This window comes from Scomber japonicus, chromosome 1, assembly GCF_027409825.1.
Source record: "Scomber japonicus isolate fScoJap1 chromosome 1, fScoJap1.pri, whole genome shotgun sequence".
NCBI classification, from domain to species: Eukaryota; Metazoa; Chordata; class Actinopteri; order Scombriformes; family Scombridae; genus Scomber; species Scomber japonicus.
The window spans coordinates 14,161,540-14,233,628 of NC_070578.1; the positions used below are offsets into that span (position 1 = coordinate 14,161,540).

Consider the following 72,089-nt stretch of genomic DNA (forward strand, 5'->3'; position numbering starts at 1 on the left):
TGGCCAAGATCCTTTACTAGCTACTATGCCATTGTGCTGTTTTACTGCTGCTACGCACCCACTTCTCTGTGGAAGTGGACAAGAGAAAAAAACAACAACTTTCTTATAATCTATATTATCATTGCAAATATCCAACTACAAAACAGACATGATGCACTTTGATCAGCACACAAGGCCTGGTTAGTGAGGTGTAATGAATCAGGTCTATTAATATGAAACGTTATCTCATAGAGCCTTGATTTGGAAGTCTCAAACTTGGTCCTTCTCTCCAAATATTCACCTTACTCTTTACCTAACTTGTGGTATGTGTAACTCGGAAAAATGTTCTTTCAGATTTTGAAATCTTTGTCTTTGATTACACATACTGTATACATCAAAGTAGACTGATGTGTCAAAGGTTTGCCACAGATCTACACCATGTACAGAAAAGTGTAGACCCAAAAGAAAGGATTCACCTTGCCCACATGAAGTCATCAGGTACAAATGTGCTTCCTGAAGCCTGAGCTGCACTTACAGATAAGAATGAATTAAGTAATTCAAATGACAATAACTGATCATAAAATCAATAGCAGGAGTGGCACCTTATTCTGTCATAAATACTTTCTGTGCCTAGAGGTAAGGGGTATGAATAGTGTGAGTGATGTGAGTTGTAGGACAAGACAAACTACTACATTATGTTGATTAGATTGTTACTGATACACAGCTGTATGTTGCCACTGAGCAGTTAAAGCTAAAAAAAATTGAGTACCAGCATCTTATTGGTAGAGACATAATACTAGTGTGTGAGTCCCAAAAATGCAATATTTCTATTAATTAAGATTGAAATGGAATATCTTCACAGTTACTCATTGAATGGTAACATGAAACTGAAGTTAACAGACACATGGCACGGCACAGCACTGTCATCAATAGTTGTTCTTTAAAAGTATTTGTTAGAATTGTTAGCTCTAGTTGAAATGGAAATACATGATTAAGAATTTGCAGAAATGTTTACTTTGTCAGTGTGTGCATTCTAGGAACCTTAATTTTATTATATAAGGTTGATTGCACTTTGATATTTACTTAACATGATCATTTACAAGTGTGTGTTCTCAGATTGTCAAAGTAAAAGGCACAATCATTTATACTGCACAAAAATAGTAGCCTGACACATGACTCTGTAATATTTATTTGGAAATGAGCAATGAGTAGCAAAAACAACATTTCTTTGAGAAAAAATATTATATTGCATATTTTCTGAGTGAATGTTGCTTCTTCTTTGGATGTGTTGTTTTTTTTCCACATCACAAATAGTATCTACTGTAACTATTGGCTATGGACTCTTTTCACTGTGATATCTATGAGTGAATTTAGCTGTGTGAGGGAGATGCTTGAGTAATAGTACGATACCTGTCATTTTAACAAAATAATTCTAAGAGGAAGGTCTGCATCAACCAAAAGGTTAGTGGTATGTACGATCCCATCAATGTCATGAATGCATTCCTGTAGTAGTGTGTGTCCTTCTCTATAAGACATTGAGCTCCTCAATGATACACTTGCAAAACTTTTTTTTTTTGCAAACAGAAATGTAAAAGTGGTAAAATGACGAAAAAAGAAATGAAGTTAGCCAAAGTAGAAGAAAAAAAACATTTGCAGTTGTTTGATGTGAGGGGAGTGGAAGAGTAGAGTGGATCCTGGTGAATTGTCATCCCATGTAGAGCCACATAAGCACTACATCTACATGCAAGGCTGCTTGAGCATCCATCCATTTTCTCCAAACTGCTTATCCTTATCCTCATCCTAGCTCTGATGTTCAATACATTCAAGGTAACACACTAAGAGCTGTACTTTTTTTTTGAGCAGTAGTGGTTTAAATCAGCGTGGAGACCCACTTGATGCAATCAGTGTAGTCAAGGCTGAAAAAAAAGAGAGAGAGAGAAAGGGCATACCATTTTTGGAAAATCAATTAATGATTTCGTAAAAAAATATATATCTTTTGTCAAATCAAGGCCACTGGGATGTATAGCTGGTACAGATGACACTTCTCTTTCCCCTTATATAACACTGTCCCTCCTGCCACCCTCTTTTTTCACCTTTCTATCTCCATTAATATTTAGCCGAAGTAGTTTCAGTCTAGACAATCATCTGAAAGGTTGTGCTAAGGCAATCAAGCTATAGGGCTTACACAGAAAACTGAACAGAAAAAGATTTGGCTTTAAGTGGTCTCTCTTCCTTGTTTCTTTGTCTGCATCTGTCTTTTTCCACTCAGTCCCTCATTCTACCCCTCTCATCTCCACCCCACACAAGGCTCCATTAAGATGAGCTCCTGTCTTAGCGCCTCACAATCTTCAACTGAGATTCTAATTCAGAATTTACTTTTTAAGCTAATTAGGACAAGGATTGCTTCTTTCAGGGAGTAATGGTGCTACTCTGTATTAACAGAGCCTCTAGTCCACCTACTCCCTCCCACTCTAGCTCACCAACAGTGCTTCACTCTGCATAGATTAGAATGGGAAAGTCAGATTTCCCCCATAAGCTTTGCCAACACAGCATTGATGCAACACAATGAGTCTTTTCTGGCTCCTCTTTGCTGCATGCTTTGTCCTCACCCTGGACTGGGTGGAGACAGAAAGCAGGGTATTAAGTATCAAGCAAGACAGTGAGCAAATGAGAGGGATAGGAGGGGAAAAAGAGAAAAGGAGGAAATTAAGGGTAAGGCCTGACATCTTAGCATCAACACTTATTGAACACCAGAGGTAGAGACATCCTGCACTTGATTTCTTGGAGTTTTGTTTGAAATGGTCATTCAGATGACCCACAAATAATCCACCAATTTCTAAATGAAGTAAAGAGTTCATCTTTTATTTGTGTGTCAGATTTGTCTTCTGAGATCATGTCCTTTCCATTCTGTTTTAAAAATATTTTAATCAAATGTCACAGTTTTTGATTTGTTAAATTTAGAGTTACTACACCATCACACACACACACAAACACACATACACACAGGCATAACACACACACATGCTAGTCCACTTGTTTCTTATTGAGTACATTAATACATTTATTTATCTTCATGACTGGGTGTGTAAATGCACTTTAAATGAGATAAAAATATGTGTCCGTTGTTCGACACTCAATATCCCTGCTTGATGCTCTCAATGCCGGCCCAGTGCCAGTGCACCCCACAGTCATTGTTCTTAAAAAGAAAAAACATTTGCCCAGTCACCCTCTAAGCCCATGTGCCACCGTTGTCTTAGTTTCTATGGAGACGCTTTCCTCCAGACCAAGCATGCAGAGGGCACCCCTCCAGCGGTAGGAGGTGGAATAACATTGTGGCAAGGCAATCATACACCAACCTCATTTACATATCCAAACATGAACCATGGACTGTAGCATACAGTGTTTGTTCACTAAACATTTCACAGTAGTTGATTAAACTCAGCTGGAAGTGAAGGACAGATATATGATTATTATTTTCCCTATATCAAAACTAAGGTTTAGTGAATTCTGAAATTTGTACTGTATTAATACAAACAAGCGAAATAAAGCAAATGGAAGGGAACTTACAATGAAATACATACATTTCTCCTCACAAAAGGTTATTGCTAGAAAATATCTTGCTTGTGCACTGTGATCACTCAGCATTCTGATTATCGTCTCCCCCTTTGTACTGTTGACATGAATGATGCATGCCTGTGTCTGGCCTGATGTCTCTCCTCAGCACCTCCAGCTGGGGGCACTGTTCTCACTCTCTGTCAGTCAGTCTGTGGTAATTCCTTATCTATTCAGGAGACACTCTGTTGTCTGATGAAGATGGGTGTCTCTGCCCTTGAGGAAAATGAAAGACAGCCGAGCCACCACAGAGGCTAGAGGCAGCATTCAAATACAAAAACCTCACAGACTCAAGACAGTATCGCTTGTGGCCTACAGACAAGGACACAAACAAATAGGGGAGGAAGTGGACAGAGTCAGAGCATCTAATGACAAAAAGCTTTAAAAAAAATACCACTATAACTGCTGTATTTGCTGGACAACTTTCTTAAGTTGCTACTTTTCAAACTGCAGATTTGTTTTTGGCTTGCTTTTACATCACAAGTTTAGTAGTAGAATTTTAACCTGCTAACCTTGAAAAACAGGTCTATTAAAAAAACCTTAGTGGTACAATATATAAAAGAGTCATTTTTCTACTAACTTAAATATCTCTGAAATAGAAAGGCCACCAATTGAAAGGCCAAATTATAATGGAACCAAAGAAATAGTAGCTAACCATCATATTTTACTGGGGCTCTAATTGTAGCAATGACTGAATGCCACACAGACATTGTGATTACTTTATGAAGCCAGCACTTCATTTCAGACATCAGAAGTCCCTGCTACTGTGGATAATGAAAATTATTGTATCAAATCACCTTTAAGGTGATCAAAAAAATAATGATGTAATTATGATGGTATATGAAAACTTAAAAAAACAGATATCGCTGCAGTGCAGAGAAGCTAATGGATCTCATGAAGTATTAATTAATATACATTTCTTTACACTTTACCAATTCCTATAACAGACACTCATGAAATCTCTCATTAAAAAGTCATAACAGCTAGTAGATACTTGAGGTTAAATTAATGTGTAATACTTTATACATGTGTTATAATTATTAATAAGCATAAAGTATGTGCTTTCTAAGGGTGGTGTTAATATATAATCAGTATGGTATCATTTGGCAGCACATTTAATGTACTATTAGATAGTACAGTCATTGAAAAATAAAGCTTGTTATGTTGAAGTCTTTACCCTTTACTCTGAGCCCACATACAGTATGTGTAAAACAAGACGAGAAATGCAAGTGACATATAATAAGTACTAATTAATTTTGAATGTTGACCTTAATTAAAACAAACTCAATGATCATGACAGTATTTTGAAAAAAAGCCAACTTCTTTGTCAGTCAACTCAGGAATATTCTCAAAACAGTGTAGTTGCACTAAGTAAGTGTTTTATGTTATGCTGTGCACTTATTTCAAGAAACTGACTGTAAGTGTTTTTTCTAACTGTAAATACAACAGTTATGGACACTTTCTGGAGTGCAGTGGAGTTGTTCAGCTCCTCACAAGCCATTTACAATAACGTCTGTAGTATAAAAATCTAATTTGTTTTCAAAGAAAAACAGCAACACCAACCTACCACTTACTGCCAAGAGAAACTACTAAAACCTCTTGCTGTTTGACTCAAGCCAGACAAGTTTACTATCCTAATTGGTCTCAGTGGGCAGAACATCAAATGTGCAAATAATTTTCTCAGCATTTTTTTGTTTGGCTGTCCTGGCTTTCTTTCTCTGGCTTGACTGTGAAACAAAAGATGTGCCCATTGGAAGAATGTTCTGTAATTCCTGGCGCACATTGTTTTCATCTTGTACTAAAGTGTTTTAAATATGGTCATGAGACACCAATGTTCAATCACAGTGCTACTGGCCTCATAATACATATCAACCAGAGTGCATGGCCAGCCATGCCTGCTGAGGGTAACAAATTGCAGATGCGATTTCAACTGTTGCTGCAGCATGTTCAGTTGGATTGTGGTTTAAAGGAATCAGGTTACTTATAATTAAGAACATAACATGGACCAGGTTGTACCCTGCACTGGATCACCTCTTGAGGTTTTGAGGGGACACAAGTCTTTCATTTCTGTCTGTCTAGACTGTTGGCTCTGCAACATAAGCTTACATTTATACTGTGTAATTTTGACCTCCATTGCACATTTGTACTGCTTTTATTGTACACATTCTATACAATAACTATACAGAAGAGCAGCACGCATGCACGCATGCACACTAACGCCTGGACATGCACACACCCACACACATATGCACCTAGTGAGACAGATAGAGGCACACAGCCAAAACCCCAAGCCAAAAAGTGAAGTGTCAACATTTTATGACACAACTGAACTGAAGCTATTTCTTATAGATAGTTTGTGCATTCAGATTGTAGTGCTTTGTAGAGTGATTTGTGAGCAGCTGGTAGTTTGTGTTCATTACTTTACGGCAGCTGGGGAGGAAAAAGGAGAAGCAGGGAAATTAGAGCTTGACCACAATCACAGAGGACACAGCAATGCTATTAGTTTTCCAATGCAATCACATAATCCGATGGCCCAGACATATGCTTTAATCAGACACCTGGGAAATACATCCATCCAATTTCATTTCATCAGCCCAAATCAATCTCATATCAGCATTAAATGAATTTGGTGAGAACAAGAAATGTGGCTGGACAAGACGTTATTACAAAAGGGACCTTCTTCATTACAGCCTTTTATGATTTGCTTGTGTTTTTTTCTCCATGTTGTTGGCAATATATAGAGCATCCCACTCCTACATGCTGTAGGTCACTCAGTCTGAGTTACAAAAAAAAGCACAGATTGCGCTCTGAAATTCAAATGGTACAAAATAACTCCACATTAATCCATTGTGGGATTTCCTGCAATACCAACAAGCATGTTATGAACATCATCAAAAGGTAGATTTCGTTAGTTCATTGCAATGTAACAAGTAGCAGCTCTGATGTATATGGCAAGTCAAATTGTATTGTTATACAGTACCCAATATGAAAAAAACAAAAACAAATTTGCCTTTACAATCTGCACAGCAATACAACACCCTCTGTCTTGAGACCCTCCCTATATGTGTACTTCTATATAGCTATATCTGACCGATTAAAGCCTTTGTTTTTCTCTCCAGCACTATGTTTGTATACTGGTGAATGTGAGGATGCTACTGGTATCAGTGATGCTGAGAATGCTACACCAGGCGAGTCTTTGTCTGCTCAGGGAAGGCTGGGCTCCAGCTGGTTCCTGCCATGTGTTTGCATGCAAAAGTCAGTGGGTCCCTCAGCATTCAGTGCAGGAGGCGAGCTGGCTGTTTGATTGGGATGCACGCCCCCCACCACCACTGCCCATCCCGCCCTACCTCCTCTGCCTCCTCCTCTTGACTGTTTTTGCGAAGAGAGCACATGTGCCTTCCCTGCTCTCCATTTTTTTTAACACAAACCTGCTCACATTCAAGCGTTCATGCGACCATAGACACACGACTGTGCATGTGCATAGGTTGAGTGAAATCTAAAAACATATACATGTATCTATATGAACCAACGAGTGTTGATTTTGCGCCAAGAGAGGATGGTATTTACACATAAACATTTGTATTTGGATGTGAGAGTGCTCATAAACATCACTGGTGTCTCCCAATGTTGGGTTCATTCCGTCATACAGATTGCCGCTTGACCAGACCACTATGCACACTTCGTGTTGGTCAAGCAGAGAATGAAGCATTCCCCTAACGAATCCATCATTCCAGACAGAGACAGAGGGCTCCAGGGGTAAAATACATTTGGACAAATTTGGTATTGCAAGTCTTCAAGCAGCTTAGCCGCTTAGAATGGATCTTGCAAGTGTTAGTAGAAAGCATGGAGTTGAACAAAAAAAAAAGGAGGAAGAAGGGGTGTGTTAGAATCACCGACAGCTTTTCAGGACTCCAGCATCGACCAGCCAGCCAGTGTCTGGTGAACGTGCCAGTGCGCGTATGTGCGCGCGCATGTGTGCGTCCATGCGTGTGCGTATCGTGTGTGGACCAGCAGTCACACACTTAACATTCGCTCGCAACATGGCGTTGAATCGCCGAGAGACACGACGGCTCACCCCCGACTAGTGCAACCTTATTGTTAGGAAAGCGAGGGGACTGTTTACCAAAGAGACCTAAACATTCACAGAGACTCCCTTACGCACCGGCGGAGACAATAGCGGATTCCAACATATGCATGTCGCTATAACGGTATAGCTGATTGTATAGACGCACGCTGCTATACCCCACTGGTGGAAATCAAAGGCTGTACATGGCGGTGGAGAGTACAATTTGGCTGTTCTGTCTTCTTTCGCTGTTTTGTGGTCCATCCAAGCAAGGTAAAGCTCTCACTTTAATCATGTGCATGTTTTTCAGGGGAGTGCATGTGTGAGGCAGTGGGCCACTCATATTACCCCTAAAGTGCAGTTTCTCACAACAGAAGTGGGCTATGATAAAAGACAGGGGAGCCACTTTGGTGAATTTGCACCTTGCACGGTCTGTGAAATACCCCTTCGTATTCTCTGTTCACCTCATGTGGCCTCTCCGGTGCGGTGCTTTAGGGAGGTAGGGGTGTATTGTTACTTCATGGCTGTCTCCCAGGACGCGCTATAGGCTTTGGCGTTACGGAGTTGCTGCACATTGCCAGCATAGGAGCAGCCCTGAATGTTGCCACAGGGCTGCCAGGGCGCTTTGAACCAACCGAGGAAGTTTCAGATCAAACATGGATCGGGGTTCATTATGAAGACGTGTAGACTCGGTCTCGACTTTTAACAGAAGTAGAGGGTCCTGTACGCAGCTCAGACTTAATTGTGCTGATTGCTTTACCAATAAAACATCAGAACTTTCTTTTTTCTTCTCACACTGTATAACTCAGAAAGACTGTGTGTGCGCATGGGACGTCTGGTTTTAGCCACTGACTCAGAAAGTTGAGTGAGGAGGATTTAGTGGAAAGAGTAACAGTGTCATTAAACAGATCATCTTCAACTGTCTATGTACTTTGTAAATTTGAAGAAAAATATGTCTGAGAGCTGATCGTGAGAGACATTGATTAATGGTGGCTCCTGAGAGGACAAGCTTACAGCAGAGGAGAGAAAGTCACAGGCAATGAGTGGGTGAAAGCCTGACCACAGGATTTACATGAGAAAGAACTGAATGTCAGTGGAGGTTAATGCTCGTCAGGGCCAGGGAGGGGGTTTATATAACATTAAAAAATTGAATAGGCCTATGCCATGAGGTTTGTCTTCTTGAAGTTCACCAAAATAGTCTGCATTCACAGATTTCTATATGGACATCTTCATGGCTACATAAAACTACTGAAACAAGCTACAGGTGTGGTGGTGACATGACCAAATAGTGCCATCAACATGTACATTATCTCTGTGCAGACTGGAGGGAGTGAAATTGGGGTGAAATGAAAACACATTTCATCAGTTTATTGACTGTGTTCCTAAATCTGTAAGCACCTGACTGCATGTAGGAAAATGTTCATAGATGTATAAAGTTTGATGTAAGGAACATCATCAAGTTAACAAGTTGGTAGTTATCTGTTAAGAGCTTAAGGCCAGACAAGTGGATTGTGTGTGTGTGTGTGTGTGTGTGTGTGTGTGTGTGTGTGTGTGTGTGTGTGTGTGCGTGCGTGTGTATGTGTGTGTGTGTGTGTGTGTGTGTGTGTGTGTGTGTGTGTGTTTGCCAAGGAGAGAGAACTTTGAGATTTGTCCTCTGTGACTTTGACCTCAAAGAATTGGTAATCATATTTAGGCTGGACAAATGACATGGTTACTCCAAATTAATATTATTTCTCAGTTTTACTTAAAGCTAAATCAGTTGATTCATCCAGTTTGGTTCCAGCTTTTTAAATGTGAGGATTTGCTGCTTTTATTTGTCATAAATGATAGTAAACTAGTTATCTTTGGGGTCATGGACAGATTCTCAGATAAAAAAAGGATTTTGAAGAATCCAATTTGGGTTCTGGAAAGTTATTCACAATTTTCTGACATTTTACAATGCAGACATAATTAATACATTGATAGAAAAGTGGCTCACATAATTTCTGTAATATTTGTTTAGGCATAATACAAATAAGGCTTTGCTCCTTGTGAACAGTGCCTCTAAAGAAATAAGTCCTGCAGCACAACATTATGAACAAATGTCCTGATGAGAGGAAAATACACAAACACACATGACTACCTTGAACTTCCTGTGCCTAATACCTGTAATACCTGTGTTAACAATTTATTATTTAATATTGTATTGCTGATATGTTCTACTAGTTGATTGGTTGTATAGAACATGGCTTTACTACACAAGCTTTGATTGGTGGAAGAAAATCACAGCTCTGCTTGTAGATGTAAATAGAATAAATCTTTGCTTACCATAACATTCACTCTCACTCATCAGCCAGTGGAGTCATGTTTAGAGCAGCTGTACTGTTTAAAGTGTTTCTCATGTTTGCCTGCACTGTAGCTACGATGCACTGACTGCTGCTAATATGATGATATGATGATGAGAAATAAAGCAATATTGTGCGTAAGGATTGGCGTGGCGCTGAAAATTCAATCGTGGTGGAATGAAGATTAGAAGCTCTAAAGTACTTATACGCATCTGGGGAGGCAATACCTCCCTTTGAGATCTACTGTAATCTTATTACATAAGATCCATTATTCATTGTTCAATTATGCATTTAAGGGATTTAAAAAGGAGACAAATAGAGGTATAGCTCCTTGACTTTCATCTGATATAGTAGTAGAAGGTCAGAGGATACAGTTTATATAGAGTTAGATTACCATGCCCTGCAGACTCCTGCAGAGACAGAATAAGGAATGACTCCCCTTGAGATCTTACTGACAGTAGAGTGAGTGCCATGCTGGGGGCAATCACATCCAGGTGATGAAATCTTGTGGAGGTAAATGGCGATTCTGATGGAGGTTGTCTGTGATAACAGCAAGGAGGAAATTGATTTATTTGCACTGTAAGATTTATCATTGAAAGTTGGTACCAAACAGTTTTGAGTTTATGCAATGGTTAAAAGAACATTCAACAAATCACAGAATGGTACAGGAATATTGAAGGAATACAGTATATTGGCATCAGAAAGTGTTTAAATTCAAATCAAAAGTCACATTTGTACTAAAGAGCTCTGCAAAACACTGACAGCAGTACCACGCATTGTGATTAAATGAGCGTATTAGTATCTTTCATGTATGATTACCAAATAATTACTTTGCATTGTTAGTAGTCATCACCAAGACCAGGAAACCACACAGTGACTTGATGTGTGCATGTTTGCCGTGTGCTCTTCTTGTTAGGTTCAGAAATCGGAGCATGAGTGTGGTGGGTTTTGGTGCTTGTGGGCTTTTTGTGGGAATTTAAGCTTGTGAGTGGAGGGATGGGGGGATGATCCTGGGACAGACATGAATTTATGGTGCTCGTGGGGCAAATTGGAGGGCAAGGGCCATTGCTACATCCACAAACAAAGAGCTTGTTTTGTCCATTCTAAATATCAAATGAAAATATGTCAGCTGCATTTATCACATCACAACCAAATGAAGGAATGGAAAGAGGCTGAGCATCTGTGTCTGTGTATTCACAGACTTACAGTACGGCACAGTTATTAATGGACATAATAAAAAACATCTGCAGTCCTGCAAGACTTTATGAGCAAATGAATGTGATTACTGTAACGCCTTTGGCCTTTTTATATGCACATGAAAAATGTAAACACAGCAGCAGTTACACGAGGAAGTATTGGTACTACTAACTGAGTTAATTTACCCTGGAAGCTCCAATTATGTGAAGAACCAGATGTACAGTGTTGGAAAGAGCATAGACTGCCTTCTAATTTGTATGTAGTAACAGGCCAACAGTTCACATTTAGTGTCATTTAATGTCTCAGCAGTCAGCTTTTTTAAGTGTTGATTGAGGTTGTGATGCTTTTCTGCACTGTGAAGCTTAACTCTTTCACATAATACATTAATTAGTGGGATATGCCCAGCAGTCTGCAGCAGTTGCTTACTGGAATAGCAATAGTGTGATGTGCCTTCATTAAGGGGAAAGGAACTTTTTTCTCTGCAATCAGGCACCATCCTTTCTCTAAACCAAAATCAGTGCAAACAAAAACCTGCAAACATCCACAGAAAGGCACCAAATCAAAAAAAAAAAGAAAAGAAGAGTGAATGTAAGGCGTTTTGAAGCAAGCATAGCATGTACATCATAGCGGATTCTTCAATCTGTCCTGCATGTGTCACAGATTAGATGAGAGATATTTGCACCAAAGATAAAAATGGACACAAATCTCAGTATGTTGTTCACAGCAAAGTGTTGGCCTGGATTGAAAGCTCTTTATCCTTTTCAGTAGAGAAATGACTTTGTTGCCTTGTTATTTACATGTTATGCTGTGAAAAAACAACAACAACAACAAAAAGCAAAAGGCAGAAAGAGCTTAAATGAGTTAGCTCTAATTGCCGTTGCAGTACCTTTAAAGTCATTGTTTTTTAAACCCCAGTGGCATTTTCTTCTTGCTGTGCATTTCATTTTATTGGGTTTTAAGCCCCAATTACATTTAGTTTCGTTTTATGAAATTAAATTGAAGGAAATTAAGGAGCGCTTGTGTGGGTGGTGACTTAATGACTCAGGAAATGATGACCCTGCAGCTAGAAAAAGTAAATTAAGTTTAGAAAACCTAGAGATTGTTGGCCCTCAATGGCACATTGTTGCATTGTTGACTCCTCTTCTTGGCTTCTGCAACACTTCTACAACACACTCATTAATTTGTCTCTGATTGCATTATGTGTTTATCACAACTTCCTCATCCTTGTTGTGTTACATTAGCTTCTAATGACAGACAAAGTGAAATAATGTGGGTTGCTCAATGTGATACAGGGTAACTCTATTTCCCAGTTTAGCCACCTTAAGTGAATATTATGATGATTTTCATTAAGAACTCACTTGTGCTTGACATGCCTGTGAGGGCTGTGAGTGAGCCCATCCACATCACCACACTCCTGACATCTTATTTTAGCATGCTTTGAAAGTACCTAAGACTACTTCTGCATGCTTTGAGCTCTAGGAAGGATGAAATTACTCTTTCTTAGTGTGCAATAGATGGATAACTCTACAGCTCAACATCTACTCTGAGTAGCTGCTCTGGGCAAAAACAACACTGTTATTCCTTCAATATTATTAAGTCAGACAGGGTCATCTCAACAGATTGTTTCATACAAAGTGAATACCACTGAGCACCCTAGGAAAATTAGCCTGTAGGAATCCTACTGCTAAAAGTGACCCTGTGCAATGTTAGGCATGGTGGTAGGAGGGAAATGTTTTTTTGAGTCAACCATTTATTCCACGCACTGCACCATGGTACTCTGGAGCAAAGTCCATGCTCTAGCTTACATATCATGGGGATGTTAAGTTACACAAGGGGTCACATTTTCGACTCGGCACAGTGTCAAAAGAGAATATTTTGAGTTTGGCATCATTACATTTCGAAGAATCGTATGATGTCTTCATAAAGTTGATGTCTCACGTAATTTAAGTTGAAGCTCAACCACAGAAGGTACAAATGATGGTGTAGAGCAAATTAAAGTCATGTGACGCAAAAGTTGCCTCACTAGCTGCGATAAAGTTTAATGACATTCTGCATGACAGTCTCACCTAGTGTGTGTTTCACTGAATTGTGAGACGCATAAGAAGAATTTCTTCACTCATAGACCAACACACACTTTCACTACACACATTTTTAAAAAGACTATATTTCAGTATCCTACTTTGTTTTCAATTCTGTGTTTACTTGCATCATACAAGCACGGTTGTCAAAAAACCCAAGTAATATCAAAGAATTATGAGACCAAATGCTGAATGTGCTGGTTAATAAATAATTTATTGTTGGCAAATTCAAGGTACATAAAAAAGTTAACAAAACAAACCAGATAAACTCTCATAATGGCGTAATCATAGCAACTTGAAACGGCAATGTGCGACAGCAGCCCAGGAATAGACTTGATATACGTCATAAGAAAATTCATAATGTATGGCTTTCGTGTCAGCAGTTCATTTACACATATAGCATATATATATATATATATATATATATATATATATATATATATATATATATACACAAAGCAGTATGGGCCTTACATTTGAGTTTACTTTTCAAATATGCTCTTGCATTGACCTTGGTTTGCTTTGCTAAATATTTAGACTTTCTCCCCTCAGCCACTCGTGTACATCATCTCTGTTGCTCTGTTGTGTTGCTCTAAGTGGCAAACCAAATCATAACTCTGTAGAGACAAGCGCCCACCCAACATGATCCAACAACCATTTCACATTACATGAAATCATAATCTCTTATAAACTATACTTCCAATTTGAATACATTAGCTTAAACATGCAGTGTCAAGAAAAAAATTGAAAATTTGTGTCCACAGGGTTTCCCCCAGTGTATTAGAAATATAAGCTTGGCGGCCCGCCAGGCTTATATTTCCCACCACCAGGCTAAGCAGCTTTTATTTATTTATTCAAAACAGTTTTTTATACACTAGTAATTAAGTTGAAAGCACAAGGTGTCTTTTTCATCACCTAACACCCCACAAACCACTGACTGTCACTACAAGCAAACTAGGCTACTTGATTTTTATTGCGAAGTCGGACGAACCAAGGAGACGTTGAGCCCGCTGGTTCACCAGTTGACCAGGAGTGCTGCAGCGTGATGTTGGCTGAGCTCGTGCCAGATTTAATCAAAATTGGTTGGTGGACCCGAAATTCAGCGGGTGGCTTTACCTGACCAAATATGGTAAGTTTTATTTTGTTTGTTTTGTACTACGTGAAAATATTAACAATATTAAATGTGCTAATTTCACATTGGTTTAGTAGTAAAATGCTGCTATTAAATTCAGCGTTAGATAAGCTATGGTGGTACCTGTTTTAAGAAAGTCAAAGAACAGGATAACACACTGTGATTATTTTGTTTTCACTTCTCTGCGAGCAGTTTATGTAGGTATACATTTTCCTAATGTCAGATATGTGATTATGTTTCAATAGATCAAGAAACAGACTGCAAGGGAAAAGCCTTGCTGCCTGCCTGAGGATCAAAATAAATGGACCCCCGTGGCTGAGATGGACTACCAGAAAGCCCTGGAAGTCTTCTTTGAGAGACCCAGAAGAATGGCATGTAGTGATCCATGCAATGTTCCACAAAAAGTAGGAGAGGCCAAATGATACATACCTCTTAATATTAGTGAGCCTCTGACCCCCTTGGCTTTGGAGTGATCAGTCTGAATTACTTGGTTGATTTTTGAGGGTTTTTTTTTCATGTATTGTTATTTTTTCTTACAATGTGACAAGCATTATAAGGCTTTATTAAGATTCATGTGCCATCAGGATTTTAAGTTATTAAGTGCAAATTTATTTATTTTAATTGTATTTTTTGTATTAAAACATTGGTGTTGAACAGTACTTGAACAGTGGCGCTTTTGTGACTATAGTTGGTGCTTAATTATTGTCAATAAATGTCTTATAATGATTACATTGATTATTTCAGTCATTTTCACAGTCAAAAAAAAAACATGCTTTGCCGCCGGTGGGTCGCCCTTCCAACCTACCACCAAGTTTTCTGGGGGAACCCCTGGTCCATGTATCAAATAAATTATTACTGTGTAGAACTGAGACAAGAGTTTTTGTGGTAGGTTGAACCTCCTTAGCCATTACAGGAAGTGTATCCTCTGCTGGCTCCCTCATACATTGGAGTCAATATTGGTGTCCACCTATAGGCCCCCTAAGAGTTGTCATCCATGTCTCCTTCTGAACTCTACCATCATCTTTAATGTTTCGAGTATGTTCAGCTCCAGTTCATTGTGTCTACAACAGAGGCCAGCTGTTCAGTCTTCCGTATAGTGGCAGCTACAGAATATTAAACACTGAATTTGTAGAGGGATGTATTCAGCTTGCTATATGGCTGGCATTGGCCTTTACACTTCAGAATGATCTCCTTTTTGTGAGTAAAACACCTAAATATGTTTACATGTTTATGTTACATTTGTAATTTCATTGTAAATTGTGTATTGATGTCATGTTTTACTGATTGTATTCTAATAACTATTAGTTCTATAACTTATTACACTCTACTTTCCCATTCAGTATTTCTACAAACACACATACCCAGCTCTCTTGAGACTTAAAACCAGAGCTTGTCGGACAACAGTGCCTGTAGAGAATAGCTCATTACACATTAGTGGTAAATTAAGTATCTGCATATGTGTGTGTTTGCTGAGGTAGCTACATACACTCAGTGTGCCTGCTTGCTTGTATAAGCGTGGGTGTGTCAGCTGCGATTTGTGAGTGCATCTTGATCCCTTCCCCAGAGAGTTCATGCTAAATTAGGATACATATTATTTAAAGATGCCCTGGGCCGAGTTTCAGCTGGGTATATTTGTGCAGTGAATATGTTGATTTTTATGGTGCTCTGTGTGCCAATTCAAGTTGCCAGGGAAGCAGTCTTGAAGCTAGAGTGCAGGACTTTTACATATAAATGAGTGTCCGTTACAGTTCACACAATGCTGATTAAGCTCATCAGTACCAGATTAATCTCTCAGTGATGCTCAAGCTGAGTGTATGGTGACCCAAACCAAGCAGCCAAAACTTGTTTTGCTCGTTTGTACAACAGGAATCTCTGTCTTTCGGAAACAAACTCCGCAAAGTACTGATAATAGTGAACAGACAGCTGCCATCAGACAGGAAAACTTTGGTGAGCTATCTGGACTGGTGTTATGCCAGGATGGAAACGCCATCTGGTGTGCCCTTTTAGAGGCTCTTCAGCCCAGCCAGTCCTGTGCTGACTCCTAGGAGAAACAGGTTGTCTTATATATTATTTTGAGGCAGTTATCATTTGTACAACATGGTGTTATGATGGCCAAGACTTTTACATGACATCACTGGTGTTGCTAACGAGTAACGCAAAACTAATATAACGAGCATTTGATTACTTTCCACAGGGAGTAATTAAGTAAAGTAATGCATTACTTTTTTTTAAGTAATGGGGTTACTTAAATGGAGTATGGCTAAAAGGTGTTAATTTTTCTGTAGGATTTTTAATATGTATGTGTGTACGTCTTCTTTAAGTCTCCTAATATATGGTCAGTTTATCCAAATATCACCTATTTTGAAATTTCTCCATGCTTTCGGAGCTGTGGGGAGCTGCAGCTGAACTTGATTTTGCTTGCTATGAATTCATATGATTTGCTCTCTTGGGATCTTCAAAGTAATGTGCTGAATTTATCTGGTTTGCGTGTTGTTGTACCTCCACTGCGTATAAAGATTAAATGTTGGTGTGTCAGGATGTTAAAATTTGCTCTTTGGTAATGCTGCTATCTATTAATTCTTTGATCCCATGAGCACAAATAGATATTACAACTGCAATGATACAACTCAAAGAAATTGCAAAGAGAGTGCAATATTTCATCCTGCTGGCTAGGGTATGGAGGTTTGCTACATAGGATAACAATGACGTGATATGTGATGTATAATGATGTGATTTTGAGCTGATGTTTAGAGTAATGTCACAGTTGTACAGTAAATAATTTAAGAAAGTTTTCAGCCATCACCAGCCTCAGTCCAAGGCCTTATAAACTCTTTTGGATATGTGGCCCCAAACTCCATTGACTCTGGCAACAATCTAGAACATCATCTACATCTACTGTATGTACATGTGGATCGGATCCTAGAACACCAAATGTCTACAATTCTTAGTTACTGCTTCTCCAAACGTTTTTGTGTGTGTGTTGTTTTTTTAGTGCCTGCCTTAGTGCGCAAACTGCATATTTAAAATATTTTCTCGGCTCTTCTCCTCTTTAATATGTTAATATTTTGTGCAATAAAGGTTCCCAAGATCAAAGGAAAGCAGTCAGTTATCCTTTTATTGTAGCTGGATTTTTCTATCCCACACTTAGGGATTTTTGGATGTAGTTATATGCCACTAATGTGATATGTCAACTTATGGCACTGGTAAACTGTATGTGGTAAGATAAACTTTATAACTGGCTAATATATTACTGATTATTTTGGTTAGTATTCTAGCAGTTTAGTTCTATTGGTGTGTGTGTTAGTGTGTGCTTTTGTTTGAGAAGTTTGTCGGGCGGTGCTCACTAGTCAACTAACCTGCACCACATTCCTTCCATTCCTCCCCGCTGTCTGCTTGGTCACGTTAGGGTAGAGGAATAGCACTAGAGGTGACCATGTAGGTGAGGAGAAATATAGATATTGCAATGTCACTCTCAAGTTGTGGTTTAGCTGTATTGTTACAGTATTCTAAAAGTGAGACTACATACTGCTGGGGGAAATGTAGTCCTAGAATATCCACATGCTTACAGAAGAAGTCAAAATAAACTTGTAAAATGTAGTGCAAGTGCAGCAGTAAACAATGCTTTAACTCCTAGATCACTTCCACTGCATGTAACCATCACACGATAAAACACACATTATCAAATCTCCTGAATAGTCATTTCTGCAAAGCCTAAACCCTTTGGTTCTTGATCAAATGCAGTATATTATTCAATGAGAGGAATTCTCTCTCACATCTGTGATAAAAAAAAAAAAAATTATTGAGAACAATAGTGCAAGTATAATATGTGAGGCCTGCTCAGTGCAGTATGCCCTTCATCACGGCATGTACCAGGTAGTGTCACATAGCAGTCTCATTCATCATTCTGACCTTGTGTGAGATGCTCAACACTGATCCTTGCACACAAGCATTATACAGTCCATGTGCCTCACTTCAAAGAGCAGCGCCAGACAGCGTTGAGGAATAAGGGAGTGCTTTTAGAGGTTTTCCATATGTCTTCCTTTGTGTTTTGTCTTTTATTTTCATCTGTGTTCTACATTATTATACTTACCACTATGTCCCACATACTGTCTCTACATACTGGGAACTTTCACATTGCCAGTATACCATCTCATGCACCAATATCACCAGCACAAATTCCTGTACATTCACCGCACCGCTGCATGAATAAACAGATTCTGATTCGGATCTCCTGTGTTACTCCCATGTTAGTTTTATTGCCAGCTTTGTTGACTCATGCAAGTGGGCCTGGCACTTGACATGGCCATGTGGAGGCCCCATGCTGCTGGGAGGCCCTGTTTGCAGGAATGCTGCTCTGTGATTGGAGGAAGCCATACTGGGATGAATGAGCACTGTACATAGAGCAGGAGGCATGAGGGACTGCACTGGTACGCCCCCTCTCTCATTCTTTATCCCTCCTTTTCTGTTCTGCTCCCTTTTTCACTCTTACACACACACACACACACACACACACACACACACACACACACACACACACACACACACACACACACAATCACACACGTACATTCAATGGGACACAGGAGCCATGTTTGTCTCACCATTAACCCTCTTCTTTTCATTGTACAGTGGTATGCCATTTGTCATTCTACTGGCTGTGAGAATAAGGTCACAGAATGATAAATAATAGAAAGTGTAAATGTCAGGTTTGTGGTTCGTTACTAGGACTGTTTTTGGTATCGTTCAAAAGGAAACCAATACCAGTACCGATACCTTGACTTCAATACTGGTTCGGAATGGTCATTTTCAATAGAAATTTGATTAAATCCATTTGAACAAAAATAAAATAAAATGATACGTTACAGTACAAATATTTAGTTGTATTCTTCATCCCTTGGCATTTTTACACATAAAAGACATAAAGCTGTTTACCTAGGGCTGGTTACTGCAGAAAGGACAGGGAAGTGGCTAAGGCTACAGTACCAAAGATCCCTTGCTTCATCCTCCAGGAAGCCAGTCACGGAGGACAGTGGGGAAAACGTTCTTTCTGAGCAAGACAAGGCACTCGCTCTCACTTGTACACTGTACACACTGATGAAGAAAGAACACTTGCCTTGGGATGTTTTGCCTGGAAAGCTGCTCCACTGCTGTCATGTTATGGTAGCCATCTTCCCTCAGAGCCTCAATGTTACTCAGGATAATGTGTACCTAGCTCCTTCCTGACCAGGCAGGGAGTTACGATCCTCTGCAATAAGGCCAATGCGGAAGTCATTTAGAACTGCATTCAATCAAAAGGCCACCAGGGGGCGACCGTTTTGGTGTCAAAAGGACTTTCGTCTCTATACAAGTCAATGGAGAATTCACAAACTTCTCACTTGATTTCTAACCTCAGTAAACGTTTTCAAAATGTGTTTATGGTCTCAATCGCTAGTTTAAAGCCTTCTTCAATGCAGTATGATGTTCATTTGTGAAATTTTGGCCTCCCTGATTTTATATTTGACAATAAAGCAGGGTGTGCATTTGGGGGCGTGTCTACGTCGTGATTGACAGGTTGATTGATTCACAGGTTCAGGAGGGCGGACAGATTGACTGTATGGAAATAGCCGTGAACTTGTTTCACACTGACAGTTTTCTCCAGAGTTTTGTGGTTATACTGTAGTTAGTCGTACCAGCTAACTTGGTTAGCATCACCAGGTTGCCGGTGTAGACTGTGGTAGGTAGGTGTGCAATTTCCTCGAGATCCATTCCTCTCAACCTCCCCCGATCTGTTCTCTTGCTCCTCTGGATGCCCATATAAGTCGAATCTGTGTTCTTTTTTTCCCAACATGCACCTCAAATTTTCAAGATGGCGCTGCTCAGATCCGATACTATTGGCCTCAAAGCAGCAGTCCACAAACCAATGGGTGACGTCACTGCTGTTATGTCCATACAGTCTATGTTCCTGACCCAGACCTGATTGACTGTGTAAAACGTGGCTCTAAACTCATATGGGTCATGGGTCAGCTGTTGCACATGTAAATACAGCTTGACAGGTGCAAAGGCAGGTTGACAAATACACAAAGACTGTAAGTGAAAAATTTCTCACTTTTCTTAAAATGTCAATAATGTGCTTTTGGGAGGTAATCATTTGAATTTTAATATAGATTTACAATATTCTACTCAATATGGAGGTCATAAATTCTGAGCAGCAGAATACTTAATTAAGGAAGTGAAAAAAGTGCAACCCTCCCAATTAAATATAACATTTCTTTTCCATTCATTTTTCAACACTGTCTGTCATATAAACTCTAGAGCCCAAAGTTAATTAACATTAAAAAAAAATAAAACCTTTGATTGTATCAGCCTCCTGACAGTGAAAGTGAGTGTATGTGTGTGTTTGCGGTTAGATGACGTGTGAGAAGAACCCTGGTGTATCATCATGGGAGGAAACACAGCTGGAACGGTTAACACCTGACACGGCAGCTGTTCACATTGTTGAGTGACTCATAGCCTCACTGTGGATTCAGTGAAATGTCGAGGCTTCTGTATGCGGCATTGCTCAACTAGTAAACAGAGAGTTTTGCCATCAAGTGGGTTGAATGTGTTGTACACTTCAGACTCCTGACAGTGTTTTACAGAAAATAACCATTGCCCAAAGCAACATTTTTTGCATGGAAAGTCAAAAATGAAGCCTATGAAAGAAAAGCTGAAATATGTAGACAGTAGTAAGGTTTGTTTTTCACTGTTTCCGACCTTCTTTCCCCTGTTATTTCTCACCTGCATACCAAAACTTGAGTCTCATTGTCCCTGTAGGGTTTCATAGCTTGCTGCTTCTCTGCCCAGATTATTACAACTGTAGTCTCAATATTGATTTATTCACACAGTGGGTAGTTTTTGGCTGCGAGCACATGTAAGTACTGGAGGTATTTTTTTTGCCTTGTTGTTATCAATATTAGCAAACAAACACTGAAACAATAAGCTAGGCACTAGTTGAACTTGGTTTGACGTTTGATTTGCAACATACAGAGTTTTCCTGGCATTACTGTAAACTGCTTAGTGCCAATCACACTTTAGTGTATAGTGATGTCCTATAACCCTGTTTCTCTGAGACAAGTACCACCCGTGTGTGCAATGCAATATATTTCTAACATCATTTGGAAAGGCTCATAGGCAATTATCTACTACCTCTGTGTCAATTTCGCAGATGTACATGGCAATCTGGTTATCACTACTTTTGAGTGCTTCAGTGGTCCCTCTTCACAAAAGCGTCTGTAATCACATTTTGCTGCTCTCTTTCAATTGAGTCTCAAGGATGTCCTAATCTTATCTGTGCTGTTCAGTCCTCTATTTCATTCTATCATTCTCAGTCTCTCTTTTTGTCCTGTATTCTCTCTTTCCATTACCTCATCCTCTCCACCTTTTGCCATAAAAAAACAAAACATGTACTGTAGCACTGTGGCACTTTTAGAGTTTTTTTAGCCACGCTGTTCAGGACAGTGTCAGCCTGTTGGTTGGGCCACCACACAGACTGGAATATTTCAACTGCTGCATGGATTGCCATGAAACTGTTCAAACATTCATGTCTTAAGAGTATGGAACCTACTGATATTGGCGATAACCTAACTTTTCCCCTAGTGACACCATGAAGTTGAAAATTTATATTATTTTGTGAAATATAACAAGTAATGGATCACTTGCCATGAAATCTGGTAAAGATATCCACGTTCTGTAATGACTTTGGTGATTAACTCTTAGCTTTACTTCTAGCACCATCATCAGGTCAAAATTTAAACATTTCCAATACTATTGTTGAATTGAATAAATACCCATATTACAAAAGACATTTTCATCAGTGAATATGTTAAACATAAACATCAACTTGTTAACACTGTCATGGTAAGCATGTTAGCATGCTGATGTTTGCAGCTGTGCAGCCTCACAGAGCTGCTAGGGCTGTAGACTCTTAGCTTGTTTTTAATGTTTGTCAGCATTACAAAGTAATTACTTTCCACTTGATAATATACACAGCTAAATATATAAAAACCATATGATGTACATATGAGAACAACATAACTGTGCAAAGCAGATGTCGGCCTCATAAACAATCAACATAGACATGGTTCTAATAATAATGCAGTTGTGGTATGGATAGGCTAAATTTAATTGTTACTGTTGTGAAATCTTTAGCAAGTAGCAGCACCACAAAAAAAACAAAAAACTACCCACTGCAACATATGTCATTCTGGGGCATTGGATAAAAAGAAAATTCTTTACATGAATTGGGGGGGCCTCTTTGTGGGTATCTGTAGTTCATGAAAGGCCCGGCGTATTGTATAGCTTCACTTGAGAGGCTGTGGAAACCTGAGCTGTAGCCTCAGGGTCACGGGGTGTCCAGTCTCTGTTGACAGTGAGCTGGGCCGGGTGAAATATGGGCTGTGCCGGGTCACACTCCTCCTCCTACTCCTCCTCTTTCTCCTTCTGTTCTCCCAAATGTTTTGTGAATAGGTGATCCATTAACAGAAATGGACTTTCGGAATAAGTGTTGATGGTAGTGCGAAAACTGCTCTAACAACGTCTCCATCTCCCCAGGCTTCTCGCTCTTTTTCTCTCTCTAAATAACAGACAGGGTCGGTATGTTTCTTTGCCAGTGTTTGTACTTTGCTTCACTGCAATCTATTTTTCATGTTTTTTATTGTAAAAAGGACTACAAATCAGTCTTTAGTCTTTCAATTTTTATATTTATCCACCTGATATAAGCCGTAGGTCCACCAAACATCACTTATCAGATATCGCAAAATACCACCACTGCACTCTCACTCCAGACAAAGTATTATAATTATTACTGGTGGGCTTGAGTATCATCATGAGTGATATGTTTGCTGCTTTATATGTTTTTTTCTATGTTTGTTTGTCTCCTGTACTCAGACTGTTTCTATTTCATCATCATCTCTCAGTTCTCTGCTCTCCCTTTTTGTAAACCACTGTCCTCTCTCTACTTAGAGTAAGCTATGAACCTCTTGGCGCAGTGCCATCACAATCCATTCACTACAGCTCAGCGAGACCGCACAGCCGCTACTATATCCCAGAGTGTACCCTGTTCTTTCCAGCAGCTCCCACTTGTTCGATAAAATGGCAAAATGGCCACTTCACAGATCCCCCCCCCCTCTTCATTACATTGTGTCCACATGAGATACTGACAGTTCATATGTGGCTGTACATGCGTTTATGTGTGTTGTAATGGGTTGTTTGCGTGGGTACATGTTAGTGAAATGTGTGTGTGTGGGACATGGCCACAAATTTAGGGCATGTTGAGCGTGTGTGTATGTGTGTGTGTGTGTGTGGTTTCCCTGATGAGAGAGTCACGTCTTGAAATATGTGAAATGCGTATCATGCCTATTTTTTAAAAGTATACTAGGTCATGTTAGACCTTGGTTTAGTAAATGTTACCATAACTTTTGTCCAACTAAGTTGGACAGTGTGGCATTTTATGTATCTATGTATCTATATTATAATAGTTTAAAGTGTCAAAACTTTTCTGAAAGTAAATTACCGTTTTGCTCCCTTTTTTTTCTTTTGCATGTTACTCAACACACCTCTACTTCAGTTTTGTGAGGTGTAATGGCTTACATACCCAACGAAGAATGATCCCCACTTCTTGCAAGTGAAACTATTGGCAGTGAGCTGGGAAATGGCTGCTAATGTTTTAATGACTTAATGAGACCTAATTAGTTGAAATGGTAGAGAGGAAGAGGGGAGCCGTGGAAGTGATCTGTGTCCATGTGTGTTTGCGCGCATGTAGGTGTGTCTGTTCCTGCAAGATTGTGTTCATGTATTAGTGTTATTTACATGCGTGTCTTTATGTGCCTCTGCATGTGTATTTGGTTTTGAGTGCAAATGTGTGCATGGATGTTGTCTCCATGGCAGGAGTGTGTGTGTTGTGTTTGTGTGTGTCAGTGTGTGCCAGAGCGCTGTGTAGCCTTGCTCAGCATTACCCAACCTCTTCATCAGGATGTGATGGTGGGGGTCAGGCCTCATTTAATCAAGGAAAAAATTCCATCTCCCATTAACTTAATTAATCCAATGCCAGAGAAAGAGAAGCTGAAGGAAACCTGCCTGCGTGTGTGTATGTGTGTGTGCCTCTGCCTGTGTGTGTTTCTTAGCTGAATTGACAAATAGATTTCTCAAATGAATGAGGGAAGGGAACTTAAAATGTACACAGATAAACATACAATAATGTAACTTCATGAAAAAAACATTTGAAGTGACTTAACCTCAATTATTTGCAAGCTACAGAAGAAGTCAGACGATTAGAACTTAAATGAGGTTTCAAGGTAACATTAGGCAACTAACAACTTGAAAAAATGCCAAAGTGTGCCAAAGTGGAGATGCTTCAGTCAAATAAAGCTAAGAGGGGCAGTTTTGCAAATAACTACAATAACTACCTTTGTCAAATACAGAGACAAGCTAAGAGGAATGAGTAACCCTAGGCGTTATGGTAGATACTAGAACCTGAGTGATATATCAGTTTGTCATCAGCGTATAGGTTTTCCGATATGTGCCGATACAATTTTTTACATTTTTGTTATATTTTTGTGTACTTGATTTTAATATATATGTATGTATGTTTTTTTAATTCATAGTAATTTATATTTATTAAATTCCAAGTGAAGTTTAATGTCTTGATGATGCCATTTTATACAATAACGTTTATTGTTTACCTGCAGATATCCTGCCTCCATTAGATAGCTTTGTTACAAGTGTTTGATCATTACATTTAAGGGGATCGTTGGAAAAAATAAAGTGTGTTCATGTATATTTTCTATATAAGATTATTGGCCAGTATATTTAGATCAGAATTTTACTCCCTAAAGTCAGTATTGGCCCCAGAAATCCAGTATTGTTCAGGCCCTCATGCGAATGCAGTGTTAGCAGCTGTCATTTAATTTCCTCAAATTTAATCTATTTTGTACAGAATGTTTACATTATGTGTAGGTCTCCCTTTTCAAACAGCTAAAAACTTTTTTTGCAACTGCAACTTACTGCATCTAAATGATCATAACTTGAAAAGATCCACATGACCCTAGTTCTTAGGTTCTGATTTGATTTGCCTCCCCGTTTCACACAGAGTATGAAACAGATGTTAGTGCATAATGTATGAAGAAAAATGTGTGCTTTAAAAGCAGTAATCATTGAAAATGCATAGACTGATATGTGTAGTCTTCTGAACGCAGTGCAAAGAAATGTAGAGCTACAATAGACCCTTACTTATTTCATGATCTTCCCTGTGTTTCTCATACTTACCAGACCCCTTATAAAAGATAAATAAGTGCTGTCACGTATGTCATTCAAGATAGTCAGTCTTCAGCTCTTTGTCTCTGATCTCCTCTCTCTTGATCTTTCCCATCTTTTTTCATTAGCTCTCTTCTTTTTTCTACACATTTTCTACCCTTTCCTATCATGTTTTCCATGGAAATTAATGAAAAAATGTCTCTGACATCACTTACTCTTGTAAGACAAAGAGAAAAAACACAATAATACCAGACTATGAAAGTCAAATACAGTATTTCAAAGATTATGGAAATAGTCAAAAATAAATATTAAAATATATGGCTGTAAAGTACAGTAGGAAGAACATACTGATTGAGTGAGTATTTTTGTTTTATGATACCATGAAAATTTGTTAAAATTTGCTGTCATGAGCCAAATGCTTAATTGTGGATATGGTCTAGTATACTCCAAGATGTTAAAGTGAACAACTCTAGTTTTAAGCTCTCTGACCATTTCCTAAAATTCCTCAGATTATGAATGAAACTCCCATGTCAGCCTCACACACCAATTTCATGGCAAAGACTGATTTATCTGAGCAGTTTAAACGTGTTGAGTAATAGCAAGAAGCCCTTTATCAAAGGACTCTAGTATATGCTTAACAGTGTTGGCACCAGGAGGAGGTGTAGAAACACAACCAAAAGTTTGGACTAACAGATGTCTGAGTTGCAAATACCTCCAAAACTGTTTTTTAGCCAGGTTAAATGTCTCTTTAAGAGTGTCAAATGACTTAATGGTGCACCCCTCATACACATCGCCTTAAGTCTATGGTTATGCACAACTTCTGGTTTCACTAAATGGAAGTTGTGGTGTGAATCCACTTCACAAATACCTGTAATCCTCCTCCACTGCATATGAAATAGGAATGAGTGAGTTTGTTCTACTGTCAGCTTAGTTATGGTAAAGTTAATAGTGTGTATAGGTCTGCATAAAGAACTGTCAATGGCATACCAGAGAGGTGCCATAGGGGGATAGGGACCAGTGTGTCATGTGCCCATGCTATAAAGATATAGTACAAGGTTTGGGATGCCAAACCCTCCTTTGCCCACTGTTCTGTGTAATTTTCTTCATTAGGATGTTTGATGTTCCAGAGAAATGTGTTGCACAAGCTGTTAAATAGTTTTAAATACTTCAATAGAATTCCAATAGGTAGTGTCTGTAAAAGATAATTGAATTTTGGTGCACAGTTCATTTTAAGCACATTTGCCTTGACCCACAGTGAGAGGAAAAGGGGGGACTGACTTTGTGTCAGTCTTATATTGTTCAGGAGGGGTTCAAAATTAAGACACACAAGGTCTTAGTGCTGTACCAAACTATGTATTACCTGCTATAGCCCATGAAAAGTGACTCACTTTGTACCCAGACAATTTGGAGAAGTGGTCAATCGTGATAAGTAAGGATGGGAATGGTCTAACTTTTGGTATAAGCCTGCCACATTTTGCCTATTTCAGGTGACATTCTCCTGCCCTTCCAATATCTCAATGTTATTTTTTTTTTAAATCCCTATTGCTACATGAATTAACAACAGTAATAACAACCTCTAAGCTAGCAACCTACACACTGAAAATGGTAAGTTATGTTTGTCTTTTATATCAGTAACCTCTTATGACATTATCGTCATATGTCTTTTACATTTTAGTTTCAAAAGCAGCAGAGGGAGTAGGATAGGAGGAAAGATAATGAAGAGAGCAGCTGTGTACACACCCTTTGAATCTTGTGGTGACAAATGGGTTGAAATTGTATGTTGTGTGTGGATCGTGTGTAGATTGTGTTTTACTGTGCTTGGTAAAATGCTGTCAGGGACAGGACACTTTCAACCTCTGGTGAATAGAAGAGTGTCTGGCGCTATTCACTTTCCTGTGATGAGGAATACACACATGAGGGTGGGTGTGTCTGCTCTCCCCTCTCTTACTACACAAAGGGAAGTGTGGATGATGGACCCTTGCACCACACTCATGTGCACTATGCCAGGCGATACGCTGTGAGAAGCACATATCGCCTGGCATAACAAGTATGAGAACAGTGATTGACCCCCCACTGTGGTTGCTGCCTCCATTCTGATATGGGCCAGCTCACATGGTTCAAACCTCCAGTTGACAGATGTATGTCTAGCAGTATTCCCTCATATGTGGATAGGAATACACTGAACACACACGCACATCTGAGAGAATTGATCACCATTTCCTTCTTCCTTGTTCAACTTCACCCAAAAGGCAAGTGAGGACAGCCCGGAGACACAGTACCAGCTGCTGTGAATATCATCCAGCTGGTGACGGTGGTGCGTTCATGGACCACACTGACTCCTGTAACATTCACCAGCAAAAAACTAAGAAATACAAGCATGCATACAGTTATACAGACACATTATGCACACATGACAACACTCTCACACACACAAATAAAAGAAAAAAAGATGAAACATGCATGTAAAGCAGGCTTATGAATTGTTGACTCATTACAGTGAAACATCCATATACAGTTATAACCTGAGAAAAAAGAAGTAAAGATATATCTATTCATACATGTATTCACATATAACATTAATACACACTTATACTTTAGAAAACATTATTGCTTGTGTGTGTCTTATACTAGGCCAATGCTGATGGGCATGAGACATCACAAGACATCAAATTTGTATCTATCTTTCATGTAGCAGCTGTTTGTTTGGCCCGTATCTCAACAACTAACCCTGTTCCATGTCATTGTCCCCCTCCTCCACACTGCATCAGCAATGTGATTTCTGTCCTGGAAGTGCAGGAACACAGGTGAGGAAAGCTCATGGTAGCTGGTCTCTGTCGGGTTTGTGTCTCAGGGACCTGTGACCTCTGTCAAGTTCAAGAAAGTCAGGATAGTAAAGGTGGAGAAGCTGCAGGATGATGTTGCATAGAAAGAGGGGGCCTACCCATCTTGCAGTTAGCTTGTATCTGGTTAGTAGTAGTAATGCTAGTTAGCCCAGACTTTGCTCTATTTGGGCAGTTTCTTGTAGAAACTCCAGATGACTTGGGTTGATTGTAGCTAATATTCTTCCATACAAGAGGGTGACTTGCTTTCTCTTCACTTTAATTGAGAAAAAAACTGTTTCAGCCCCTTTAGGTTGCCAAACCTGTTGCCCACATCATGTGACTCTTCAAAATTGCATTGTATTTAATGAAATACTGATTGTGTTACAAGACTATTTAAATGAATGAAAATTACTCATGATGAAATACTTGTGTTTAAATGAATAAACAACATGATCAAGGCAGATCAACAGCAACATCTCATTTGACTGTAGCATATAAAGCAGCCGCTCATCTCACATTAGCTCGTCAACCTCTGACTCCTGGACTTCCCGCTTTCTCACTGACTTTAATGTCCCTCTGCTGACATACAAATCCTTCCATGCTGCTGCACCCATTTCATTTTCAGAGCTCCTCCTCCTGCTCTGACTCCGGCTTCCTCTCTGTCCCCAAAAAACCCTGCCTCTGGAATGCACTACCACTATCCATCTGTCCTGCCAACACTATTGACCCTATGAAGTTTTGCTTTAAAATGACAAATTGCTGAATGCGTAAACTCATAAAGTAGACAAAAATAGCCAAAAATAAAAATGATGAAGATGTAAGAACTTAATAATTGGATAAATTAAGGAAAAAATTAATTCATAAACTTGTGTTGTAGTTGCTGTGATAGTGTTCACAGACCAATAAAAATGCTGCACATACAGCATACTTTGAAAGAAAGTGAAAATGTAGGGATATATGTTAAATTATTATTATATGTCTATAAACTTAGATTAATGAGCCTATCATAGACTAGTGCAATTCAGGCCATGGTTAACTGTCTTTGATTTATTTGCCCCCCACAGAAAAGCCTGTTTCAGTGGAGCTGAGCTGCGGGGCTGGGCCCAGCCATGTAGTGTTGGAGCCAGGATCGCCCCTCTTGCTGCACTGCAACCTGGGGGCCAGCGATACACCTTTCAATGTCACCTGGCTTCAAGATGGCCGGCCCCTACCTCTGCAGGGGGGTGACTTTTTGCAGTATTTAGCCAACGGATCCCTCCTCCTTCTGCCCACCGCTAAGGATGGCCAGCCTCCCCCGGGTGTGGAGGGTGGCTACAGCTGTGTGAGTGCCAGTGCCCTTGGAGCCTTGACCAGTCGGACTGTAAATGTGCTCCTGGCAAGTAAGTGACCAGTAACACTTGGTGTACCTTAGTTTCTTTTGGGTGCTTTTGTTTAAAACACATGCTAGTTGGAAGCTAAAAAATGGTGCAATGTGAGTGGGTGAATTGATCTGTCTAGGTGTGTTAGCCCTGTGACATTTTAACCAGTACATGCTCCTCCCTCCTGAAAAACAAGAGTGTAGAAAGTTATTGGACAGATTGATGCATACTTAAACAATTATTTCATTACATCATTAGTAGAGCTGATTATTAGACAGTCAATCAATTGGTTGGAGAAATTTAATTGCTAAAAGATTTCTTGTTTAAGTCTATTTTTAAGTTAAAATGTCAACAACAACAAAAAGTCTGCAGTTCAAGCTTTTCAGATGTGCAAATTTGCTGCTTTTATAGTGTTTTGATAAAAGTAAACTGCACGTTTGGTCCAGATACCTCCTTGTTCTCTGTGAAATTGCACTGGTTATTTTTCACAATTTTTTGGCATTAAATAGGCCAGAGGATTCATTGAGGAAATAGCCCATCACTAATGGAAATAATTGTTAGTTGCAGCCCTATGTAAAGTTCTGTTCATATGGTTAGACTGAAGCAGGAAATAGCTTATATAATAAAGTATAATAAAATACTGTATCTGTACTGTATATAAGTTCACCACAGCTACTTTATTATCATTTCACATGTGTTGATATGTGCTTGAAATAGGCAGATACAATATAGTTTGTAACATTGCTAATATGAATGACAGAACACTGGTTTGAATTTTAGTTTGGGTATGCACTCACACACACATCAATGTGATTTGTCAGAATTTTGTAAAGGGTATTTCCTTGTGTGGATGGAGATGAACTTGTTTCTCCTCTGTCTCAAATATGAGACTTATCCTCTGGTGGAGTGCTAACAAGTGTCCTGGGAACAGGTACACTCTTAAACAACTGTTTGTTAAAAGGCACGGAAAGACGGAGGAAGTGTGAGTGAAAATGAGAGAAACGATCAGGAGGAGGTGGGTGTGAGGGATGAGAGGACAGAATGTAGCTTTTTAAAATGCCCCTCCAAGGGGACCTTTTTCTCTCACAGTCTTAAGTGGTAGTCTTTATTTAGTCATTAGCTTTGTATAAAATGAAACAGTATACTCTGCAGATGCTCCCTCTTTTGTCAGCTGCCACATGCCTATTTATGAGGACTTCTTGTTTGAGGGACAATAAGGGGAGAGAGGGGGAAGTTGGATGAATGGTGGGAAGGTGGAAAAGGCTGAAGAGAGTTTGAAGTGATGGTGGAAGAAAAGGCTTCAGAGACCATTAGGAATGACCTTCAGTTTGTATGTGTGTGTATTAAGTGTGTGCATGTCTGTGTGTGTGGTTTTTGAATTAAATCAGTGGTGAGAGGCTATGAGATAGATGTGACCAGTGTGCAAGAGGTTGGAGCCGAGCTGCCTTAACATTGACATTGAACGGACATTCTCATTTCCTACTGTGTCTTCACTACCAGAAATGAGAGAGATCACATCTGTGAAAACACATTATGAAAGCCACCTGCTCCTTTTTCCCTGTCTCGGTGTATGATGCATGTGGCCTTGTCTAAAAGCATGTGGATGTGTCGGGGAGAGGGAGGGAGACCATGAAAGAGACCTGCTCTCTTCAAATAAAGATAAAAAATGAATTTAGGCCTGGAGCCGTTCAGTCTCTCACTCACTTTTTTCTCGGCAAAATGCCAGAGGCAGCATACAGCGTACACATTACATGTCCCAAATACATCCGTGGGTAAATTATGTTACTAGAAAAAACAGCTTTTGACACTAATTAGACCAATTAACCTTTCTCATTATGAGACTGCTGAGGTGAATGTCAATGTTTCCTAATTCCTGCCAGCATTCAATCACAGTGGTGCTGTCATAACCATGAGAAAGTGTGTTCTGTTCTCCATGCAAAAACACTGCCTTAGACTAAATGTGCTAGTTTTTTCTTCATTATAGTTCTGTGCATTTTTAATAGCACCATATTCAAATAGAACTAAAACAGAAATGTGCACATCCTCTTCATTTAAAATTTTAATAGTGCACTTTTTGCACTAGTAGTTTTGGGTACACATATTTTAAAATGTATGTTGCTTTCATTGCAGTGTGTTCCCTCTGTCTCGTTATGTCTCTTGCATGATTTGAGTAAGTTATTTTGAGGCAGCTGGATATAAATGCATCAAAAATTCCTCTTTTTCCTCAAAATATACATTCCATTCCCAAAGAAAAAGAGCATGTGGAGAATCACTTTTAGATGAAAAATGGTAGCTCAAGTACATTTACTGTTTTATTTACTGGCTCTTACTTAATAACACGTATGACTAATTTACACCTTTAAGTGGATTCATTTTCACCCTTGTTTACCGTAAATATAAAACATTTATATACACATTGTTCCAGTAGCTATTACAAAGCTGTGTTTAGGCTGGGGGAATGCTTGATAGGTTTTCACAGTTTTACTCAGCCTGAAAGCTGGGTAGCAAAGAGGTCATGGGTGGAACTATCTGCTTGTACAAGGGGAGGGGAAACGTGCTGCAATCTGATAGCTGTGGGGCCAAAGAGTGGGGCATAGATAGAGAGATGGACAAAGACAAAGAAAGAGTCGGGGTAAAGTCAAGGGCGAGAGTGAGACAGAGCGAAAGAGAAAAGCAATGAAAAAAGAAAAAAAGAGGGAACAAAGAGACAAGATTGTGAATTTTTATGTAGCACAACGAAAGGTTACACACTTTACATAGTGCAGTGCCCAAGGAGCTGCCTTAAAATGTTTTTTTAAAACACAGAAAGATCTTGTTGCTAGGAAGCGATGAGACATATTTTTTACCCTGTATGACACCTTTTACTGGCAGTGTTACTCTGAAAATTTGCCTAGCATATCACCACCACATGCCTGAGAAGAAGAGTGTCACTTTTGCAACATCTGAATGTGTGCTCTGCATGGTGCCAAACAGATCTGCCATGGAATTTCATTGCAGGCCTAAGGACTGCAATGAAATCATGGAGTCCTGGGAAAAGACTAATATGATTATGCTTTGACAGAGCGGAGGTGGAAGCTTGGCCAGTCACCATTGTTCCATCACAGCATGGGCAAAAATGTCTTCTCTGAACACCCACCACCCCCCTTTGCATTAATATCTGCTAATGTGCACTCTCGCTGATCAGCTGTTTTTCACCACTCACATATGCACACACATGCACACAGTGATCCAGAAATGTAATCACAGGCAGACTGTGCACTGGCATCAAGGCACACAGCAGAGTAAACACTAAGGTACAAGTAGCTCAGCAGACATGCACTCAAATTTACACGTGCACACACTCACACATACGCACAGTGAGTCTGGCACCCCATCAGGCACTCTGGTAGTGTTACAGGTGGTGTGTTTACATGAGGGCATCATGCTGTAATGGCTGAAAATGGCAGGGGTTAATCATCAACTCCTCCTGCAACAGTCATTACATGTTTTTTGTTTTTTTCTGAAATGATTCAAATGCTTTCTGATACTAGGGCCAAACATGTGTGTCAGCATGCAGCATTTACATACTCATTGAGAAATGTTATTTCAGCCTAGATGTCCTAAACACATTTTTTTTACTTTTGTTCCTTTTCTTGTTCGGCCATGTTATTGGCTGCAAGTTTGACAACACCCACCTCTAAAACAAAGTTAGAGAGCTACAGTGGTGCCAGGATCCACACAGTCATCTATTCCATTGTTTTGTTTGTTTAAAGTCATTTGGCATTCCACTGTGTCCCCACTCTTACAGCCTTTTAGCTCTGTTGATGGCATTGTCTGTCTCTTAGTTGGTCCACCACTTTCTTCCTGACTTAAATATCCTGACAATGGCTGAATGGATGACATTTGATCCAACCATTCATGCCCCCCTCAGGATACATTGCTATAACTTTGGTCACTTTCTAGCCACATCATCAGGTCAAAATACCTGAAAATCTATGACATTCTCTCAACTTCAGCTTTACTTTATGTTTAGTGACAATTAGCTAATGTCACTGTACCATGCTTAGTCTGAAATATGTCACACTGATGTGAAATTTATATACAGTCAGTGAGATATCATTGTAAGCAAATTACAAACTTTATTACCCATAAGATCTAATCTATTGTAAAACATAAATAAATAAATAAACAGATAGCTGCAGCAGTTGTTCACTTATAATCTCTTCTTTGATTAAACAGTATCTCTGCTACTGGCAGTCTTTTGAAATGCATGAATCGGCTTTGTCCTTCCTGCAAAGCAGATTATTGTACATGCTACTGCTGGATAGTCTTTACATGTTTTCAGGCTGTGCGAACAACTCTACAAATCTGGTCTGAATCAGTTCTGCCATTTGCTCCATATGAAGTAAATGTGTTACAGAACTACCAATCTTTGTATTGAAATAGATGAATTTGTTTTGTGGCATTTTGCTGTACACAATAAATATGTGATATAATGATTCACCTTGTATTTTATGCCATTGATACATGTATACTGAATTTTCTCCATACAGTTCTATTAATTGGGATTTGGATTCTTCTGCCGTTACCTCTTTCTCCCCGCCTTAGTTTGCCTTCTCTCTTCTTTCTGTACTCTCTCCTTTGATCCACCCCCCCCCCCCCCCACACACCCCCCACTCTCTACTCCTCAGGCAGGGCTACAGGCGAAGTGGTTGGGACAGCCAACCAGTTTTGTTCTCTCCTCTGACAGCCTGTTGGGGTCAGAGGTTAGAGGCCCTCGGATAGTGCCCACTGCTGCCCCCTGGTGCTCAGTATTATCTACAGTAGTATGCATTCCTGTGTGTGAATGTGTTGAGGCTGTGAAAACTGGAGCGCTGCCAAGACTCAACCTAGAGAGGAGAAATAATCTAGCCAAGCCTGATTAAATCCCAAAATTTCTCCTAATCAGGACATTCAAGGGTATTTAAAGAGTCTGAACAAGTCTTTAATTAAATTATACATTTCAAAATGTTACCTTTAAAAGCCTCAAAATGGCTTGAATACAATAATTGGAACTTGTGAAATGGAGACAGTAGCAATGTTATGCACAGATACTCAAACTTTTAAAAAAAACTTTAAGGACCAATTTAATTTTCATGTTGTATTAAGTCGTGGACCCACAATTCTTGCATGGCGTACACACAGTCAGTGTACAGAAAACTTTTCATTTTGACTAGAGTGGTCATGACGCTGTCCATGTTGGCACTGGCGAAAAGGGAGCTGGAGAACAATTATGGACTCCAGATTTGAGATAATTGCCTTTGTCAAATAATGTGTGACCTACATCAAACAAACGGTCACCATATCAGAGGTACCTGTAGTAGGTGATATGAAATGTAGATTTTCACTAAATGAAAAAAAGGTCAATAACTAAAGCATTAGTTCAGGTACCAGCATACTAATGACTCCTAATACTAACGCAAGTAAAGTACAAAGTTTTAAGGCTACTGTATCTTGCTAATTCAGCTTAGATATTTCCTGATCCATTGTCTCTGTACCCTCAGGTCTGTCTCAGTTCCATCAGGAGCCATCACCCCAAACAGTGCCTGTTGGGGGTGCTGCCCGCTTTGAGTGCCAGATTGAGGGAGTTCCCACACCTGTTATTACCTGGGAAAAGGACAAAGTGACTGTCCCTGAAGACACAAGGTGACTCTGCTTCTGTTGTTATTGTCCTTCATCTTATTCTTAAGATCTTCTTTCCTCTTCTCTCTTCTCTAGTAGTGGGTAGTGGGAGTGTCATGGTCCTACTCATTTCGTTAATGTGTTTTCTGGGATTTGGTTTTCTGTTTGTTCTGGGGTTCCTCTCTGTGCTTCTCTATCAGTCTGGTTTTCCCTTCACATACCCTGCATCTAGCATCTTTAGCCATGTCATCCTCTCAGTTTTTTCATCAGACAGTCAGCTCCTGCTTGCCCACCGCCCCACCCTCACCTGTTCTTCTTCTACATTTACTGGTCTCAGTCATTCATTCCTTCTCTTCAGTCATTTTGTATTCTGATCCTGTCTCTTATCTGTTCTTGCCATTGCTTATGGTTTGAACAATCCGTCTGTTTTTGACCTGCCAGCTTTTTGGACATTTAGGCTTGTTTTTGTACTTTGATTTATTAAAGCCTTTTTTCATTCAACTTGTGCTGCCCTATGTCTGCTTCTAGATCCTTTACCCATGTGTCCCAGAGATGACAGTAAATGAGGGAAATAGGAAGAGACATAGTAGGATATTCTAGTATTGTCTTGCACATAATGCCAAAAAAGATCTTGCAACAAAAGGAAAGTCATAGATGATAAGTTATATGCATATATTTAATTTGAGTAACATTTAATTTAATTTTCTAAAGGAAATAAACTTAATTTATTTAGAAAAACTAAAAATAATCTGAAATACTTTCAGGCTCCTTCAGCACATTTGAGTTATTGATCTGCTGCTGAATTCATTAAGTTTCTAAGAGCCATAAATTGGTCTACTGGGTTAAGCCCCATCAAGATTAAATCCTAGTACAAATAAAAATCATCATCATCCACTTAATTTCACAATAATAAATATGATATCACTGCCTGCAGTTCATTTCAAGAGCTTTATCCATCTCTAACATTGTAAATTATTTCAGAATCACCCACTTGAACAAAGAGAAAAGATAGAGAAACCCCCCCCCTCCCATGCCTGTTAGACATGGTGGGTTTCTTCTGAAATCAGTTGTGAAAGTGAGCGCATTGTAAAGTGAACCTGAACCAGAAAACCTCCTAATCCTGTAGTTTGAAATTTAAATTTTCTTTCTATGCTTACTAAATATATGAAGCCTACATGTACATTCAAATCATGTAGTGCCACTTAAGTGCAACCTCACCATTACCTCATCCTCTTTGTATATTCTTCTGGTGCACATAATGTATGCAATTAAAGCTTGAGTGAAGGAATCAGAGTGCACTGTTAGTTAACAATTAAATGCATTGAAACATGCTAGCTTAATGAACAGAACTTTTAGTTACAACATGTATGTTTATTTTAACTTTTTTATTTTCTTATTTTTCTATTCCCATTTTACAGTAATGTGGCTTTGAATGTTGAGTAGAATAGATAAGTTTAAGTACAGAACTATCTATTATCTAAATGCTAATCAGCAGCTACAGGATCTGAAGAATTAGCTCAAGTTTAAAACAAACTTAGCTCAAACTCACTATGAACCCTCTGTGCTCTTACAGATCAGAAAAAAATATCTGCCACATTCTTAACCTGTGTATGTCAGGTCTGTCTCACAGTTCTCTTTCACAAATATTCTCAGTTGCTGAGCCATTTAATGATATTGACATTTCACTGTGGCTCTGCTGGCCCCAGCGCCTTGGAATTTGTTTCCAGTCTTATTGCACAGAACTAAGCGCTAATGGCTGCTATAGCCCTGCATGACCCGCAAACAGCTCCCTGCTCATGAGGTCTTATTGGAGGGATGTGGTTCTCCCACCTCAGGCGTTGTTAATGGCCTCTCACAAAGATGAGCCAAAGGATGACTGATACATCACTGGCTTCTTCTCTGTGTGTTTTCTCTTGCTTTAATGTGCCTTTTCCTCTCTATTAGCCCGTCTGCCTCGCTCTTGCTCTTTCATGCTCTGCTATTATCCCCTTTCCATTTCTATTCCTGTTACTCCTCTGTCGCTGTTTTCTTTTCATTCATGGCCTCCTGTTTCTCATTGTCTCTTCTTTTCTTTCTTTGTTTTTCCCATCCACCACTCATCCACTACTCTTAATTTTCCCCTTTTTCCCCTCTTTTTTTTACCTTCTCTACTCTGTCTATCTATCAAACCTTTCCCTTCCTCCCTCCCTCGAAAACTGGGTGCCACTGGTCACATTTTGGTGGGATTAATATGCTATAATAACAGCAATAATAGATTGTGGGATGGCATTACATTACTAGGGCCCTGGGGGCCTAGAGTAATACATCTGGAGCATGACCTCCATAAAGGAGGAATAAGTAGAGAGCTGTAAGCACATAGTCATGTAAATATCAACAGTACAAGTAGACAATGTACCCCAAAAACACAACATATGCAAGCTTATTAACGGTGACTCTCTGTCCGGAAAACAACTTTCCTCTTGATGTTCCTGTAATGCAGGATTTTTTTCTTGCACACAATAGTCTCACTCCTGAATAAAGGATGGAGCCCTGTAAAGACCCAGCAGGACCCATGCTGAGTTGATCAGCTGGATGTTTCATTCTACACAGCACAAAGCCATTTATTCAGTTGTTTGTGCCTCTTTCATTCACCTTCTTACCCTCTCTCCCTCTGTAACCTCTCCTCTGCAACAGGTTCATTTCCCTTCCGAATGGGGTGCTGCAGATTCTGGAGGTTACCAAGGAGGATGAGGGTGCCTACAGCTGTGTTGCATCCAATTCTGCCAGGAAGGACATCAGTCATGAAGCCAGGCTCTCTGTCACCACAGGTGAGATCTGTTGCAGTGCTCTATAGTGTTTGAATACGCAGCCAGGCCCCACTGGGAGCTGCCATGCCAATCCCAAAAACTCAGTTTTACTTTATTAGGTATGTCCAGTGCTAATGAAATGGTACTCTGTCTCTCATATTATGTTGTGTGAAACCCAGTGTTTGTATTGTGTGTTTGAAACTATTGTAATCAGTATTATCTAAATCTAAAGAATGTTGTGTTTTAAGAAGTTGTGTCTGAGATGATTTTTCCACAAAAAAGTTCAATAACTTTTCAATAAATTACATCTTCTGCATCTCCACTACATCATTCTGCACAGTGATACTCAAACATTCACGTGAAGTTATAATTTAAAATCCCCATTTTTCAGTGGAGCTTTTAAGATATGTTGAAAGGGAGAACAACAGAATAGAGTGGATCTGTTATTATTGAGAATTCATATGTGAATATTGTGGTTACTCTGATCATTTTAAGACTGTGGTAACTTCAGTTGCAGAAAAGGTTGGTTCTGCACAGCTACTGTCAGTGAATGGGAATATCATAATATCTGGACGTACTGTATCTCTGTATTTATTCCCTTATAATATAAACAGACCGAGGGGAAAACAATGGGTGTATTGTGATTGAAATATTGCAGAATCACACAGAATAATCAAGCACCTCGGACATCTCACAGGCCCCTTTGCTACACAATGACTGCAAGTGAGTTCCCATATTGTTTAAATAGATGGAGAGGAGATGGTCATTAATGTTACACGATTTAATTAGGTTCACAATTGTTACTGCCTCATCCAGGACCATGTGTAGCTCTTTGGGCATCTTCTTGGTCACCAAGGCTTGGCGATGGATGATACAGTGCTTCCAACAGCGGCTGGGGCAACAGCTTGCACCTGTTACACCAGACCTCTTCGACAACCTGTCATTGCCTTTTTAACATCAGTACATATTCCCAAATAGCAGCCTCAGTCAATATGACTCTCCTGAATAAAATCTGTCAAAGCCTTGAAGATCTCTAACCCTAACCCTAAACCTAACCCAATACAAACCAGCAGAAAATTACTAAACAAAAACTCCTCCTGGGGACTGAGCCCGCATAATATAGCACACATACACCATTAACTGAGTACAGTTAGTGACGTCGGTAGACTCATCCAGCTTAAAGTAGAAGAAAGGGCTCTCAGTCGCTTCAGATCAGATGCCATGTCTAAGTTATTGTCAGACAATAGTCGCATTTGGCTTGGTGGCAGCAGCTTTTTACATTATTACCAAAAACATGTCTTTAACAGCAGGGAGGAGTAATGTTTCACCAATGTTGTGGGGTTTACCTGCATAACATCATCTGTTTCTGCTTCTGTTGGTATTTACAGTGCTGAATACCTCAATTGCTTTCTTCTGTGACTGCAATTCCTTTAGCTGTCTATCAAAAAACTCAAAAACCCAAACTTGGGTGTTTGGTCTCTGTATAACATTGGAGTGTACATGGTCTCATACTGTGGCAGTGCAGCATCATCAAGACCAATCCATGAAAATACAAACTTGAAATAATCATGGTCATACGTGTGTTTTCTGTTCATCCCAGATTCTGTCACCTTTCTCACTGTAGGTACTAAAAATCAATTAATTTTGCCCCATGCATACCTGAAGTTAGCTATGACTAGATGTTTACAGTTATTTTTTCTCAATGCCGCGACTCTCCTGAAGTTCTCCACTGCCCCTAAGAGTGGGCACACTTTGAAATGCACTAGTGTCGCATGATGTGGATCAGGGACCTGGGAATATGAAGACTGACCCACTATTCTCCCTTTTGAACTGTAGAGGGTGGGTGCAAAACGGACCAGATTTTTAAATATTTCATTGTTTCCATTCAAAAAAAGCTAACTTTGCCACTGTTTTCGTCAAGTTAGACAGCAGATAAAAACATGTTTTAGACACAGAGTTAATTAAACTGTCTTAATATGACTCTTTAAAAACAATTAGAAATTGAGTTTTTTCCGCTACACAGTTAAAATATTAATCTGAAGCTTTTCTCAACTCTGATTAATTGCTGTTGAAAACGTACATATTCTCAATTGCCTTTTTACGGTGGCCGAGATCCGCCATAGCTGCAAATAAAAGTAATGCTGCAAACAAAAACAAACACTGCTGCAAATAAAAAGAAACGCTGCTGCATATAAAAGAAACGCTGCAAATAAAAAGACACACCGCAGCAAACAAAAAAACGCTGCAAATAAAAACAAACGCCGCTGCAAATAAAAGAAACACCGCAGCAAACAAAAACAAAAACAACACCGCAGCATATAATAAAAAAACCGATGCAAATAAAAAAAGCCACAACAGAAGTGGATTACCGGGGACTGTTTTTGCCGAAACACCGGAAGAAGAAACAACAACAACAGGACTACGAATTGGAAAACGAACTAGAAAGTAAGTGAAAATGGTAGTGTTTAATATCGCTACATGTACTTTTTAATGTGTTATTTGGTCAGGCGATGTAGCCCCAGGTTTGAAGTTGAACTGGAGAATGCCGGTGTATTGTTACCTTCGGCTAACACGGGGAGACCACTAACGAGAGTGGAAACAACTGACGGATACATAGTTCCGGCAGCTTATTACTGTCGTTGTTGTTGTTGTTTGTATCATTAATAATCATGATAACAATAATCTAAGGCGTGGGTAACAATAATTATTTGGATTAATGTGAAGTTTAAGCTGTGTCCTCACAGTTTGTCACCGGCAACGTGAGGAACATCCTCAAAGCCACATAAACATTAGGGATGACTAACTGCAAACGAAACATCAAATATGGTTTTCAGCATGTTTGAGGGTGACTTGTCTGTGTCAGCCAACATGGGGATGAGGATCAGAACTGCAGACACTTAAAACACGCTGTTCCGCCTACGGGACGGGTCGGAGGTTGGGAGGTAGCCACAAGTCCTTCTGAATGTTTTAAACACCAACCCTTAAACATATTTATTCATGCTGTACATTGTTAGAAAGCATAGGTTGCCCTGATTCATTCAAGACCACTCACGAATTATATTGGTTGCTCACAGCCGTAATAGTATTAGCGATTGGCTCGGCTAGCCACTCAGCTAAAGTAAAAACAGCTATAATCTCTACATACCTTCAAAGTCTTCCCTTTATCCACAACGATCATCTTATGACTCAGGACTTTCTGTACAGCTCGCCAAGTATCCATTCTTGTGAAATATGAAATCCGTTTCCATAACATCGAAATACTTTCCTCAATATATCCATGTATTTAGTCCAACACGTAACGTAATAACACAAATAACAAACCATATACAGTCCCTTTTACGTCTTTTCCTGACCTACACGTACAAGCAACAGCAACAACGACAGTAATAAGCTGCCGGAACTATGTAGCCGTCAGTTGTTTCCACTCTCGTTGGTGGTCTCCCCGTGTTAGCCGAAGCTAATAATACAACAAGTTCGTTTTCCAATTCGTAGTCCTGTTGTTGTTGTTTCTTCTTCCGGTGTTTCGGCAAAAACAGTCCCCGGTAATCCACTTCCGTTGTGGCTTTTTTTATTTGCATCGTTTTTTTTTATTATATGCTGCGGTGTTTTTTTTTTGTTTGCTGCGTGTTTCTTTTATTTGCAGCGGCGTTTGTTTTTATTTGCAGCGTTTTTTTGTTTGCTGCGGTGTGTCTTTTTATTTGCAGCGTTTCTTTTATATGCAGCAGCGTTTCTTTTTATTTGCAGCAGCGTTTGTTTTTGTTTGCAGCATTACTTTTATTTGCAGCTATGGCGGGCCTCGGCCACCGTACCTTTTTAATGAGACTGCAGCCTACAAAGAATGACCTTTTCCATATGTCCTTTATGTTATGTAATTTATATACCTTTTCCTGCTCTTCTTATACCTTCATGCTCTTCTTATTGCATTTTCTTCTTTATGTAACACTTTCAGCTGTCGTATGTGAAATGCAAGGGCTATACATTTACCTCTATCTACCTTACTATCCTTCAGATTTAATTTGCTGCTGTAACACTCACACAATAAAGAAACTTTTATTGTGTAGAGTGTTAATATAAACACTCATCTTTGATATGGTAACTGGCATTGAGCCTACACATTTAATTCAGCTCTCTATCAGTGCATTGTACTGTATTATTCTGTTCAGCCAGTTATTAAGGCTCATTTTCTCTGTTTAACAGAAGAATTGCAAATTGTTCAGTGATTTGAGTTAGTGACTAAATTTGAACATGATACATTCCATGTTATGCAATTCTGATACAAATTATTTTCTATTTTTTGAAGTACATCAACAAAACATGACAATAAAAAATGATTCATACTACATTTAACTGTAGATTATGCTCGAAACAATGCATGCTAGCAATTAAGTTAAATTAGTACAATTTCTGAATATCGAGTATAAGCATTATTTGACTATTCTGACATCAGCATACACCCTTCTTTTAATTAAAATCCCAGTTTGACTGAAACGATAAGAACTTGCATTAGTGGGTTACATGGTGCAGTGAATCAGAGAATATTGCTGTCAGGTGTGACTTTACCATTAGGCAGACCACATTAAAGCCATGTCGTATTATTTGCCCCTGTCACTAGTGAGCTAGAGATCAGTCAACTTAAATTGGCTGTTCTGTGGAAACCATTATGCTTTTTGAGTCACAGCTTTTGTGTCTTTTAAAAGACAAAAGGAGAGAGGGGGGAGAGAAAGACAGATGACGTCAAAGCTAGCAGTTCAGAGACAGCATTTGGACTTTTAATGAGTTTACAGTCTTTATGTAGCCCCTTTCAAACCCATGAGGGCTGAATGTTTCTTACTCAAGAAGTGGAGTATCACTTCTTCACATTTGATTCTATAATTACAATAAAATGTGAAACAAGGATTAACATCCATCTTAGAAAATCATCAACAACACTTCCTTGGTAATTTCCATTATTAAACAATAAGCTCCATATGGCATTGTTAATAGAAAGTGTTATCATGTCTGTTCTGCTTTTGCAGTTGAATACAAAATACACTATACACCTGTTGTGCAAAAGAGACTCAGCACAACAACACTCTTTGGACAGTCAGTCAGCATTCTGGACATTTTTTGCAGTAATATATTTTTAAAGATCCCTTTCAGACATGTTCTAAGACCGGTACAATTATTATCTGTAAACATTATCTGTAAACAGAGAGAAACTTTCCACTTTCACTAGCTGAATGTGAAAACAGATTTCTAGTGTTAAACTCTGAACATACATCGTTCGCCACATTAAAGGTCAAATATTCAAGAGAAATGAAACTACTTAAAGGCCAATTCACATAGGAAGCACATTAGAAGCACACTCACATATAAAACCCAATTCACCAGATACACTTCCATCCATCCATCCATCCATCCATCCATCTTCTACCGCTTATCTGGGGTTGGGTCGCGGGGGCAGCAGTTTAAGCAGGGAAGCCCAGACTTCCTTCTCCCCAGCCACTTCGTCCAGCTCTTCCCTGAGGTCTCCTACCGGTGGGACGTGCCCTGAACACCTCACAAGAAGATACACTTCCATTTTATTTATGTATCAATCTACATTGACTCCCAGACCTGCACAAATGACAGAGACTCTGCATTTTTGTGCACAGACATCTGTCAAATATCCAACTATATGTAAAGTATTAAGGGAATCTACATTGATCCATCAAGGCTCCCAGTCTGTCTGTGGGCTGGCCTGTTTCACTACAGGCAGATTCCCTTCACTTGCTACAGTGGGCAGGGAAGTAAAATGTATGTGTGAATAAATACAAAACTGTTGATTTCTACACACCAATGTCTGATCAAATGCCATCAGTTCACACCCTTGCACTTCAGAGTTCTATGAATAGAATACCTCACCCATAGCCTAGCTTGAACTTGATGTTGAAGTCTTCAAGTTAATGTCCTTAACTCACAAAAATGAGTGTTCTGGCCCTTCAACATAGTCAGCTGCCTCCAATCCTAGGTTGCTTGCTTTTTGTGTTTCTTCTACTTCATGTACTCTCCCCCTTTTTTAAATACTTAACTCTGCATCTACAGCCATCTCCTCCGAAGGTGCACCTTGCCATGTACTGTAGTCTTTGGAAAGGGAGACTGACCTACTTAAAACCTTATGCATAGACAGGAGCGTCTCTATATAATCTCAATGATTAATTTATGGTGTGTCTAAAGAATACCAGGCCTCTCTCTGAAAGTGATTAGCATTACGAGCTGCTGAGGCTGTCCTGGTCGAGTAGAAAAGCAGGGAGGTAAGGCCTTCTCTCTTCAGTGGTACCTTTGAGACTGATACTCAAGTCCGTTCAATGCATAAACAGTATGCTTTGAATAATGTCATTATTCAGTGAATAGGAGAGAGGTGACTGAGAGGTGACTTTTTTTGAGAAGAAGAATTGATTTCGCCTCGATCATATCAGAATAATATAGGAACGGGTTTTATGATGAATTGACTTGCTGGTCTGTTGTGGAAGGGGTGCTAGTGGCATGCTAATGCAAGTGATTATTATTGGTACTCACCTGCAATTCCCTTTTAAGACGAAAGTCTACTGTTTTCATGGCAGCTAACACAGCTATATGTCTGCATGTCTGAGTTAAAATTAAGGCACACACAAACATTGCTATGTCTCATATTTCTATTGTCCCAGTACAGTATATTGGCAATTAGTGCCTAAAATACATATGTGTATACCACCTACACTGATCACAGAGCATGTTCCGATCACCTGTCTAATTATGGTCTTCCCCCATGTTGTAACTTAATCTTTAAGTGTATGCACAGAAAATGTGTGAAAAGGGCAATCTTCAATTCATCTTAACCTAAAATTATTTGCTGTGTTTTATAGAGAATTTTATTGCACCTCAGTATCAAATGAATTATTTGAATCACTGAGATATGGAAGGTGATTCAGAAGTCTGGGACCAATTTAATAGCACTGAATCAGTGGATTCAATGTATTAAAAAGTATACACTTCTTTCTTGTTATAGGCTCCACTGAAGCCCTGAACAGAGTTGTGATTGTGGCACCACCTCAGAATGCAACAGTAGTGCTTGGCCGTCCAGCTGTGATGGAGTGTATGGCACAAGGCCAGCCGAAACCACTGGTGTCCTGGAGCAGACAAGGTAATACTCCCAAATGTTTCCACTCGATCTTCTCTATCTCCAGTTCTCAACTCCTTTTTTCTGCATCAATCACTCTTTCATTATCTGTGTCTCCCTTTATAAGTATATGTATCTCATGCATAAAGAACAAACATCAACACGTTAGGATTAGATTTGCATACCTGTGGCTGTAATGTTTTTGTTTTACTAATAATAGCTGTGTCTTAACTAGTTCTCTATTATTTAATTGTGCATTGTGCCATGCATTACATAACATGATTTGTCACAGAAATTCATTCAAACCTCCCCAGCTTACACACACACAAAGACATGCACACACATGCAAGATCTTGGGAAGAATTATTTAATGTGAAACTTTTGAATGTCTGAAATCTGAAATTCTTCACTCATTGACAATTAACCTCTAATCCTCTGTACAGGAAATTATGTAGAAGATTATACATTGTGTCAGTTTTCATAAACTGCATTACACTATTAAAGTCATGTGCAAGGTTCTTTGTCAGTGACCATATCTTTACTGATTATTATCAGTAAACAATTTGACAACACTACAAAATGGCGGACAAACTAAATAGTGCTCAATATAGTGATTTATGAATAATTTTATATACAGTCTAGGAGTGGATGCCTCTATGAAACCTGACTGAAAAGTCACAGAGCCACCTGTTGGTCACAGTATGGGATTACAGGTCAAATCCTCTGTGCTGTTTGTTTCTTTCCTTTGTATTGTTTCTCAGGCAACTGAAAGCCAGAGAAACTATCTCAAGGCTAATCTCCTTTCATCAGTTTCATGTGAGACTGCCCTCTGTTGTTCTGTGTTGCTTTCTTCTTTGATCAGATGGAAAACCAATTTCCACTGAAGTGGTCGTCCTCGCAACAAACCTGGTGATTAGGGACACTAGACGTCATCATGCTGGCGTATATGTCTGCAGGGCCAACAAGCCCAAAACCAGAGAGTTTGTCATTGCTGCTGCTGAGCTTCATGTGCCTGGTAAGAGTCATGTTATTTACTGTATGTGGTAACAGAGTCTCTGATGCTAAGTTACCCCTTCATATGGTGGTGGGAAAAGTAGAGCTTTATAACTGGAACATAATCAATAGGGTAGCTCCTCCTTGCCAATGTGGAAGTGACTTTAACCTACATTCTCTTTAATGGTCAGCAGGGATCAGCAAGACTTGCTCCAAAAAAGAAGTCTGATTGTATGAAAGTCTGTGAGAAAATTATTGTCTCATTTAGAGTAAAACTAATGATAAAGCAGGGTATGCTATAGGGCATGGCTATGTTGAGATTGACAAGTCACTACCACGGCGACAACGTTGGTTAGGTTATGTAACAATATAACCAAGTATAGGTGTAGCCATCACTGTCTTTTCAGTTCATGAAAGTTAATCATAACATTTTGGTCACCTAAAAAAGTCTTATTCAGCATTTGGTTGTACTAAAAGACCTTCCAAGGAGTCCATGTTCAGCTTTTCCGGTAAATTCACATAGAAAAAATTAGTATTAGTATTATCACATTGTTACATACAACCATGCAATTACAATGTCATATGATGCCATTGGGTCTGAAAGACCTTTTTACATAGACTTACGATGCTGTATCCAGTTATCTGTACATACATTCACAGAGTCCACACACCAATGGGTGACATCACATTGGCTATGTCTGTTTTCTTGTTTTTCCTTTTTTTCTCTTTCTTTTTCTTTTTCTTTTTTTTTTTTTTTTTTTACAAATGTAACAATGACAAATGTAATTTATACCCAGTGTAGAAAGGTTTGGAAAACACTCTCAGTGAAGTGCAAATAAAGTAAGCCTTTTAGGTTACAGAAGTCCCAAAAGAAAGCTTTCAATTATACAAATCAGTCAATGATAAAATATACAATCTCAGCAGTTCTTTTCCTTTTTTAAAATAAAAATGGGTTTTATTTTTAAAGCAAAAAAACAAAGTTTTGTTCTAATATATATATATATATATATGTATATATATATATAGTTACACTCAGGGCTGTGAGTGTTGTTTAATTAGCTTTGATTGACATTAGCTTGGCAACACCAGCAAACAACACAGCATAGTCTTTTTCAAACACAAACAGAAACTTAACACAACAAAAATGGTTTACCAGAAAATTGTGTTCAAATGAGAAAATATATTTCTAGTATTGTGTGCATAATCAATGACTATTGTGAGTCAGAGTTTTCTGTTTCCTACTTCCAACAGCGCCGCCAGTGATTCTCCAGCCCCCAGAAACAGTGTCTCTCTCCAGGGGAAACACAGCCAGGTTTGTGTGCAACAGCTCTGGAGAGCCTCCACCAGTGTTGCACTGGCTAAAGAATGGGCAGCCAATCAAATCATTCAGACGGGTGAAGACCCAAAACCCTGGAGTCCTGCTCATCAACCAGCTGGCACTGGAGGATGCGGGCTACTACCAGTGCATAGCAGACAACGGTCTGGGCACAGCATGTGCCACTGCCAAGCTGACAGTCATTGTAAGGGAAGGCCTGCCCAGCTCCCCTCGCCACCTGTCTGCCACACCCTACTCCAGCACAACAGCCCTGCTCACCTGGGAGAAACCCGAGTATAACTCTGACCAAATCATTGGCTACTCTTTACACTGCCAACGAGCCGTAGGTGTGTGTATAGTCACATGGGTGTGTAGGCATACAGTACGCTTTTCCACCTTTTCTAACAAATGTACGCATCTATTTGCATATTTTCATGTCTTTCAGGCTCAGATAATGTGGAGTACCAGTTTGCCATGAACAATGACACCACAGAGTATCATGTCAAAGAGCTACTCCCTCACACTGCCTACACATTCTTTGTAGTGGCTTACAGTCTCATGGGTGCCAGTCGCCCATCCATGCCTGTTACTGTGGAGATGCTGGAGGATGGTGAGTGTCAAACTTTGTGTACACCAGTAAAATAAGGCCAGCTTGGGATGTTTTACTGAGTCACAGAGCACATAATATTATTTTGCCAACCTTGTAACTCCTCAGGATTTTTAAGAGGTGCATGAATCATCAGTATCATCAGTTCATAAAGCTTCAGTTTATGTAGCCATTGAAAAAGTAGTACTAGACATTACAGAGAATTTGCTTACACCTGCTTTTAAATCTTACTGACATGTTATGTTTTATTTTATTGTAGAATCACTACATTTATGCTTTGCTGAAAGTCTCCTTTCCCCCGTTTTTGATTTGGTGCACCCTTTAAAATGTTTACGTAGAGATATGTTATAGTGTGTTTTACAACTATGCAGTTTATAGGATATGCCATGAGTGTGCATCATTATTTCTTCCTGTAGTGCCGAGTGCACCTCCTCAGCTGTCAATAGCCAGCACCTCCCCCACAGACATCAGGTTGATGTGGCATCCATTGTCCTCTCAGCACAGTCGAGGAGCTGTTACCCGCTACCGCATTGAATACAGCACTCTGGGTCAGGGTGAGTAAGCCTTGCTGGCCAATACAACAAGTTAACCATAACTGCCTGCAGGCAATGAAAGCACATACCAAGATATTTGTCCTTTTTAGTTTCTTGACAGGAAGAACTATACTTTATGAAGTTCTTTTATTCTGTTTCTGAAGTTTGTTGATAATGGCTTGAAAGTGCATCTTAGAAATGTGTGGTATATAGTATAGTATTTAGAAAATGCAAAAGTATTTCAGAGCAGAATCATTTATTCTGAATTCCAAGCTCTCCAGGGTGTATGTAGAGATTAAGTTCATTCTGAATAGAGCAATTTTCATTAGATGTGACAGCAAGACACTGCAGAAACAGGACAGGAAAGAGTTTTTTTGTTTAGAGAAAGAAATATTGCTACGCATTTTTGCAAAATAAGACATTCAGAGCATCTGATGTGTATTGATGTGTTCCCACAGTGGACACTGTGTTTTCAGTGGAAGTGGCAGGTAATGAGACCCAATTCACATTGAGGGAGCTACAGCCCAACCAGGCCTACAGACTGAGGATAGCAGCTGGAACAGGCGTTGGCTTTGGAGTTCCATCTGAGTGGGCCCAGCACCAAACACTTGCCCACTATAACAACAGCGACCACAGCATGGGTAAGAAAGATACCAGACGTGGCTCACTTAACATTTACAAATTCCTTAAATTCTTATTTTTCACCCTGGTTATGATGGGTTTTTTATGTCATGGAATTTTGAAGATTTTTGGCAGGAATATCAGTCATGTCTTATCATGCATGTGTATTAATGTAAGAAAGGCATACATGAATTTCACTATTCTGGGACAGAACGTACCCCTGTCTTTTGCCTGCCAGATTTAAATTGTGACAATCTAAAGAAGAGTTTTTTTTATTGTGTGTAGTGCTCATAAAAGCAGTAACCATCTTGTTTGATGGCATTGCTATAGGGAATAAAATAACTAAATTATTTAATGCACAGGTCTTACCTTGATTGCTACTCATATACCAAATTAAAATATATTATACATTTTTTTATAGAAGAATGTCTTAAGTTTGTGAGGATTATGTGTTTTAAAATTTGTAAAGCTGCTCATACCATATATTAGTTGTGGTCTGTAAGAGGTGTTTTTAAAAGACATGCCTGCCTAACACATGATGACCAAACAACCAGCAAACTAAAGACCAGACTGACATCCACTTCCTTGAAATAGGAAATAATAACTGCTATGTATGTTTTTGTAATTCAGGCATACAATTAATTTGAATCTATGTACAGCATACATGTGGGCTATCAATTACAGTAGTAGCAAAACTGTGTGGATTTGGACATGTTCAGAAACGATAGGTCAAAATGTAAGTCCCATTGTCTTGTAATTTGTAACATCATGTAGACTTGTTGGTCACACTTTTTTTCAAATTCCAATCTTTTTCAGTAATTTTTGCCCCTACTGAGATGAAAGTCAGAGCCAGAGTGAGCACACTCAATGTAACATGGCATCCCTCACCCAATCACACACTGATCTCTGGGTATAAGCTGTCCTGTCGAGAGGTGGAGGCTGACGAATCAGGAAATGGAGAAAAGAAAACACAGACCCACATCATCAAGCTCCGTAAGAGGGCCAGGTATCATCTCCTCACTGGGCTGGGTAAGTTGTTGACAGAAGCATCTCCAAAGTCAACTTGCTTTTAACCATATTTTGCTTTGTCCAAACACACACTAACGAGATTCCAGTTTTGATCTCATAATGTTATTTTTGTCCTCTTTCTGTCCCTTTCTCTCTGCCTTCCTGTGCCTTTGTGTGTGTTAGTCCCTGACCATCAGTATGAGGTGAGGGTTTGGGCATTCAACAAGCAGATAGACGGATCTGCTGCTGTGTGGAAGGGAAGGACAGACAAGGCTCATGACAGAAGTAAGCGTTCCTTTTGCATGTGTACATGTATACAATAAATGAATGAATGAAATACATGGCTGTGTTCTCAGATTTATAATAGAACAACTAATCATTACATTTTCTCAAGATTCAAGTCTAATAAAGTGCATGTTTGTGTTAAAGCATCACCGCCACCAATGCGCCCCCCTCCATTGCCTCCAAGCAGCATCCAAGCCACGGTCAACAGTTCCACCTCCATCTGGTTGCGTTGGGAGAAACCGCGGTTCAGCAACGTACGCATCATCAACTACACAGTGCGCTGCAGCCCGGCGGGAACCACCAATGCCTCTCTGGTTTCCTACCACACCAGGTCAGAAGCCAGGATGAACAACTGAAACTTTATCCTGTCTAAAGTGTATGAGAGATACTGGCCCTGCGTGTCTAAAAACCTATATTCATGGTCAGATTTCTTGTATTATATCATATTACTTACAAAAATTGGGCTCCAAAAAGAGATATTCTTGAGCCACTCTTAGGCTGAGCAAGGATAAATTGTGTATTAAAAGAATTTATTTAGCTTTGCTGTCCTTTTTTTGAAAAGATGAAAGGTTAAAATCATATGGAGGCCATTTAATAATAATATTTATATAACTATATGTAGGCTTTTAGTATAGCTTTGTACAGTGGCCAGTTTTTATCATTTTTATTAAGGAGAATACCTTTGCCCTCACCAATTCTTTACATTCATACTTAGTTTTGTGTCCAGCACTAAACAAACATGCATTTTTTCCTTGTGAGGGTTCTATTGTATTTTGAATTATCTGTGAATAGCAAGACAGGAAGTGTCACAACACACAGTATAGTACATAATGTGGTTTTTGCATTGATTTGACCTTAAACGCTTATTTTAGGACTATGTCTTCTCTTCACTATTATTTGTATATTTATTTTGGTATTATGAGGATAGATAGATACCAGATATGGAGTTCATGGTGTATAAACAAGTTGAGGAATAATAAAAAATGATTGTCAAGCAACAGGCAGGTAGTAAGAGGCAACAGCATAAAGGTAATACATACTGTAGCCTAGCTTGGTCCAACAATGCAAACTAACAAGACTAAATTTAATTTTTGTTTTTCTTTCAGTTCAAATTGTAAAACATACAATGCAACTCTACTGTTGTGTATTGCAGCTCTGCTCAGGAGATACTGCTTGGGGCATTGAAGCCCTTCACCCACTATGAGCTGGCAGTGCAGTCTAATGGAGTGGATGTGGTGGGACCCTTTAGTGCCACAGTGGAGGAGTCCACTCTGTCTGACAGTGAGTCTCTGCTGTGCTCTATCAATTTATTAAGCTAGCTTTGTAAGACCATTTGAAGAAATCCTTTAGTGTGCCTGTGCATACAATTGAGCTAATGTGTAGACCAGCCTGCTGGCTGGCCAGTGGCCAGTGCACATGGGAATTGGTTGTTGCCATCAATGACTGGTGATAATTGGCCCCAATAAAGAAAAACAGGTATAGTAGTAGCACTCATGTTAGTTAGCAGCCCTGTCTATCAGCCAAGTAAGACTGGGAGAGAGGAGAGTGTGCTGCTTTTAATGACATTATCACCACCAGTCACCCTGCCACGCTCTCCACTACCATGTATCATCACCTGAGCCCCGGCCCATGCCCCCATTGGCCTGCTCATCCCCTCTCTCTAGTACCCAGGTGGCAGGGACATGAGAACGCAGATGGTTGTCACACAGCATGTCAAATCCCCCACTAAGACAATATACATTCCCCAGCTGTGAGGCCTCATTTCTGGGCTCTAATTACTGACCCAGTCCTCCTTTCTCCTCCAGGGCCCTCCACACCTCCGGAGGAGCTGCAGCTGAGTGCTCTAGACTCTACCTCTGTACTGGTGAGTTGGCGCCCTCCGCTGGAGCCTAATGGAATCATCGTCTGCTACAGGATCTTGTACAGTGGCAACATCAGCCAGCCTGACTACTTGTGGAAAAACCTCTCTCAGGACGGTGAGTGCTGGCTAACATGACATGACCTCTCTGCACACAAAACAATTAATATCAAACTTCTGACTCCAAATTTTATTTTCATACGGTTGTTGCAGTAATATGTTTTTTGGAATATATTTCAGAAAGTTGGCACTGTCTGTTTCTCACTTTCTCAGGGAGCATTACCAGTGTGGAGGTCCAGGGTCTGTCTGGTGGCAACCATTACTTTTTTAAGTTGGGAGCATCTACTGAGGTGGGACCGGGACCTTATTCACCTGTAAAGGATGTTCACACCCCACCTCAGCAATATGGTACGTGTCATGTGGCACATAAGTGAAAGTAATAATATGAAGGTAATTAATAGAGAATAAAAAATATGATAATAACAAGAGTCACAAAAATTACAACACTACACACAAAAACTGTCCACCACCCAAAAAAATTAAATAAAAAAATAGCGGTAAAAACATTTCAGAAAAGCAGGAGAAGGTTCACCATTTCGGTAAACACAAGAAATAATAGATACACTTTCAACATATGCATAAAGGGTTTTCCACATTGAAATATTTCCTTATGGAGCCTTTCAGTGTATACCTTATCAAGATTTGCATGGTGCAACACATCCTTCATCAACTGACCATGAGATAGTGAGGTTGCAGACTTCCATCTAAGCAAGATCAGGCATCTGGCCAGCAGACAACAAGTGATATAAAGTCAGCATTTAAGACAGAGGGGTTCGGTGGTATGGAAACCACTCTAAACAATGCTATCAGAGCACTGGATTGAAGAGAGATCAATTTCAAAGAAAAAAATCAAGAAGTTTATAACTTAGATAGGTTTAACAAAAGAAAGGAATTAGGATTCACATTCAAAGACAGAGGCTTGAACACTGGCAATGATACTTAAAGATTAGCACCCACAAACAATTAACTTATATACTTCGGGAAGGTTGTGGATCAGTTTGGGGTATTCAATTTGTTAATGAGAGGAGCTTTGAAATGACATGCAGGAAACATCAATAACTTGCTGTGTATTTTTTGCATATTTCTTTTTTATTGCATTGGACTTTCTAATACATGAACACACGTTCACACCCATACACCAGCACACACACATTCATAGACAGACTTTCCCATTAAAGTGGGTAATTTGTCCCTGCCAGGAGAGACAGTGTTGCCCTGCAGGACACTTTTATTTCGCTTCTCCTACTCTGGCGCATTTTGAGGATAATAAGTGTGGATATCAAAGGGGCAGCCTCAGCAGTGACCCCCCAGGGGAGATCTTTGAATTACTGCTCTTTGTACGATGCAGGATTGCTATGAAAAGCACTTTCTTTACCCCCATGTCACTTTGTGTTTAAGCTCGCAATCTCATTATGTACTTTATAATTCCCCATCAGTCAGCATTTTAGTATTACCTGTAATTATTAAATGCCCCGTTTGTCTTTAAACAGAGGGAGTCATGAAAATGGAACCATTAACTTCCCACAGAACAATTATTCAACATGAGCCCCTTTAACTCTTTCAGGCACATACGGGCACTTGGTGGAGGAAATAATCGATGTAAACTTTGAGTATTTGATTTGTCTTGTCATGTGCATGTTAAATGAATATTGCTGCGTACAGGGGTGTACAAGTACCATTTATGTTTCATGTATGACAGTTTATCATCAAAAGAAATGATAATTAAAGTTTGCTTTTTAATTAAAATGTCTTTTTATTGAAGAATTCAATTTAACATACATTCCACACATACATTTTCATAATTGATTCAAATAAGGTAGAAGAAATCAAGTGTAATCACATTGAAACAAAATAAGACAACAAAACAACAACAGAGGCAATTAAAAAGAGAGGAAAACGAGTAACATAAAGTGACAATACAAACAATAACAGGCTGACCAGGATCTCCCATCACTAACAGGTCTACCCGCACCACCTCTACCCCAGCTCACCCCACTATCCCTTTCCTATGCATCTCCACCCCACCCTCCCCCCTCAATTCAATTCTTTCATTATTCAACTATCAGAGTTGTTGTGTATCGTGTGATAGTATGTGGACTGCTGTACTGGAGTTATAATTTCAAGCTATGATATGAGGGGTTTCCAGGTTTTATTGAATTGTTGAATCCTGTCTTACAGTGCATATCTTATCCTTTCTAAATGAAGTGTGTTGGTTAAATCCTCTAATAGCATCTTAGAAGTAGGAACAGTTGCACTCTTCCATAAAGTAAGGATTAATTTCTTTGCTATTATTAGGTGTGCTTTTTGTGTTGTTAGTTTCTGGGTGTTTGATTTTTCCAGTGCAATAAGCTGTGAGAATGAAGTTTATTTTTACCCAAATCCTTAGCAATACAGGTGATTGGATGTGAATATTGGCTGTCATAGTGTTGCCAGTATGCTGTGTGAATGGGACTGTGGTGGTTGGTGGGTGGGTGAGAGTTCCCGCCATCTGTTTCCTCTCCTCTCCATGTCCAGACTGCCAAAGATGATGAGCATAAATTAATATCAATGAAGGTCTGCTATCGCTACTTGAATTTTGCCTTGTATCTCTTTGCTACTGTGCTATAACTTTGTCTTAAATGAAGGAATCAATATATTCTAACAGAGTCGCTTTACATCAGGCCTGAGCCAAATAGTATTTCAAAATATATCCTTTTTAAATGCAATCCTTGAAGAGCAGTTTCTGTCAATTAATGAAAGTGCCTGATGTTACTTGGATGATGTAACTCTACTAATCTGGTGCTCCAAGCAAGTAAAATCTAATGCTGCTAATTGTGGTTTACCTTGATTCTTACTGTACATTTCTTTCCTTCTTTTTTATATTGTCTGTTGTTTTAACAGAGCTGGACATCCATGCAGTGACAGGCATCATAGTTGGTGTGTGTCTGGGGCTGATATGCATCCTTCTCTGCATGTGTTTCAGCTTTCGCAACGGCAAGGCAAGGTATGGTCATTTGTACTTATACAGTCCCTGTGCACTCATTTAGCTGCCATCTTTATCTCTTACTTGTTACACTCACTCAGAACAAATGTTGTGTTATAAACATAAAGTTAGATATTGACTGAGACAAATATATTACTGTACTAAACAGTCTTCTCTAGTACCAAAATCTATCCTTCCCGCTTATATCTGCTCCAAATAGGGAGGTATCTGGGGGCCTGGATTCCACAGCTGTGACCCCTCAGTACAGGAGAGGAGGCTGCCCTGTTCCCCCCAATGTGCCAGAGTGCCGTGATAGCCACGAGCTGGAGACACTGATGCCCCCAGGCAGCCAAGAGTCTGGTCTGCTGCTAACAGTGGTCCCAGAGGAGCAGAGCCTGATGGCAAGTGCGAATCCAGAGGAAGGGGAGGATGCCCATACACCTGAAACCAAGGTCAAAACCTGCATGAGGGGAATTCTTTTCCAGATGGGCCTTGGGATATTTTGATGTTTTTTTCACATGTTGATAGAGGGATAATCGCTCTAATTTTTGTGCATCTGTTGTGTTGTTAATCTTACAGGCTGCTTGGAACGGCTCTGTGAGTCATAACTGGGCCAACAGAATCACAAGATACAGAGACACCATAACAGAAGACTCTCCAAAACTCATTAATGGAGCTCTCAACATGCTCACTAATGATAACGGCACGGTAAATGTATGAACTTAATATAATTGCGTATTGATCCAGCTATCAACCTGTGTCTGACAAGCAGGCAAATTTTGGAGGCTAAATCAGCTTTAGGATCAGCGAGTCAGATGGAATTTCTAACAGGGATTTCTGCTGATATCTATGTGAAATATAACCCATCATGCCCATTATCTTAGATGTGTACTAAACAGTATCTATGATAGACTGTGTGTGTATCTAGACAAAAAGCGTTAAGTGTTACTTTGGTAGATCAACTGACAAAATGACCTGAAGTAACCGTGACATTATTGTGTTGCAGGACTTAGAGGATCGTCTTTGTACATCTCTGTGCAGTAACCAGGTCGAGGCAGAGGTCATTGTTCACTCAGAGCTGTCAGATCCAGGGATGGAAAAAGCAGAGGCAGGCAGCAAAAGGGTGAAGGAGCCTAACACCACCAGGGGACCCTCATTATCAGAGGACAGACATTCCCCTTTGAGCCAGCCAATCCTGCCAGGAGAGGAGGAACCTCTTGAAAAACTGTCACTGACCCAGAGCCCCTTGAGTCTTCCCACAATAAAGTTGGTGGCTAATCACAATGGGGACCTAGAAGGCATGAGACACCATCCGAATGCAGCCACAGAGCCACAGCAGGACATGGGGTTAACCAATGGCTTCCACTCCCCTAAGACAATGCGGCCTGTGCTGAGGTCAGAGCATCTGGAGAACGGGGACTCCAGACAGTGCCCTTCGGCACCAGGGAAGGCCATCTCTGCTGGGCTGCCCCCTGCCCCCTTTGTCAGCTCCGGCCTTGTCCACTCTACCTCAGCGGCACACAGTTACCTGTACCCGTAGCCTTTGCATGTAGGGCATCGACCCTTACACACACATACAGACATCAGACTGATTTTTGTTTCCTTTACGTATCCAGGAAGGATCCCCAAGGGTTATTTTTATGCACCTCATTGTTGGATTTCTTTCTCTTCCTTGCAAAGTTTTTATAAATACTTTGAATCCATTGTTTCATACTTGTGTATATACAGTATACAGTATATTTTTTAGTGGTAGAGTACTGTATATGGGTATGCATTCTCTAGCATTGTCCTGTCCGTAGGAGAGAAAAGAACATTTTAAATTAACCAAGCAGATGGAAGTGGATTGAAAGAGGCTATTCCCACTTTGTCACATATGGCTCTGTTCCACTCAGGAATGAGAGAGCCTGGAACATTACCTGAGTGAGTGAGCACTTGGAAAGGCTCATCATCTTGGACGAGAGGAGTGGAAGCGCAGGCTCCAATGGGTCTCCCTGGACTTTGTTGAGTGGATGCTACTTTACTGTGGCACTGAGGAATTAGCCTTAAAGAGTACCTGCACACTCTGAGAGTGCAGAGCACCTGTGTCTCTCTCCAGCCTCCTGCTGTCTCAGGGTCCACACATACACACACACACATACAGTAAGCTAAAGCTTAGCTGTGTTGATTCCACGATATTTCACATAAACTCACATGGTCGAACATAAACATTTACACACACATTTCCCGACTGGAGTGTGGGGGTCTCAGGTGCCTAATTATTCTAGGTGCGTTTATAACCTCTGTATATTTCTATAGATGATTATATTCAGTAAGTAAAAAACATATGTCAGTATGATAAAAAAACAAAAAACAAAAAAACAACACACATGCAGATATACAGATTTGGTACACATGAAGTATTATTTTCCAAAATGCCATATATCCAGGTGGAATGATCTTATCAACCAGGGACTCAGTTGAATAGTAAAAAAAGTGGTCTTGCTGTTTTTCAGATGGCGGATATCTCATTTTGGAATCAAAGTATTTACATGTTAGATGTTACAGCGACCCATCTGAAGATGGTTCTCCTGGTTTGGCTCCCAATTAGGGATGCACCAATGTCCACACTGTTCTTAATATATTGTGCCATCAGTTGGAGCCAATTGTAATTTTTAATTTGACATAATTAAAAATAATTTGAAGTGAAATCCTTGCCATGATTTGCAGGAAATTCAACTTGTGTTTTTTCCATGATGACATAGATATTTCTACATTTACTAGATAGGAATGGAGTTTGATGTTTAGAAAGACAGAAATATACTCCATACTTTTTATATTGACCCAAAATGTACAATTAAATCTGTGATACTCAAGTATTGCGTTAGATTGGTTTTCATGGTTAACCAATTAGTCATAATTGGTTTCTGCAGTGTAAACGGGTAACTGGTGCATCCCTACTCCTTATCAACAACACTACCTCATTTCTTTTCAGGACGATTTCCAGTGTGGTTTTATTAGTTTTATGTAACTAGCACCTTTTTAAAATCTTTTTCTTAACTCGTCTGATTTTAAAGCCTTTGGTATTTGCAGAAATAATCGTCCGACACTGACTGTATGTTCTTGTGATAAGTCAAAAAGCAAATTATGTCGCTTTAGTGCATTGCAGCTTCCTATCAGATCTCAGTTAGATTGTGTCACTCAGTATTGTAAAATTCCCACAGAAAACAAGAACAGTGTCTTTGATGTGAAGCACCTGAAACCAGGCCCAGTCAGTTTCACCAAATTGCAGTCACAACAATTTCAGACCTGCATTTCTGGACCTGAAGTTCAAGTCAAACCAGTGCCATCTATAGGCAAAGTAAGTTATCGCTTATGCATTTTGACGCTTGTGCTACACGCAGGCAATGAATATTACTCCAGCATCACAGCATTTTATAGATTTGGTTTGAGTGTATTCCACTGGTGGATGTTTTAAAGGGTACACATTTTTATTTTATCTCACATGCAATGCAAGATGTAAAACTTAAGGCTAAAACAAAGCGTGCACATACATACTGAAAACAGCAACTACAAAAATAGAAAAAAGCTGTAACCTGCATTGCCTGCAGGTGGCAGAAGTGTTACAATTGCAAAGGCTTTAACTTTCTTTCATGCAGGAGGTGATAACTGACATGTCTATATATTGATGTGAATGAGTGAATTTGTGAGTTGATTAGAAGTGTGTAAGATGGTTTTGTAGGTGCTTCCCATGTAAAAGAAGACCTGTAAGGATGTGAACCCAATACTTTGACTCATGTGGAAACAAAGGGCAAGGGTTTCTCTGTATGGGTGCGATGTGAAACATAATAATAATAATAATAATTATGATAATAATAATAATAATAATAATAATAATAAGGATAATAATAATAATACACTTCAAAAACTGACAGAATGAGCAGACCATTAAGTCAAGCTCTGTTGTACATGATGTCTCTTCTCCTCTCAGGTGGCTGTCTTTAGTCATCCAGCAGTGAAAAGGGAGTGTGCAAGCCTTGGAGACCACTTCTTTTTGTATGTATGTCCTTGCAAGTGTCTAAATCTTACCAGCTCAACTCATTCACGCCAACAATTGAAATGTAAAGTGTTTCTCATGACATGTAGGAAACATTCTCGATGTGTTTCTTACCAACATAATTGTGTTTGCTCTAAAACGTTTCCGATCAAAATGCACGGTTGGTACCTCAAAGTGACTTATTTTATGATTATTTTATATTTAAGCCTTGCCAATTATGTTCTTAACATTGCAACACAATTAAGACATTTTTACTGCTGTAGCAGTCACGTAGGGACAGAAGTGAATGTGTTCTCAGCAGACCTGGGTCAAATATTAGCTGGGAAATCTTTTTGGCGGGTTAGTGCAGGGTTTGCATATCAAGATAATTCTAATGTTACTTACTGTAAGCTACAGGAATGTTCATTAAATATTGTCTTATTAGACTTTAAAAAAATGTACAGGCACTCACTGTATTGTGCTATATCCCAAACCACACTTAAATGGTACATGAAGAGTACTTCAACAACAAGTTCATTGATAGCAGGAAACTGCAGCTGCACCACTCAACTCATCGATCTAAAGTGTCAAGCATGTTTTACTTGTGGCCACTCCAATCAGTGATGTCAGAGCAGGTTTCTAAAAAAAACATCTGCTGTCACATAATTGATTTGGGCAACAATAGTGAGCAGTGCAGCCAGTTTTGTGTTCTAGTGATCTTTTCCCCTCTATGTATAGCTAAAACAAACCACCAAAACTGTTTGTCTATACCTTTGGCCCAGGTTCTATAATGATACTGTTTTGTTTTTTATCATCCTCTAAGGCATATATGTCCCAAATCCAGAAAGAAGCATATTCTCAAAAGCATTCCAGTCTTATATCTATAAAATACCTCTCTCAATCCAGGTCAGCCATGATTAGCCATGCTACCTTAAGCAGAGGAATGCTAAAACCCCAGACTGTGTTGCTGCTGCTCTGATTGGCTTCATCCCATTTTGGCTTCAGTTCATCCATTCACTTAAACATTTGCAAATACTTGAGTCAAATCTGTAGTTTTTGGACAACCAAGTGAATGTGGATGACTGAATCAGAGTACATACCGTGTTTCAAGTAAATAGTCAGTCCCAGTAACAAAGATGACTTATGATTGTCTAAACCTTTTAACACTCAGCTTGTAGAGTCCTTTCACAGAACATGATTTTTTTTGTTTTTTACATATCAAGACCATTTTCAAAAAAGAACCAATACACCAAGTTTTTATTTTGTATTTTATATATTTTTCCCACAATTTAATGCTAAGAAACCATTGCTTTGCCCATCACTCTTGTAATTGCAAACCAACTACAGTACAGCCCTTTAGCACTTCTGTAGGCTAACATAAAATAAAAATGATTTGCTAGTGCTTCTCTGCCCAGAGATTGCTCTCCACACCACTGCACCAATTTGTTCTGACATTTAACACATTTTGAATTGAGTTGTTTTGTGCCGGTGAGTTGCAGTTTTTGGGTGTTATTCAGTTTAAACGATTTCACAAATTCATTTCTGTGATGCAGTAGTTAGATTTTATGATGATGTAGCTACCAAAATCTGTAATAAAAAATCTAGTTGGACATTGCAATGGTTCAATATAGACAATAGTATCACAAAGTATTTAAGTTTAGAAGTTTCATGTTCTCTTTTACCACATATATTTCAGTTAAATCACGCTGTTTTGCCCATGTTTTAAGTCTTGATGCAGTAGTGGTGTGTGGAGCCAACACAGAGGATCTGTAATGGGGATTAGCCTGAAACCTGCCTCCAGCAAAAAGGATGTATGCTCTCCTTATAGGAGCTCTATTTAACTCTTTAACCACTATCTTTGAAATACATGTAACTTTTTTTCCTTTTTGTTTGTCTTTTTGTTGGCTGGAACAATCAGATTTTATTAGAGGGAGGAAAATGACTCGTGCTCTCATTTCGTAGAGATGATAATTACATTGATAATTGTTTTCATTTCATCCTCTTTTTGTAAGGGTTATATTAAACAGTATACCTCATGTTGGTAACTTGTTGATTTGTTTCTGATCAGTTTCTTGATAATGCACATTTTGTAACTATTAGAATATGAGCATCCTGTTGTTTTGTGAGCCACGTTTTTCATGGAGGACAGGATTGACTGTTTAGTTTTACCTCAATGTGAGTTATTACTCATTACAGTGTCCTGGATGCTCTTGTCTAGTGGTGAAGGGGTAAACAAATAACAGGAGTAAGAGGTGAGCGGATGTAATCTAAACCTACTTTTACATTGTTATTCAGCAATACTAGTTATTACCAAATCTTTGCTCCTGCTGAATAACAGCGCAAGTCTGTTTTAGGTGAAATACCACTTTGACACAACCCAGGCGAATGAAGTACTAAGCAGGAAGAAGGGCTAAAGGGACATCCTCCCAAGGCAGGTCATACCTCTCAGTGCAGACAGCCATTTAGAAATAATTGTCTCTTCTCTACTCAGGTGCCCCATCTTTGCATAAAATTGTAGAGGATCATGCCAGCATATCCAACTCAGATACATGTCATTTGTTGTCAAACAAAGCCTCATTTTGTCCTTTTTGGAAAGTAAATCAAGGAAACTCTTATGCACAGATGATATTTTGTTTTGTACAAATCGCTCAGTGTATTCTGTCTTTTCTCTATACATTCTGGTGCTTTGTGGTGAGCTGCTTTGTCCAGTGATGTCACATTGTTGTGATTTTTTTGTACGTCGTCTGCTCTAGTTTTGTGTGTACCGGCTCAGTTGTACTTCTCAGAATGTCTAAGCGCAGTGTTCATGAACCATCAGTGATGCTCTGCAACTATTCAGACACCTCTGTAATCATTGTGTGCCGAACAAGACCTCATTCATGTCAAAGACGCTACTGTAGGAGCAACTTTAAGAGCAACTGTAGGAGCAATTGTAGGAGCACGTAATAGAGAAGCACTTCTTCCTGGCCATAAGCAACTTTCCAAGGTCATCTTTACATTACTAGAAGTGCAATTTTGTTAGTCTGTAAGGCAACAGATGGATTACTCAGTGTTAGTCATGGCCACCACAGCCATGATGTGTGATAGAAACATTGCTTGTTCAGAGGAATCAGTCACAGAGAGGTAGTTGTGGTTTGTAGAAATATTTCCACTGTGTTACCATATGTGAACATGTCAAAACTCACAGCAACTCTCAAGATGTCTGTGGAAACTACTCTTCTGTAAATAAACATCAAAGAAATTTGAAAGTTAGGCTCAGTGTAATTCTTTTGATCTCCACCAAGCTGTGCATTCTTCAGCCTAAATTTGATATCTCACTTTAATGTCTTTTTTTTCCCCTTTTTTTTTTTTTTTACCTCGGTCTCCAAAGATTTATCAGCCATTGTAACTCCCTGTTTGAATGTTCTTCCATGTCCCACAAATGGCATTTAAGATAACTGCCAGCTTGCATACTTGGGTTATTTCTTGTCATATTCCAATTATTGTGACCTTCATGTCATATCTCAGTGTGATATTGTGCCTTAGTGGTTTGCATTCATAGATTTAAAACAAATTTCACCATGTTAATGTGGGAATGGAGGGATATTCTGTTTTTGCAGACATTTTCTGCCAGTGCAGGAACAGATGGGATACCACTCTCACATCCTCATTTAGTTTAGCTTAGTTTATTTTTTAAAAAGGGACAGTGTACATTCATGAACATTTCAAATTAAAATGTAAATGCACATTGTAAATATGTAGTTACAGCCAGCAGCAAGTTAACTTAGATTTGCATAAAGAGTGAAACAGAGGGAAACATTTCTCTCTAAAGGTAGAAAAATCCACCTACCGGTATGTCTAGAGTTCTCTTGTCTGGCCAGAACCAGGCTAGGTGTTTCCCATTGCTTCTTGTCTTCATTCATAGCTGAGATCATTATCATATGGCTGAAGTGTCATATTTAATGGACAAATAAAACCAGCTGACTCTCAGTAAGAAGGCTAACCAAGTCAAGAACATTATGCCATATTTAAAAACAAAAATAAAATTGTATTAAATATACTTGCTGAAAGCAATTATGTATAGCATATAGTCCTATTTGATCATTGCCATTGATTAATTCAAATAATATTTTGTAGTTCAAATTGCATACTAGATCCTTAAATACAGTAAGTTGAGTAACTGAATAGGGTTGTTTTCTATAAGTCATCAGCCCAGCCCCACAGAGGTATAATTGGTAACAAGAATAATAAGACATGCTGTCTCTGGAGCATACAGTGAAATAAATCCTGCACTGTAATAACTAGCCTCCAAGCATCCCTTTGGGTGCACACATTAGCCAGGTAACATGCCCTCAGTTCCTTTGTACCCCACCCTTTTTACTCCAGCAGAGCCTCAGGATGCTAATCAGTCACACTAAAAGTTGTCATTCATATATGAACCACAGGGGGGCAGTGTGGTCATTCCCAGCGATTCTTATCATAACCTGGTGCCACTCCCATCAGAAGAGAGGCTGTTTTGAGTGTTGGACCTCATGCTGCTCTGACCTCATACCTGCTTTGGCTACCGAATTGTGCAAATATAGAAATATAGAAAATTGTTTGCCCTTGCAAATTTATATTGCTTTTCATGTATAGGTGGAACAAAATACAGGGATTTTTTTGCGATTTGTGTGTGTGTGTGTGTGTGTGTGTATGTGTATATGTGTGTCTGTCTGTCTGTGTCTTTGTGTGTATGGGTATGTGTACATGATAGTAGAGACAGACAGCCTGACAAGACAAGGAAGGGAGGTGATGGAGATAAGAGGGTGAGATGAGGGCAGAGAGTTAAGACAGGAGCACTGAGGCGACATCACATGGCAGCATCCCCTGAAGAGCTAGATAAAAGCTTGCGCTGAGCTGCATAGGGGTTGGATTCACTATCTTCAGCCACTCATCACTGTTAATCAGAGGGCGAGGCTCCTCTGCAGAGGTCTTTGAGGGGACACATATGCACAAGCCCACACATGAACACACAATATTACACACTCCTACACAATAGTCAAATGCAAACACTCATGCATGCATTCATATACTTCGGTGTACTCACTAATGCAAGTGTCTGAATGTGTAATGCATATTGTTAGTGTGTGTATTGTGTTTCCTAGTGGTCTCTAGGCTAGTTCAGCATGGTTCATATTTCATCAGAGAGGCAGGCGAGTGGAGCACAGAGAGTCAGGTGAGGGCTGTATTAATGAGGTAGAGCTCACCGCCTGTGGGGAAATAACTGTGTGAAGTTCTTGAATCAGCCCATTCATTCTGCCTCTTCCTGCTTCTGCTACTACACTGTTAAAGTCCCCACCTTCAGTGTCAGCCCTCCACGGTTTATCACTGAACCGTGTGTGCTTTCTTCAAAGCATACAGTAGAAGACCTCCTGGGTTGATAAGTATTTGTAGATGATTCTTTTATGCTTGTGGAAACTGTGAGTTCTAGTAACAGTCAGCCACTGTAGATAAAAGACAGATGAAGTCAACCACATAAGTACCTTTTTTATGTGATACAAAAATGTTTATTTATATATCAGAACCCTGTGATGTACTGTATTTCCATCATATGTGAGGGACTTAATAACACCATAACCATCCTGTTTGTGAATCTTAAAATGTTACAAAAACTGACATTATGTTCTCAAGGTTGAGAGGTTGAGTGTGTGTGTGACATGTGGCGGTGACATTAAGGATCTCAGGACCTTAGCTGAGTGTCATTCCATCTCTGTTCAGCTGTCTTCTTTACTGGTTTCCACCAAACGCAGCAAAAGTCCCAGGCAAAAAATAAAATAAATAAATACATAAGACTTTGTCCATTGTGAAAATGTATAGAAAATCCCACCAAATTCAACACATTGCATGCTTGAGGTTGTTTCTCCATCTGTATCATATCTACATGTCTACTCATTTCCCCAGCATTCACTTTGCAATTCTCTGAAATTACTTTGTGAAATAAAACTTCTTACAGATAAGACATTTTTTCAGTGTCAGCCCTACTGTGGGTTATAACCTGCCAATCAAATATTCCCCAAACTAAACAGAAAGCCTTAGGAGAAAGAAAATGGAGGAGGATAAGGTGGGAGATAAATGAATGGAGTCAGGGAGAGGGGGATTTGAAAGGAGGATGGCTATGGAGGAAGTCATCTGCTTTATTTGGACTACATATCTCTGGAATTATATTAAAATCCTGTGTGCTTTACAGTAAGCTTAATATACCTTATAAAGTAGCTGTAAAAGGTGAGCTCACAGGGGCATGACTGGCAGGGAAACCAGGGAGCTGCCAGTAATGGCTCTGGACTGTTTACCCCAGCTTCTGCTATCCCCTGGGATCTGTATGCTGCTCTCCATTCACTGTTGGCTGGACACAATAGGACCCCAGAGGCGGAGCAGCTTTTAAACTCACTGTATACCAATTTTCTGTACTACAACCAGGGGCAAGGTGTGACAGTGATATTTGGAGTGAAGAAATGGTTCATCCTTGACACTGTAGATACATGTATATGATATAGTAGATTTTAGTATGCTGTTATGATGATTTTAGTCCCAGTGTATAGGGTTATTTAGATCAAAATGCTATCCTTTTTTATCTTTGGTCTTTACTTTCACCATTCTTCTCCTTTATTTTTCTTCCTCGTCTAATTACAATCCATACCAAGAAGGTCCAGAGCTGATAAGATGCCCATGTGGGAAGATGTCTTGAATCTGGTAATGGACTGACAGCATGCCTGTCTCACTGGCTTTACATTGAGCCAACGGTGAGTTGATCCAGCTATAGCTGTGAGTGAGCCATGGCAATGAAAACCCACAGCTTTGGATGCCATATATGGATTAAAGCCTGCTTGTTGTCTGCCAGTAAGGGCTTGTGCAGAGTAAGTGCTGGCTTCTGGCCATCACTCATCCAACACAGGTTTACTTGACCTTACATTATATCAAACTCTGACCTGATGTCAAAGCTGCAGAAGCTGAGATCTCTACATACATTACACCAGGTCAGGCAGAGTCTTATAAACACACAGCTCTATGACATTTCAGCAGTGTTTATACTAGCAATACAAAGTTATGTATTGCGGCTAATTTTCCAACAGTGATTATGTTATTTGGCTAATGACAGCCCATTTACAATATGCTTCACATTTTACTTTGACTTTAACTCAATAGAAAACAGCAAAGAACATAGGTACTAACATTTACACAATTTTGAGAGAGTTATACCAACCCTAAGTTAAAATTACATCTGAATAGATTTACCACCTGGCTATTGACCAATCAGTGAAATCTCCTGCTGTAGTTTTGGTTGGAATAAAAACTTGCATACTCATGGCTTTCCATGGCACATGGTTTCCTCTCTCTGGCCTAACCAAATATCTTATTGTATTCTGAGTAATAAAAGATTGTTAGTTGTGATTACCAGTTGGATGTTGACATGAAAATGCCATGCCAGCACATTTCATTTATTTTGTCTCATTAGTTAGGTTGAGGTTATGTAGGTCTGTGTTACGTTGCTGAGGTGACTGGACTGCATAGTTCCCTGAATCATAAAAGTGCAAATTGTGTCACTCTAGAGAGGTGCCCTTTAGCCTGAATAGAGAACTTCATCAGCTTACTGAAATTATGTTGGTGTATTAAACCCTTAGGGAAAATGACTCTTTGTGAAAGTTTTGGAAAGTGTACTTTTCTTTCAGCTTCCTCCAACAGTTTGTAGGAAAGTTACAGTATAAGAAGTCAGCTGTTAATCATGGAGGCATTTGTCAGTTTAAATAAATGTTGCAGATGTAAAATGTAAAAGCTGTCCACTAGTAATGTAAAGCATTTTTTTCCAAATGCTAATTGGTATGCAGTCTTAATTTTGAACATTGTATGTATGTGTTGTTTGAACTCAATTTGATTTCTCTGTGTTTGTAGGGTATAACATGTACAAACACTACACTACAAGCCACCATTATCACTACTACTACTGTGCAAGGAGGATTATTAATTTAGAGCTAAGGGAAAATTTATTTTTGAGCCATGTCCATAAATGTGGGTTAGCTGACCTGTCAGTAGGTCCCTGTGCCTCTGCTATCATTACACTGCCTAACAATGATGATACTCCTGCCTCATCAAATCTATACCAAACCACCTGTGTGAATAACCCAAAAATACTCAAGTCAAGGCCCAAAAAGAACAACATGCACATTCTGTAATTTGATTTTAAACAAGAAAAACATAAAGATATACATTCAAAGATGTCACTCATCATGAAATACAGATTCACCATCTTTCATGTTAATGCATAGACTATAATAAGGGACATTTTAGCCATTGGAGGAGCCTTTTTTCCCTTTTTCTTTTTAAAAGAAAATAATGCAGATACTATTGGTGTTGTGTTGTCAGGCAAGTTAATAATAAAACTGCATTCAAAAAAACATTGCAGGAAGAGCTTGTTTGTTAAACATTTAGATATTGCCAATACTGACATTGACAAATTGTATACTCAGGTATTAGGCCTATGTGCAGTAATTGTATTGTTATAGCCTACAGGTTGGTATACACTGCAAAAGCCAGTCACTTCAATGTGTGATTGTGTGATTGTGCTAGTAATGGAGAATTGTCTTCTTTTTAGATCAGAAAAGTGCTATGCTGTCCACAGAGTACATACTCATCCATGATAGTTATGACAGCTGGACATTTAAGACAAATAACACTTTTAGTTATGGTGGAAGAATGCACACTGCCCTGCACACTTTTGCCTTTCTCCTTTTGCACCTGCTGAGAAGAATTTTAGGTGTGCAGACATCTCAACATCAGTGCTCTGTGGTGAAATTACATGAATCATCACCCATCATCTCTTTTAAGCAGCAGGTGGACACAAGAGGACAAAAGTTAGAGTTTTAAGCCTGATTCCCTTTGTTTCATGAGTTGATGAATAATTACCACCACCGCACATACTGTAAGTAGAGAAAAACATAATAATAAAAATAATGCTTTGATGTATAATTACCACCACTATTTAAAAAATACTGCAAATAAATATTATAAAATATATCACTTTGATGTTGTGATAAAGTATCAGTTGCAAAAATGTCATTTTGTCAAATCTGTCATTCATGTGCAAATTCTGCATTTTAAATGCTTATTGAGTATCTTATCGTATTTTTCAAAGTTTCTTTTTCCTTCTGTTATTTTTTGCTTTGTAATAGCTAATTAAATTAGATTTGAACAGATGAAAGAAAACAGGATGAAAGACATAATGCCCTCTAACGGTCATACACCTTTAAGAAAGAAGGGGACGTAACTTGCAGTCTTGCAGGCTGCAGACTGATTCTCACATGAAAGTAGTTTAAGTAATGCACAGCAAGTTTTCAATATCCCAAAAAGAAAGCCTCCTGGTTAGCTCAAAGTGCAGGATTAGCTTTTAGCTTGAGTAATCTGGTCAAATCCCTAGGTTTTGTCAGTTGGTTTTCACTGAAACATCAGGAAGGCACATTCTTCTAAAAGCGGTACACAGCTTCTATCATGTGTTTAAGGTCATTTAACAAAGAGTGGAGAAGCTTTTTCACACTCTATAATCAATCATTTGGTTATCAGTTTGATGTGTGTTTAAGGTTTCAAGGTGTTGACAGCTTGACACCAACTGATGTCTGACCTATAATATCAATTACATTCTGTACGACAAGTTTCTCATGATTGAAGCTTTGATTATGTACTAAAGTCCTTTGTGTTGTACATTTTGAGGAAACACATGTATTTTTTTGATGTTACAAACAAAATAAATAATGATGAGTGCATCTGTCATGTGCAGCAGTCAAACCACAATTTCATGCTCTCGTTACCATTTTATTTATTATGGTAACATAACTTCTGTGAACAGACCTTCTGTGCCTTTAAAAGTGTTGCTGGTTGATGGTTTTGGACACTCATTTATCATTTCTCACTACCTTTAGCAATCATTTTGTACAGTCTGTGAGTATTATCACTGCTACATTCTCTGGCAGTGGAATAGGCAGGTCTTATGGTAATAAAGTAGTAACATCTAATCTATAAGCAGGTATTATGGGAGCAGCCATAATGTGTAAGCCTTCTCCGAGATGTTGGACCTCTCAATCAACATATAATCAGAACATGACTACCAGTTCAGAGTAATTTAAATAATTTGACCACCAAATACAACATTAGACATTTTTTCATGATGCAATGTAAAGTGCAATGACAAGTGTGAGCAGCACCCAGACAGTTTGGTACTTTCCTTGAAATCTGGTTTGTGGTATTGTGGTACCCAGGAGTTGCAAAACAGGTTGCAGAGTGAGTTGTTGGTGTTTTGGAAAATTGGTCTTAAATGTCTCAGAATCATGTCTGTTTCTGGAACAAAGACATGTTACTGCCATTTGGGGATTTCATCAAAAAGAACAAACTGAATACTTGCTCTAAATGTGCTGCAACAATGGATTAATACTTGATATATAAATACCTTTGTTTACCTTCATTAACACAGTTGGGTTAGCAGGACTCACCATAGCCTCTTTTCCTTACCACTTTCTTTTCAGCAAAAGTAGCATGTGTCATTCTTAAGACACATTGTAGTGCAAACACTGTTGTATAATTACTGAGCTTTGTGATAATTTATGGGGAGAGGTAGCCTACATATTTGCTTTATTTCTTTATGTTGAAAATGGTCATAAATAAGCTATCATAACAGTATGTTTTCTATCTCTGCTGTGCATGCTTCCTTGATTTCAAATGGAACCCGATTGAAATGTCCCTAGAGTTTCAATAAAATGACATATTATAGTTTACTATTCTATCTAAAGTGTGTTAATAATATGTAACTTTTTGGAGCTTTAGGGTGGATTTAATTTTTTGGGTACATTTGAGAGAATCTGGAAGTGGCCATTTTTTAACACGTTAATATAGCTGTTTGGAGCAGCATACTTTTTTTTCATTTCTCAGCTCAAGATGTTATCTTCCAAGCATGTGTTGAGAATTAGCAAAACAGTGACCTTAGCCTGGCATAATAACATTGATTTGGTGAATATGGCCAATCTTTTATGGCTTTGTGTAGTACAGAGCTGGCAGTGTTTGGTAGTGCAGCGTTGCTAGCTGGGCCTGATGCAGAAGACTTATTTCCACATCAGTGAATGGTACAGACTAAATCTCAGTGGGCTGGGTGACCCACTTTTCAGCTCTCCAAGTACTTGTAAGCGTTGTGCACTGCACATCACACAGCACTCGGCCGTTATCTAGATTTACTCACAAGTCACTGCCAGCCTCACATGGCAAAAGGCGGAGACAACAGAAACGCATGCCAGCCATGAACATCATATCTTGGAGAATATCAGCATCATTAAAAATAATTTGTCATATATTTTATATTCTAAATCTTACCATGACAAGCTTGTGGAGGTAGTCTTGTTGGTGTAGCAGTTTTGACTATGATGATGATATAATTAAGAAATACTGTCATGTTGGCTCATAACCTCATGTTATGTAATGTCAGTTATGCCACCAGTATCTTCTACTGTATCTCTTGTAGAGAAACAGTAACACACGTTCTACAGTATAACATGGCTGCTTACATTTTAAGATACAAAGATAAATAACTGATATATTTCTCAAGAATTAGGGTAATACACTTTCTGTTTGTATTCGCACTGTACTGTATTTTCTATTTAATTCTGATTCTCCACACTAGCAAAGAAAGAAGGACATCTGCAAAAATATGAGACAGCAAGTCTATCAAGTACAATACAAAACAAATTGCAATAATGTCTGTCTGATATGATTGTTCCACAAAAAAAGCCGAGTTACCACTTTAACATCCTTAAAATGGCATCTACTCCTTGTCCCTCATTACAAATTCCAGAATCTATAAATATGTATTTTTTTCTTTTTAGCATTTATTTGTTGGACACAAGATGTCTCCTACTTCACTGTTTAGTCATTTCTCAGTATAAGTGCACTGGATGCTTTTCGCATTACACTTGTGTAAATTGAATATTGGATCCGGTTTGCTTCCAAACTAGTTGTGATGTCAGAAATCCTGTTCATACGCCCACTTCAATCTGATTTCTAATGAGTACAGACAAACGTTCATGCTTTCATCCTTCAGCAGATGAATGTGAAAACAATCTCCTAGTGTCAAACACTGCAAGTATATCATTCTGCACATTGAAGCTCAAACATCCAAATGTCAGAACAAGAAGAAAAACACATTTTTGAGCGGAGGGGCACTTTACACAAATCAGAGGTAATCAAAACTAGGACAGACTAAGTCTGCTACAAAACACAAGAGTGAAAAGAGATAATGAAGTCTGTACCAAGACTGACTCTTTAGGAAATAGCATTCAAATGACCTGAAGTGCTCATGACTGGGAATGAGTGCACCAAATAAGATCAATTAGGTTTATACCTACGTGTACCTTGTGGTTAGTACTGTCTGTCTACAACACAGACCTAAGCACATCCTGCTGTCTTACAAAA

The 72,089-nt window shown here is 39.2% G+C and overlaps 1 protein-coding gene across 2 annotated transcripts; it reads left to right on the top strand.

The window, feature by feature from the left end:
* The first annotated feature begins 7,531 nt into the window (after positions 1–7,531).
* igdcc4 (immunoglobulin superfamily, DCC subclass, member 4) lies at positions 7,532–60,089 on the top strand. Of its 2 annotated transcripts, none has more exons than XM_053336492.1 (20): positions 7,532–7,927; positions 29,540–29,854; positions 35,356–35,497; positions 38,147–38,280; positions 45,266–45,400; positions 46,239–46,391; positions 47,621–48,031; positions 48,130–48,294; positions 48,708–48,845; positions 49,283–49,465; positions 50,262–50,474; positions 50,637–50,738; positions 50,883–51,069; positions 51,892–52,019; positions 52,544–52,714; positions 52,870–53,004; positions 55,537–55,639; positions 55,839–56,070; positions 56,198–56,332; positions 56,625–60,089. In XM_053336492.1, exons 1-20 carry the CDS (start codon positions 7,861–7,863, stop codon positions 57,156–57,158), a joined length of 3,783 nt encoding a protein of 1,260 aa, XP_053192467.1. In that variant the 5' UTR covers positions 7,532–7,860; the 3' UTR covers positions 57,159–60,089. The 2 variants fall into 2 exon arrangements, with proteins under 2 accessions (XP_053192467.1, XP_053192553.1); XM_053336578.1 differs by having other exon boundaries at positions 7,533–7,927; positions 56,198–56,326.
* The last annotated feature ends 12,000 nt before the right edge of the window (positions 60,090–72,089 follow it).

Excerpts from the sequence above, each read along its gene's own strand:
- igdcc4 (XM_053336492.1), top strand. The coding sequence starts at position 7,861 with ATGGCGGTGGAGAGTACAATTTGGCTGTTCTGTCTTCTTTCGCTGTTT. Across the intron at positions 46,392-47,620 it reads TGCTGAGCTTCATGTGCCTG|CGCCGCCAGTGATTCTCCAG; the intron begins GTAAGAGTCATG and ends TACTTCCAACAG. Across the intron at positions 50,475-50,636 it reads TCATCTCCTCACTGGGCTGG|TCCCTGACCATCAGTATGAG; the intron begins GTAAGTTGTTGA and ends TGTGTGTGTTAG.